A 72,089-nucleotide genomic window follows, 5' to 3' on the forward strand; every position below is an offset into this window, starting at 1 on the left:
ACTGTTACGTTGCTTTTTCTCCGCTGTTTTGCAATGCCTCGAGCTTCTGAAAAATACCGTATAGCGCTGTAAGTATTTTTCAAACTTTACTTTTAGATTTCAATATATTTTGCTCTTACAATAATTATTTGACTAACGGTTGGTTGATTCCGGACTGAGTCCGAGGAGCTCGGGGGTCGGATGGATTGAGGACGGAGTTGCTTGGTTTGTTGAATTGTGATTGGTTGGTTGGTTTGTGCCTTGAGGTTGCATTTACATGGTGCATTACATGTGCATTTTATTTAAATTGAGAAAATCCAGTTTTAATCATGTAAATGGATTTTCAGGTGTGTATGTATCACGACCCCAAGTCGGGATGGGGTATTATCTCGGTGGAGCTACTCTGGTCACTCGGGAGTGGATAATACTGAGTGACCTCCCCTGGGTTGTCGCTGGATGACAACCGAATCGCACGATACGATAACGCTGTCGTGTCGACTCCGTGGTCCCTAGAGTGGCGGGGACTAGAGGATGGCCTAGTCCAGGGACGCGTTGGGCGCGAGTACTGGGTATCGCTCGTTTAGGTGTCACATGAGTAGTCGTTACCTATGGTGTGGCACAGAGCCAGAGTGTGCGGATGATCCCTGGGGGAGATCATGGTGCATGCAATAATTGGATTGGTTTTCTGGTTTGGTTACAGGCCATTTTCTGGGAAAATGGCGAGGTTTGGTTTGAGGCTATGTGATCCATTTTTTGGAAAATTGTGGTTTCTTGTTTGGGCCATTATCCGGGATAATGGTGAGGACATGTGATAAAGGCTGGTTTTAATGGTTATGTTTTTGGGCCAAAAAATGAGATTTTTGGCATGCATGGAAAAATGTGGTTTTCATGAGATGTGTGTGTTTGCATTCTTTTATGCATATTGTTTGAGTTTTAATATGTTTTTATCTAGTGGCGTTTGGATCTTACTTACCAGCGGCACCATTTTTGGTACCGTAGATTTTGATGCAGAGATCGAGGAGAAGGAGAAGGCTGAGCCAGAGGAGGCGGCTCCGCCGGAGTACTGAGTTGGAGTTTATGCTTTGTAGTTGGTTTGAACAATATTTTTAGTTTGTAATATTTTATTATGTATATTTTGAACAGCTTTGTATTAAACTAAGAAAAATTCTGGTATTTAGTTATGACTTTCGTTATCCGCTGCGTGTTTCTTTTTGCACATTTGTTGCTTGTACACACACTTGGCACTCGTCGATAGGGTGGTGACCCTTGTTGTCATCATCCCGACGCCTCATTTTCCACGGGTCCATACGTGGGATTTGGGGGCGTCACAAAAGGCCTTTGACTTGTTTATTTCATTAAAAATATTTTTTTTTTTTTAGTTATAGGAATTAGTCTAGAATAATTGAGTTTGAGAATGCTTGGCCCATATATGTTTTATTTTGTTGAATTAGGGTTTCAAGAGGCTAAGTTATTATAGCGGTACTGTAGCCGCACAGTGTAGCTGTGGTACTATTCACTTAAGGGTATTTTTGGAAAGAGCGGGTCTTATTTTAGATAGGGTTATGTTTTGAGAAGGGTTATTTAAAATCCTTGTAGCCACATTTTAAGAAGTTTATGAAAGTTTATGAAATTTGATCAATTTTATTTATTGTGAATTGAGTTTATCTCCTCTTATTATTCATTAAACTTTTGAACTTATCAAAAGTAAATCACAACCTTTATGGCATTCCTCATTTGTAATCTGGGTTCTTGATATAAGTTCTTCAATGGGTCTAGATTTTAATATAATTTAGGTTATTGAAACGAGTTCCTCAGCCAGTCTAAATTCTTCCATTCAATGAGTTAATTTTGGCTTTCTTGGGTGAGTTTTCAAATTGATTGTGGGTTCAAAGGATTTTACTTCCGTGGGTTCATATCATTTGGTATTCAGAGTAAGGTTTCTAATCAAGTCTATTTCTATCTTTTAATTCTTACATCTTTAAATTTAATTCAAGACTTCATTATTCTAGGGTTGCAAAAAAAAAAAAGTGTAGACATTTTCTTGTTCCCAGGGCTGCCCAATTATTCTATCATTAGGGTTATTTGTGTTTTGGTCTTGGGCTACAATACTAATTAGGGGCCAAAAATTGCATCATCTAGGGTTTCTAAATTCTAGGATTTCTTGCATCTCTAAGTTTGTCAATTGCTTAGAGTGTCGTTTCATTGATTATCTTCTATTTCCTTGTCAATTTTTGTGTGTTTGAATTCAATTGTTTAATTGTCACAATTGAATCAATTGTTTGTAATTGAATTAGTGAGAAAAGAAAAGAAAAGAAAAGAAAAGAAAAAATTTGAAAAAAAAAAAGGAAAGAAAGAAATCCCTTGATTGAGCCTTATCATCAAATGGGCTGAATATATTATTCTAATTACTGGTTGGAATAATACAAGGTTGGTTGTCTTGATTTAGTTCAACTAGTTCTTAAAGAACTTGAGTGGGAAAACTATTGAGGTAAAATGTAAGAGAGTGTGAGACTATTATTAGGAAAAAGCCAATTAAAAGTGAAACACGAGTGGGGTGCACATATTTGAGTGTAAACATATAAGAGAGTGTGTGAGGTTTTTACCACTACTATTCTTTTTGTACAACACATTATGATGCCTCATAATAGTGGTTTAATATTGAAGGGGGTGATAGACAATTCATTCTTTGTGTTGCAGTCCATGCAACAAAAGTTTAAACGGTTGAATTTGGCGTTGGGGGAAGTGAGGGATATGATGGATCAACGAGGTGCAATGATTAGAAATCTGCAATGTGGGAGAGATAGGAGGAGATGTGAGCCTAATATTGAACATGAGTATGAGTATAAAGAGTATGGTGAGTCTCTTGTTGCCAGGCATTCTCTTAATATACAAATTAAGATGGATGATACAGAATAGCAGAGAGAGAACATTTTTCATACTAGGTGCCATATCAACAATAAGGTATATAGTATAATCATTGATGGAATCAGTTGTACTAATTTGGCCAGCACTACTTTAACTGAGAAATTGAATTTAACTACCTTGAATCACACTAGACCATATAAGTTGTAGTGGTTGAATAATTGAGGAGAGTTTAGGGTAAATAAGCAAGTGTTGGTTTCTTTTTCAATTGGAAAGTACAAGAATGAGGTATTTTGTGATACAGTGCATATGCATGCTGCCCATATTTTGTTGGGGAGACCGTGACAGTATGATAAGAGAGTGATCTATGATGGGGTTAAGAACTTATATAGCTTTGTAAAGGATGGCAAAACAATGAAGTTTGCTCCTTTAACCACAAAACAGGTCCATGAGGACCAACTAAAATTGAAAAGTAAGGTTGATCAAAAAAGAAATAGTGAAAGTGAGGTTGATAAAAAAAGAAAAAGTAAAAGTGAGGTTGATCAAAACAGAAACTGAGAAACTGAGATTGATAAAAAAAGATAGAGTAAAAGTGAGGTTGAGTGAAAAAGAATGAGTGGGAATGAGATTGAAGAAGAAAGAAATAGTGAGACCGAAAATGAGAGAGAGAGAGAGAGAGAGAGAGAGAGAGAGAGAGAGAGGAATGAGAGAGAAAAGAAATGAGGGTGAGGCTGAAATCTCAAGAAAAAAAGAAAGTGAAAAGAAAGAGGAGAGTGAAAAGAAAAGAAAAAGTGAAGAAAATGAGAGAAAAACATATAAAGAAGTGAGTTCTTATGCTAAGATGAATTTTAATACTAACGAACTTAATGAATCTTTGCCTAGTGTTGTTATCTCTTTGTTGTAGGGTGATGTCGTATTGCCTAGCGATGTTCTTAGTGGATTGTCACTTATTAGATGAATAAAGCATCAAATTGATTTTGTGATAGCATTGAAGAATTGGCAACATTAACTTTGGCCAAAAGAATTTGTCCTACATACCAAACATAAGTCTGTAATGCACTTGAAAGGATAAGGCAAGCTGAACAGAATGCATGCCAAGTGGGAGGAATGTAATGAGACTTTTCCTCATGTCATCAAATACATACATGGTAAGGAAATTTTGTGGTTGATGCATTATCAAGAAGATATATATGTCATTGTCTTTATTTTAAATGCAAAGTTATTGAGATTTGAGTATGATAAGGAATTGTATGCTAATGATGATGACATTGCTAGTGTGTGTGGAATATGTGTTATTTTAAATGCAAAGTTATTGAGATTTGAATATGATAAAGAATTGTATGCTAATGATGATGACTTTGCTAGTGTGTGGAGTATGTGATAAAACATCGTTTGATAAGTTCTATAAACTAGATTGGTACTTGTTTAGAAAGAATAGACTTTGTGTGCCTAATAGCTCTATGCGTGAGTTGATTGTGCTTGAAGTACGTGGATTTAGTTTGATAGATCATTCTGGTGTAAGGCGAACTTTAGACATGTTGTATGAGCATTTGTGGGAGTATCATTTGTCATTCATTGACATATTACATGAATATTTATGGAAGTATTATTTGCTATTCATTGAGATTGCATATAATTAGAGTGTTCATTCTACTACTAACTTTTTACCTTGTGAAATTTAATATGGCTTTCATCTGCTTACTTCTTTTGATTTAATGCCTTTACTTGTTAATGACAAGAGTAGCTTGGATAGACCATTTTAAATTGTTGAGAAAATTAATAAAAATACATATAAATTGGATCTTCCAGGTAAGTACCATGTTTATGCTATTTTCAATGTTACTGATCTTTTTCCCTTTGATACAGGTGGAGATTCGAGGTCGAATCCTTTTAAAGAGAAAGGAAATGATGGGCTTAAAGGTGGATTGAGTTTTAAAAACCCTTTGCAAGTTCCAGATAGAGCAATCACAAGATTGAGAATTAAGAAAGTCAAGGAAGTTATGTACGGATGGGTGCAATTCATTTAGGATGAATCCAACAAGAGTCCAGTATTCAAGATGGGCTTCAACGAAGGAGAACCAGTTTTGATCCATTTGATGCAACTATGGAAGAGTGCAACATGACTTAGGATTTAAAGATTTATTATTTGAGCGTATTATTATGTTTATGTGATTGAAGGCCTTTGACTTGTTTATTTCATTAAAAATGCTTATTTTATTAGTTATAGGAATTAGTCTAGAACAACAATTGGGCTTGAGGATGCTTGTCCCACATATGTTTTATTTTGTTGAACTAGGGTTTCAAGAGGCTAAGTTACTGTAGTAGTACTGTAGCCGCACATTGTAGCCATGGCACTATTCACTTAAGGGTAATTTTGGAAAGAATGGGCCTTATTTTAGCTAGGGTTATGTTTTGGGAAGGGTTATTTAAACTCCTTGTAGCCACATTTTAAGAAGTTTAGGAAAGTTTATGAAATTTGATAAATTTTATTGATTGTGAGTTGAGTTTATCTCATCTTGTTCTTTATTGAACTTTGAACTTATCAAAGGTAAATCACAACTTTTGTTGCATTCCTGATTTGTAATATGGGTTCTTGATACAGGTTATTCAACGAGTTTAGATTTTAATATAATTTAGGTCCTTGAAACGAGTTCCTCAACGTGTCTAGATTCTTCCATCAATTGACTTGATTTTGGTTTGCTTGGGTGGGTTTTCAAATTAATTGTGAATTCAAGAGATTCCAATTATGCGGATTCATATTACTAGGTTCGATCATTCAAAACTCTAACCCGTGTGAATGTGTGTGTGCTCTTGACATCTTTTCTAAGAAAAGGATCACAATATTTTAGACCTCCATTCCCCAAGTCTGAACCTTTCATAAACTAAAACTTTAGTTCAAAATAAACATTAAAGCCATGGCCCGCTTTAATGTTTAAAACAAGTAGGGTTGAGTCCTCATCCCTTTAGAAGAAAAAACCATAATCTAGCTGTGTGTGTATGTGTAAGCTTATGTGGAAAACTCCATCAAAACCAAAAACTAACTTCCTCTACCCCATGAGTGTGTGCCTTTGAGCATGAGTTCATGATAAACTTGCCTAAATCAAAACTTGCTTCTAATGGCCTATGTGTGATGTAAAGAAAATGTGGTTTTTGCTTCATACCTTATGTGATTCCCTCCTTTGAAAGTATCTTCTAACTTTTCTTGCGCTAAAAATTGGTGTTTAAAAGAAATGAGTGCGATGTGGATGGTTTTTGGATGGTGAGAAAGTGATGGAAAGTAAAGAGAAAGGTGGTGTCTAAAAGATTCATAAGAAAACCCTTCAAGTGACTAAAATGATATGGTTTTCGGCATCCTCTTCTTTTTATAGACATAAGAGGCTTCTTGCACAAGCCAAGCTTCTTTGCATGGATGTCATTTGGCACCTCAGCCTAAAGCCTCTTCCCCTTCTCCATCATTTGATTGTGTTGGGAATACAAGAGAACTTTTTGGACAAGTGGCGCCTTATCTCTCCAAAATTGAAACTTCCATTCTCTATTTGCCCTTCATCTTGAGTATTGGTTCAATGAATCTCTTGGCAAAAAGGTCTTTCACCTAACTAGGATCTTCCTCAATCTTCTACAAGTGTGCATGTGTGCCAAGTGGCATATGAGGAGTGTGTGTGTGTATGGTGGCCAAAAAGTCCATCTCTTCCCAATAATTTTTCCTGCCTCGAATGTCTTAGACATTGTGTGATTGGTCACAAGGGTGGCAAAAGTGCACCAATATCCTTGCCCTAGTCGTCCCTCTCAAGTGGTCTTCTACAAGATCCTTCTAGAATCCCTTGTAGGCACGTAAACCTTCTATTCCCAAACAAGATTTTGCCCTTTCCCAAGACACATTCCTTTTGCATGCATGACACATGACAAAACCAAATCATCTTCTCCATGGTTGTCGTTCACGTCCTTTAGCTTCCCTTAGATTCCAACTTCCATGCCTCTTCATCTTCCTTCTAGAAACTCTCCCCCATAGTGACGAGTGTCACCACACTATCACCTCACAAGAATGCCTTCTTGCATTTATGACACATGGCAAGAAATGACTCATTCCCTAGGGTAGGCGTGTGCTCTAATTCCATGGACTCCAAACCCTAATTCCACTAAAGGCCAAACTCCTCATGGACTTGGGCCTTCCTCAAGACCTGATATGTCTTCTATTCCATCCTAATTTTCCAATGAGTTATTCCTCCTTTCTTGGCCCATAATAACAAAATATATTAAAATAAATAAGAGGCTTAGCAAAAATTCTTGGTCATCACATTTAGCATATTGCATATAAATGTTATTTTCACATGAAAGTTTGCTACATGCACATTTCATGAACTATATTTTTCAAATATAGCATGAAAATAATTTTGTCACTACCCCAAAGGCTAGAATGAGGAATTATCCTAGTGGAACTCCTTTTTCCACTCTAGAGTGTTTAAAAATGGAGTGGTAACCCCTAGGTTGATAAAGAACAATCAACGTGTTTCGAATAGATTTTTTTAAAATAACATCGAATCGAAGTCAAATTTTATGACACATAAGGCTGGTGGGTGTACATATTATGATGTTATGATATGTTACCAATGCATTGAGAACGAGTTTGCAGACAATGTAGTTTTAACATAAGTTGTACTACGGTCACCAACAGGTACTCACAGTGCATATCAGAAACTGTGATGATACCATACATTATGATGTTGCGATTAAGTATGACTTGCTAATAATGATGAAAAGTTATGATGTTTTTGCTAGTGGAAGTGAAAAATGTTCTCTGTAAGAAAATGTATCTCAGTTTTTCTAAAAATGTCGAGGAATTTGGATGGGAGACATACACTAATTTGTTTGCATTGCATGCATTTCATATTTATCATTCATCGTGCATAATTCATTTTTGTGCATGTTGGTTGTCTAACTTACTGAGATTTCAAGTAAATCTCACTTCTTGTGGACCCACTGTTATTCTACTTGGAATGATAGAAGTTGTGCCAAGACTCAACGATGATGGACTAGATGGACCTGTGGATCTAACTAATTGAAGAGGAGCCAGACCTCAAGAAAAGATTGGATCTCATCTTGATGTTTATAGCTCTAACTCTCCGTGCATTATAACACATGAAGCAGTTGATTTAGCCATGGAGACTTCTTATCATGATTAACTGGACTAAGATTATGCTACTATTTGGTTTGAACTTATGATGGTTATGAATGAATTGAGATGTTTTATTTATTCTGGTATAAGTTTTATTTATCCACCCTTAATCCTATGTAAATATTGCATTCTGCTAGTTGCACTTATAGGATGCATTCCATATTAACTACCATGTATGGGGTATGTAACCTTGTGTTACATATCTCGACGCTCTAAGTCTCTGTTCCATCCCAAGCGGAGGTTGGGGGAATCACAATAATTATGTCCATCATATTCACTCGAATCATAACAACTTAGTTAATAACAAGATAATAGACCAAACGGGGACAAGCCCCCACCTCACTCCTCAAGCTGGGTTGGGTCCTCTTGCTCACACACACCATCATCGTTCAAAGATGTATCAAAGTCTACAATTTTGACAAAAGAAATCGTAGTGCAACTACCACGATGAAATTTCGATAACTCTAAGTTAAGACCATGACAATAAGTATAATGCATGTAATCGACCCATTCCTTTTGAGCTTGTAAAGCTAAACGATCCAAATTCTATTAAGTTTAAGACATTTATTCGTTATAAAACTAAGCTTAAGACATTTATTCGTTATACCAGGTATAAAAGATTCCATGACATAAATAAAGTGGAATGTTTTCATTAAACCAAAAGCTCCCCAAAATAATATTGTTCGGAAATACTTAATAAAACAATAAAAATGTTTAGTACTACAATTTCTTGAAAACAAGTTATGAAATAAAATTCGTTACTAGGTGACTTAAACCTTGTCATTATTGTCATTCCCTAGAATAGCATTTATGCCCAAAGCATCCTCGTAATCTTCCATACCTGGGGTGGGAAAAACATAAAAACAACTAAAATGAGTCGAATACTCAGTAAGAACTACATTATGCAGTAAACATAATAACAACAAAAGATTTTAGTTAGCATTATTGTTCTTGAGAAATATTACCTTCAAACATAAGACATTTACCTCGGATCATTAAAGAAAATAAACATCTACCTTCAAACATTTCATAAAACCATCATTTCCTCATCCTCAAAGCATTCATCATTCATTTTGTTAACCTCATTCATTTTCTCATATTTTTCCTATAGCTAGCTTATTAGAATTGAATCTCAAGAATGGGTCATCACTAGGTGCACTATACGGACTACTCCAAATCTCAAGAAAGGGTTTCTTGAAAATGCCAATAAGGAAGAAGGCAGTGAGCAACATGTAGTTGAATACGAATTAAGGTGAAAGTCACATTGTGGTGAACAAGGCCAGTGCGAGCAACATGAAGAGAACAAGGCGAATAAGGAGGTTCGCTCTAGATTGGGTGAGCAAAGGATTTGCTAATTGTACGTAAGATGAACAATGGGCAAAGGAGAGCCCAATAGGAGTTGGGAACACTATGAGATAACATGGAGGAGCCTAAATTGTAGTAGCTAACGTTGTGGCCCCCTGTTCCTTGATAAAGAGCCTGGTGAGGATTCGTGGTGTCAAGGGCGCCAACCTCACGGCATTAGTTTGAACTAGGTTACGCGTGCAACGCTCTCTAGAATGTGAACATGCAGGAACAATGTATATGATTCGTAGAGGAAAAGCAAATGTTTAGCCAAAAAAGCTAAACATTATAGTACCAGAAGTCTAAACACCACAATTACATTATTACAATATCCTTAACTCACATTACACCTTAAATATTCATACACATAACCAGATATATAATTTGTAACTCCAAAATAAAGTTGACCAAAAACATATGGTCGCCTACCTAATAAAACACAAAAATTAATTCAACTTTTTCAAATCCCATAACAAAAATAATATTACAAAATTATATTCTAACAATATTTTAATTTTATAATATTTTTTATTCAACTTTTTCTCTCTCATTTTTCAAAATCTAGTAAATACTTAACTCAAACTATTTTATTATTATTCACAAAATTCTCATATCATATTATTCCTCAAACATCCTCTTAATCCTCTTTAATTGAGCTCTTTGGGGAAAATAGCTATGATGCTATGTATGAAGGAGAGAGCCTCTAGCAAGTGTTGATATGTACCACTCCCTCCCTTACAAGGTTGGGAATGTGACTAACTTTTAAAAAGTTGCTTATGAGCCAATTATAAAAGATTCTAAATTTTTTTCATTTCTAGCCTCTGCCTCCACCTCTTTTCCTTGAACCAAGTCTTATCGTGCAATTTCATCCTCACATTGATCATCATATGGGAAAATTAACATATTGCAAACAAAAGAAGCTGAGTTGGATACTTGTTAACAATATCATGTAGTAAACATATTATAACTTAATTAGGCTTTTCCTTTTATATCATCATACACACAAACCATCTTTCAATCTAAATCCCCATATTCATCATAACCATCATAACACACAATTATATCTTATGTGCAGGTGTTGGCGACCTCGATGGTCATGATCTTAGTTGTATGCCTCGAATGAGATCCTATTATCCATTAAAAGAGATGGTTATCATTAGGTTCTCTGCTAATGAGCCACTAATGGCGTTGCGCCTTGTCACATATGCTACTGTACTTCGTGATCCGTTATTAGTCATCATTTATCCGTCATCAGTAATCCATTATCAATCATCAGTCATTCATTCAATCACTTACCTTTTTGTTTCTTTTCCAATTCTAGCCCTAACTAGATAGTGCTAGGGTTTGTCCAATAAAATTAATTGGGATTGCTTAAAATTATGGGCCAAATATAAAATTTCCATTCAACCCTAACAAGTTAGATCCTAGGTGTTACATGATACATATGAAGTATAGACTTTGGGAGTTGGATGGTGCTCAAATAAGGTAAATGGGTCATTTGGGGTTGGTGTCTAGAAGAATATTAGAAGGGGTTGGGGCCTTATTACTCTCTTCGCTAGATTTGTGATGAGCAACAAATCTAGGGTTTGCTTTTGGCATGATGTGGTAGAGATCAATCCTTGAGTCATACCTTCCTCATTCTATTCAGAATTGCTCGAAAGACATGTGGCAAATCATTGTCATATTGTGAACGACCCTATTCAATGGAGTGTCTCTTTTCTCAGGAGGCTGATGATTGGGAGATGGATGGAAGTCTTTACATCATTGTGTAATCAGTTATATTCATGTAGAGTTGGACTTCAAAGCTGGTTGGGTCCTATCTAATAAAGGAGTGTTTGAAGTAAAGTCAATCTATGTTGTGTTGTGTGATCAATAAGGGACCTTTTTACCGTGGGAGCTCACTTGGAGAATTAAGATACCACCAAGAAATGTTTCTTCTTATTAATTGAGGAGGAAATCATAGAAGGGCATAGCAAGGATGATAAGCTAGAAAATTTTGGACAAAAAATTTCAAGATTTAAAGGACTGCAGCATTTTACGATTGAAAAAATAAAGTAATTCCAAATACGATTCCTAATGTCCAAGAACTAAAGGAAAAAATCTTGAGGGAAGTCCATTGTTCCCCTAATACTGCTCATCCTAGCAGCACCAAGATGTATCAAGATCTGAAAGGTTAGTTTTGGTGGGATGGAATAAAAAGGGACAGTTGAATTTGTTGCAAAATGTTCAATTTGCCAATTGGTGAAGGTTGAGCATCAAAGGCCAGCTGGAGAATTGCAACCACTGCTGATCCCAGAATGAAAATGGGAAGATGTGTCTATGGATTTTGTGATAGGTTTGCCAAGGACGTCTTCAAGGAAGAACTCAATTTGAGTCATAATCGACTAACTGACAAAGAGTGCGCATTTTCTGCCCATAGCTAACACAAACTCTATGGATAAGCTCTCTCGGATTTATGTTAAGGAGATAATTCAACTATACGGAGTACCTAAGTCCATAGTGTCAGACAGAGATATGTGGTTTACTTCCCATTTCTGGTAGAGCTTGCACAAATTTGAGGTTTAGTAGTGCATATCATCCATAGAGAGACAGAAAAATGGAGCATACTATTCAAACATCAGAGGATATGTTGCGTGCTTGTGTGATAGAATTAAGTAATGATTGGGAAAGCCATTTGCCATTGATAGAGTTTGCTTACAATTACAACTTCCAAGCCACAATACATATGTGCCTTACAAGGCATTGTACGGAAGAAAGTGTAGATCCCCACTCTATTGTGAAAAAATCGGAGAAAGGAAGCTTTTAGGACCTGAATACTTCCAGGATGTGTGAAAGTAAGTGGCACTAATCTGAGAAAGCATGAAAGCAGCCCAAAGTCTTTAGAAGAGTTAAGCCAATAAACAACAAAGAAATCTGGAGTTCTCCATAGGAGATTGGGTATATGTTAAAGTCTCACCCATGAAGGGAGTTGGTGTAGGACCGTATAAAGTCGTGGAAATCGTTGGTGCAATGGCATACCGATTACATTTACCAGTCAAAATGCAAGGAGTGCATGCATAATGTCTTTCACGTATCATCTTTAACGAAGAGCTTTGGAAAAATATAGCCCGTAATAATGGAGCCCAGAAGTATTCGACTTCAATCTAACATATCCTACAAAGAATGGGCAGTGCAGATTGTGGATAGCAAGGAGCAAGAGCTGAGGAATCAAAAGATATCTTTAGTTTGGAACAATCTAGCCATTCAGAAAGCAACGTGGGAAAGAGAGGATTCAATGAGGACTAAATACCCTAATCTGTTTGTATCTTAGAATTGAGTATTTATAAAAACTTGTGTGTGATTGATTGTACTTTGGTTGTTTTATGCAAATTTCTATTTGACTTCAATGGATCTTTTAGTGACGATATATGCACCTACCATACCCTTGAATAGGGCATGGCATGTACTAGAAAAACCCCACATATGTTTGTGTCCTCAATGGCGCAAATTAGAGAGAGACAAGAATGTAGTCACAGGAATCGATAGGAGAGAAGAGATCAAATGATGGCTAATCACTAGCAACAGATGAAAAAGTTTGAGCATCACTGCACTCACATGATGGATGTGGATTTTCTAGGTAATATTTTCTTAAAACGAGCATTACCACACAAAGAGCGACAACCCCCACATGACCCATTGGTGTGGAAAGATGCAGAGAGAATGCGTTTGCTCAAACTCAACCACGAAGGCAGAGTCTTGTCGCACTACAGAAGCTCGAGCAAATAAGTATGTACCTTTTGAGACTTCGGATATGTCTACTGATTATATTTGTTACTGTGAAAAAGGTTAGACCATCGAATATAATGAACTTGAGATCGAGCACAAGCAAATGAGATGTGGGTGAACATGTACTATGACTATGATTTGGACGTGATATTTTATTTATCGCAAGATTCGGTTATGGAATAGGAAAATGACGTACCACAACCATAATCATGTGAGGACTCTACAGAAGCTAGTGCGAGAGCTATTGATCATATTTGTATTTCCTATCGAATTCTATTAACTGATGGTTATAGTGCTGATTTTGAGGATGAAATCTCCTTTTAAGGAGAGATGATGTGATGAACCAGACTTAGCTAAGCCCTTGAGCATATTTTATTGTAGGTTTATGCATGGTAGTTGGGCCATGCAAGGTGGTAGAACCCATTTAGAAACTTTGGGTTTGATGCACTAGGCATCTAAGCCCACATGTAAGGCCCACAAGGGCCATGCAAGTTTAGCCTCTATAGTAAGTAAGGGTTTAGAAACCCTACAACAATTAAGGCACACACCTAACCCAAATTCCATAGTGCCATTTGTCATCCATTGAGATCCCACACTAGGAGCAGATGAATTTGGACGTAATGTGAGGGAAGGGGGGACACGCTTATCTTAGGATTTCTACCTACCTTTTTGCTACTTGTCGTGCATGCAGAGAACCTTGTTGGTTGAAAGGAACTTTTTGACACATGTCACTAGTTAGGTAGTGCGCTTATAGAAAAAGGAAATGATGGACACATAGGGAAGTGGCGCCTAGGGCAAGCCAAGAGACAAAAGGGCACATCAACCTTAGAGGGGATTCGGTTTCTGGAAGATTTGGCCAAGTGTTATGCATGCAAAATGAAATGATGAAAAATAAAGAAAATGGCCTTGGAAAAGGTTGAAACCTTGCATGAAAATGTAAGACCTACACGCATAAGGAGCTTCTAGAAGGATTTTGTGAGAAGCACACTTGAGGTGGATGACTAGGCTAAGGGGACTTGTGCATTGCTACCCACAATGACCAATCACACAATGTCCAAGACATTGGTAGAAGAAGGATCTTCTTGAGAAGTACACATGGCACACATGCACACTTGTAGAAGATTGAGAAGGATCTTGGTTGGAAGAATGACTCTTTTGCCACTAGGTATAATGAGTCAAGACACAAGATGAAGGGCAAAAGAGGGAGATAGGGTTTCAGTTTTTGAGGAGCCACACCACTTGTCCAAAAAGTTGCATTTGGTTTCCAACAAAATCTAATGATGGATAAGGGGAAGAGGCAAAAGCCTTGCAATCTTTTAGTCACTTGGTGAAATTTTCTCGAGTCATTCGGCCATCTCATTTTCTCTAAATTTCCATCACTTTCTCTCCATCCAAACACCACCCATGCCACTATCTTTTCATTCAAACCCCATTCCAGGTGCATGCCAAGCTAGAGACACCATCTACAAAGGAAAGCGATGCAAGGTGAGGAACCAAACACTCTTTTCTTACACCTCACACAAAGCCAAATGATGAAAGTTTCGAACTCTTGAAGTTTATCATGAACACATGCTCTCTCTCTCTCTCTCTCACACACACCCTCAAGTAGATTAGAGTTTTCTTTTCAAAGGAATGAAGACCCAACCTCATTTTCCTTAAGCTCATGAGTATGGCATCTTTGAGAGGAAGAGTGCCACGGCCTAAGCACTTGTTTGTACTAGGGTTTTGGTTTCATGAAAGTTTCGAACATGAGGAAGGGAATCCAAATAGTTGAAGACTATTCATTGTCATGAGGATAAGCTTCATGAGCCAAGAATATAACACTCACTCACACACATGGATTAGGATTTTAAATGATTGATTCTAATGAATATTAAACTATATTTTCAGCTTGCTTATTTTTGGATATTGGACTTTTTATAAGTAGACCTTTAACTTATTCTTGAATATGACAAGTAAATGATATCTAGACTTGCTTAGTTGTATTTGATTTTATGACACTTTATCATGTCATGTATTCGGCTTCCTTGAGTATTTGTTGTTATGTTATTTGTTGATTGATTAATTGCTATTCGATTTTCACCATGCAAATGAGTTGTGATGTTACACTTAGCACTCGAATTCACATGTTATGATGCACATGTTGGTATTTGATGCCTAACCGAATTTGTTAGAAGTTTTAAGTTCATGAAATGATTGAATATTGATATGTATATTCATATGCATAATTTGGCCATGTATATGTTTATTAGTGATCATAACTGAGTATATTAGAAGATTCCAAGTTCATGTAAAGATTGATTATTTGTGTATACAATTACTTGTATGTTTTGACTATGCCTATGTTTGATGCATTATCAAGCATGTTAGAAGTTCCAAGTTCATAAAGTAAATGAATATCCATGCATATGAATACTTGTATGTTCGGCCATGCATAGTATATGAAGTAGTGCAATTGCTTCGTTCCTTGTTTGTTTGTTAAATGTCATTGTTTAACTGAATGAGAACATGGTTGCATATTTTAATATTTTCAAGCTGTAACGTGGAATGTATATGGTTGCATATAACTACGTGATATATGTTTTGTATAAAGTCTTGGCATACATGAGTATATGTTTCATGAAAAGAACAAGGTATTATAGTCCATGTCACATGCATTGGGTTTGTAATTTTTTTTTTTTACAGAAAAGAGTCATTAAAAGTTTGTTATGACCCCAATTGCTAGGACGGGGGAATGTCCTAGTGGAACTTCTTTGTTCACTTAGGAGTGTCTAAAACAGAGTGATAGCCACTGGGTCAACGAAGTACAGTCAACGGATCTCGAATAGTTCCTAAAGGAAAAGGATACTGGAGTGGGGTTTCACTTCAAGCTAGTGGGTGTCATACAGTGAAGGCAAAAATGCGAAATGTCATACTAAGTATCTTTAAGAATAAGACATAGTCACTTTAGTCAAAGTGGGCTTTTGGTTGATGTGGTAACTAGCAGGGAACACTCGATGTGTAGGGGAATCGTGATGTATCCAATCATATGTTGTAAAGAATAAGACCCTCGATCTCAAAGATATGCTATGTTATGTGAATGAGTAAGAACACAAGCTCACATGTTACATGTTTAAGAACCCAGAATGAAAAGACTTTTTCTGATAAAGGTCAAAAGATCTCTGTTACGTGTTATCTTTTAAAAAGTCAAAGTTGCATAAGGCAAGTTCACATCCATAAATTTATTATGGTTTGCTCTTATATGCTTAGGATATATATTGTATGTTGCTTGTTTACTTACTGAGATTTCTTGAAATCTCATTGTGGTAGATTCCACTACCATTCCCCAACTAGAATGGTAGAAGTTGTGACAAGAACTCAAGAATGTGACCATGAGAAAGTGCATGAGGCTAGCTCCACATATACCTAGGGAGATCCTGAAGAGCCATGAGAACTCATTGGAGCCGTCCATATTAGATAGGTTGGAAGCTGCCAATCAATTTATCACTGAAGTGTTGCAGCTCTTCGATGAGCTAAGAAGGATTTTGAACAAAGATAAGGCCAATTAGGGATGGCCTAGCTAGTTAGTATTTTGACAAGGGATCATAGAGACAATGGAAGAAAGAACATGTTTTGATGACCTTTTATTGATGGTCTCGTGTTTTGGGAGTTTTTGAAAAGCAACTATGTTTTGGAAGATTTTATGAAATTAAATCTTGGGATAATTTCACTTGGGTACCATGATATTTATTTTGCCACCAGACCCATGTGTAAAAGAATTTTTTCACTGCAAATTACTACATACTATTCGAACAATAGGCGCATTACATCTATTGTATGAGAGATATGTAGCCTTGAGTTACATGTCTCAATGTTTTAGTCACCGTCCAATCCCAAACAAGGGCTGGGGGCATCACACATACCTTTGAGATAAGACAATATGACCTGTAGGTTTGTAATCTTTTTTTCCATAGGCTCACTTCAGATGTGACATCTCTTATGGAGTATGGGCCTCTGTGTATGACACATGTTGCCTCTAAGCACCTCCTTGTTATCTTAGAGAGCTCTCACATTTGTATCAGTTTTGTCTTTCACCATTGCTTGCCCTTGTATAGGGAGCCGTCTTCTTCTAGAACTACCAGCCTCATCAGCTCCTCGATCTTGTCTTTGTACTGTTGGCACAATGTTTGTCTGCCAAGCACAGGGTGAAAAATCCTTTATCACTCAGTGTTGGACTGTGTTAGCCAAGCTTTCTACACCCTGCTTACCTTACTCTTTGTTTGGTCACATACTGTCCGTCTAAGTGCCTCTAATTTGCCCAATCCTTTGTCTTCCAAATGGGATCGATCTTTTTTCTTGCTCTAGCATAGTCCTCACAACATATTTTGTAAAACTTCAAAGACATTTTGGAATAAAAATAGAGGAGTGACACCACCCTCATAAGAGGCAGCAATAAAAGGGAATGACGTTAGAACAAAAAAGTGACACACAAACCAACTAAGAGAGGAATGTTAACCCAATTATTTATTTATTTATTTGATAGGATATCTGCAACTTCATTCATAAAAAAACTTTACAATGATGAATCAACCCAAATAGCTTGGGATATACATTCTAGAATAAAATCCCACCATAGAGCTATATCATCATGATGCCATGCAAACTTAGCTAGAGTATGTGCTACACCATTAGACTCACACCCTCTATACTGAATAGACCAATTTGGAAGAGTGGATAGAAGGGCCTTGATTTCTTGAATAAGAGTACTCCACAGGGTTGATGATCTTCCTTCCTTTTTGAGTTCTTCAATAACAAGAAGTGCATCACTTTCAATTTGAAGCTCAGCAATACCTAGAGGAATACACAACTGAATCTCTCTCAAAATAACAATCAATTCTATCTCCATTGGATCAACAAGAGCATTTTCTGGTTTACTAGCAGCAAAAGTCACTTGTCCCTTATCATCTCTTAAAACCACACCAATACCAGATCGACATTGATCACTAAAAATTGCTCCATCCACATTAAGTTTTAAGGTTCATGCAGGAGGTGGCTACCATCTGCAACTATACTTCTGTTTTTTCTGTTGTGCTTCCTTTACTGCATTATGTTCCTGATATAAGGTCAGAGCATGCTGAATGAGTTGGTTTGTTGTCAATATGTTATTCTCAAACAACTTTTGGTTTCGCCTATACCATAAGCCCCAAGCCATTAAGAAGAACTTTTCTAACTCCCCTGCCTTTTTTCTTCTCATAACTAAGAGAGCTAAGTGCAGACAGTCCACTCTAGGAGATGAATCATTTATGATTGGAAGGAACTGATGCCAAATGTCTCTAATTAGAGAACAGTAAAATAGAGCATGATTTAAATCCTCCTCTTCTATATGGCACCATTGGCAAATAGCATTATCAATCACTTTCCGAGCTTTAAGATTCTGTAGTGTAGGTAGAATATGTTTACATGTCCTCCATGCAAATACTCTTACTCGATGAGGTATATTTAGCTTCCATAACTTCTTCCATAACAGATTTTGGTTTGTAGTAGTTGAACATTCAGCTCTATGTCTATCTGTGTCCATAGATTGAAAAAACTAATAAGCACTTTTGACTGAATACATCCCACTTTTCTCATGTTCCCATACCAGTGTGTCAGGTACATTCTCAGAAGGCAGTCTGATAGAAAGCACCTCATTGGCCTCTCTTGCTGGTATCAAGCTTCTTACCTTCTCCAAATCCCATCTTCTTGGATTCTGCATCATCAAAGATGCCACAGAATTGTCCATCTCAGAAACTGAACCTATTGCAGTTGTAGTAGAAGTAGGAACCAACTTGTAGTTTGGAAGGGTGCCACCTAACATTGAATCTTTAAAACTAGAAGTAGGGAAATATCTAGCTTTAAAAATTCTATGAAGTAGAGATGATTCCTAAGTCATAATCCCCCATCCTTGCTTTGCTAAAAGGGCCATATTAAACATCTATAAATTATTGAACCCCAATCCACCACTGAGCTTTGATTCACACATTTTCTTCCAGCTTATCCAACATATTTTTCTTTCATTTGATTGATGTCCCCACCAAAACCTTGCCATCATCCCTTCCAATTCAGAACATAATGATCTTGGTAGCTTAAAACAACTCATAGTGTATGTTGGTATAGACAATGCCACAGCTTTTAGTAAAATCTCCTTGCCCCCTTATGATAATAGCTTCTCTTTCCACCCTTGCATTTTGGCCCAAACTCTATGCTTTAAGGATGAGAATTCTTGATATTTACCTCTTCCAACCATTGGTGGCAATCCAAGATATTTATCATATTGTTGAAACTGGTGTACTCCCCAAAACTACATAATCTCATCCTTTTGGGACTGGTTTACATTCTAACTGAAGACCATAGAGGTTTTCTCATGATTAACCTTTTGACCAGAGGCTTTCTCATAAATATCCAGCTTATGTTGGAGGGTTAAGCATGTTTGCATATTTACTCTACTGAACAGAACTACATCATCTGCAAATAACAGATGATTTAGCTTGGGGGGCCCTCTGCAAACTCAAATCCCCTCTACCTGATTATGTGAATTAGCCTGATCCAGCAAGAGAATTAGACCTTCAGTGCATATTAGAAAAAGATAGTGAGAAATATGATCTCCTTGTCTCAAGCCACGTGTTGGATATATAGGTCCCTTTGGTTCTCCATTTACAAGAATAGAGAAAGAAACGGTCTGAACACAAAAAATAATCAGCTTCACCCATTTTTCACTAAACCCCATCTGTTCCATCACTTTCTGAAGAAAACACCACTCTATCCTGTCATAAGCCTTACTCATATCCAATTTTAGTGACATGAAGCCATCCTTTCCTTTTCTCTTCCTTCTAAGAAAATGGACCATCTCATAAGCAACTAACACATTGTCAGTTATAAGTCTTCCAGGATCAAATGCTATTTGAGATGGTGAAATGATAGTAGGCAAACACAGCTTCAGTCTATTAGCTAGAATCTTTGAAATCAATTTGTATATCACATTACATAGACTTATTGGTCATAATCTGACACTAACTCAGGGTTTTTTCTCTTTGGAATCAAGGTGACATAAGTATGGTTAATGGCAGCTGGAAAAAAACCATTATTCAATGCATGAAGAACTGATTTAGTAACATCCTTGCCCACCACAGTCCATAATTTTTTTATAAAAGATGGGACTCATACCATCTGGACCAGGTGCCTTTGTTGGATGCATCTCATTTAGAGCCTTCTTTACCTCATCTTCTGTAAAAGGCATATCCATTTGTTCAATCATATCAGATGTTATTCTGCCTGCTAGACCTTGTAAAAAGTCCATACTTCCCACCTCATTAGTAGCTTTAAAAAGAGAGTTAAAATAATTAAGAATAGCTGCATCTCTTCCTTCATTATTCTCCCAAACTCCATTCGAATCCTTCACCTCTTTTATCCAATTTTTCTTCTTTCTCTATGTTGCCTTATGATGAAAGTACCTTGAATTTTTATCCCCCTTAGCTAACCACAAAGCCATTGACCTCTGTCTCCACATTACCTCATTTCTTGATAACCATTTTTGGACCTCATTTCTAGCCTCTTGTATCTTCTACTTTTCCTCAGATAGAGGGTCTACCTGATGTACCATACATAGTTGTTCTTTTGCCTTTCTTAAATTCCTTTGCACATGTCCAAAGGTATTTTTATTCCACATTGTAAGTTTCTCACCACAATGTTCAATTTTCCTCATTACAATGCTCAAATCTTTCCTTCCTTCAATGCCCCTCCAAGCCTCTTGAATAACCTGTTTACAGTCAGTAGCATCAACCCACATTGCCTCAAATCTAAACAATTTCTTTCTTCGAACTTGTGCACTCCCTGTTGTGAGCTTCAAAATTATTGGCACATGGTCAGAGTAAGCTATGACCCCATGAATGACAGAAGCCATTGGATAATAAGAATGCCACTTTAAATTTGATAAGAACCTGCCCAATCTTTCACTAATACAATGATCCTTTTCCCTTCTGTTACACCAGGTGAAAGGGGTACCATTAAATCCCAAATCATGTAAATGACATTCATCAATAACATCTCTAAAAGCCTTCATTTGTCTATCAGGTTTGTCTCTACCTCCATTCTTTTCAGCATTACTTAGAATCTCATTAAAATCTCCCAAGATCAACCATCCTTTATCACTAGGAACCAGTAATGATCTCAATAAATTCCATGACTCATGTCTCTTACTCACATCTGGATTACCATAAAAACCAGTTAACCACCATGAATCAACATTCTCCTCCTCCTCAGTTACTTTTGCATGAATGTGAGACTTAGAAAAAGACTGAATCTCCACTTTGAACCTCTTCTTCCAAAAAAGAGCAATCCCTCCACTTTTGCCTTCACAGCTAACAGCAAGGCAACTTTGAAACCCCAACTTATACTTCATCCTTTCCATAACTCGTGCATTTAGTTTTGTCTCTTGAAGACACAAAATTTGAGGAACTTAATTTCTGACCAAGTCAAAAAGGGCTTGAACTCCCAGTGGGTTCCCAAGCCCACGGGAGTTCCAACTTATAAGACTCATTGTTCCCCTCAAGGCTGTTGAACAGCCACTGCCGATCCCAATATAAAGTTCCCTCTTTTATCAGTTTCACTCTTCTTAATACAACAATCATGATCAGTAAGAAAAGTATTAAACTTACCTTTCTTAGATGCTGAGAGATGTGATTGATCTAGAGACAAAACATCCCTTGATCTTTTTCTAGTTGTAGGCCTCTCCAGTGGTTCAGCAGGTATATAGCTTCCTCTTGCCTTCTTCTTCCAAGAACTTCTTGTATGTCTTCCTTGATGTTGTAAAGGAAGTTGATGGGCTGCATATTGTTCCTTTTCTGTCACCACCTCAGGGCCTTCTTGATCCAGTTCAGTCTCATTAAGGCCAACTTGTGAATCAGCAGGCCCACCAGGCTCACCAGTAGGCCCAAATGATGCCTCAGAAACAGGTATTTCCTTCCCTCCAAGATTGCCATTAGATGATAACAAATCAAAATTTTCCGTTACAACATGATTTATATCTTGCTCCTCATAATAGTCAGTACAGCTTTGTCATTCATATTGTCATTATCAGCACCCAGACCATAAACATTAGTACCATCATCACTATGCATTGATGATGATAATACGTTACAGGTATTCTTCATTGCACCATTGTGATCAGTTGCTCCACCATCAGCCACCGTGTTCTGCTCCATTTCAGCTTCTGAACTGCTACCTTTGTCAGTTGAGTTTTCCTTTTTTATTTCCCATCGCTTCTTCAAAGGTGATTCTACACGTAGCCAGGGTCCAAATTGTGTTGATGAATCTTTCTCTACTTGGCACCTTACATTCTCATGTATAATTCTACCACACGTGAAGCAAAAAGGAGGAATTTTCTCATACTTTACAGGACTCCATACTTTGACTCCATGCAAGACAATGGTTCTTCCTCTAGCAAGAGGTTTCTTCAAAACTAACATAATTTTGACTCTCAGACTCCTATCCCAACCCACATCATCTTCATCAACCTCAACCTCCTCCACTTCTCCGATTGTACTGCCCAACTTGTCCCCATATTCTTTATTTATTCCTAGCAACGGTGGATTATGGAACTGCACTCAGAAGGAGGCACGATCGAACTTCAACTCTGAAACTGGTATGGATCCATCGAAAGGATTGATAACAAACAATTGGCCATAAAAAAACCATGGCCTTCCACCTTGTACCTTGTCTTTATCAGCATGAGTAGCAAAAATCAAAATAAAAGTGTTACGAGCAACCTCCCTCAACACTACAGGTTTACTGAGGCGCCAAATCTTAGCAAGTGTAGATTCCACCACATTCTTTCCCACCTGTCTATCACTCAATATTTTTCCAATCAAGCTGCATTCTCCTTTAGTTTGCACCTCAGAACATACATTCTCATCAATAACAATAGCATCCTCTTCCTCTTCATTCAAGTGGAGATTATCCTACATGGAATGTAGACTATCCATTGAGTAGACTGTATCACACCAACCTCCAAAGAATGAAGACAGAGATAAAATGAAAGAACAAACAAGAAAACTCACCACCACCTCAATTCGCTCATAGCAAAGCTTGAGAGAAAATGAGAGGAGACTTAAATGTTAACCCAATTAATGAAAAAATTGATAATAAAAGTGGTAATGCTAACTACGATCCCACCAAAGGTCAAACAAGTTTTTGTTTGTTTGTTTGTTTTTTTTTTTTTTTTTTTTTCGGTGGGGCAAAAAATTGCAGCCCTATGTAACAGAGTCAATAAAAGGCACTAACCAATAAGCACCATAACCTCGTTTGTTTGGACACCTAGACCTTATTTGTGTAATAAGGAAATTTAAAATATTTTCAATTATTTTTATTTTTAAATATCACACAAATATAAAATATATTTTAGTTTTAAATCTTTAATTTTATTTTTTGTGTTGTCCAATAAGATATAAAAAACAATACAACTTTTTAAAATTGTAAAATAAAAATAATATTAAAAATTTATATTCAAATATTTTTTAATATTATAATATCTTTATTCAATTTTTTTCTCATTTTTTAAAATTCAATAAAATATTTTAATTCAAATTATTTCATTACTATTCAAAGATATTCTTCAATATTCTAAGGGCTCAAACGGGCCATTTGAAAATTTTTAGTCATTAAAATTTCAAATGCCACCATATTTTACATTAAAAAAATGTTAGATTATCTATTTATTAAAAAATACTAACAAGTTTTAATAATAATTACAACCAAGCATAGCACATGCCTCTCTTTTGTAGTGATCACGTAAGATTCTTTACGTTTTGACAAATTTTTCTAACTAAATTGTTAAAATATTCATAAAAAAATAAATTTATTGAAAAATAATAACTTGAAAAAGTAATTATTAAATAAGAACTATCTTATTTACAAGTTAGCTATTTGTTCTGAGTTTATGAGACTCGTTATAATTGTTAAAAAAAAAAAGTTAAAAATTTGATATTTTAAATATGTTCCCAACAAATGTCTGAAAATAGAGCTTTTAAAAAAACCTTTTAAGTATTAATTTTTTTGGATAATAAAAAACTTTAATGTTAAAAAGAATGGTTGATCAAAAGACTGTGCAAGATAGAAAAGTCGTATACGTTGACCGTTCCAGAGCTTGGTCGCAAGATTTTTTCCAGTTGTAAAGGAGAATCTGAACTACTTTTTCCGTCCACCTTGATTATCACTCCCTTTCTTTCCCATTCGCAAAATCCTCGAATCTTCAAGAGGATAGGTCTTTTGTCTTTCGAGTTCAAACCAGAACGCTTTCTTTACAGTCGACACAGCTCCGACTTACACAGAAAGGTACCGCCCTTCTCATCCTTCTCTTTCATGGCCCTTAAGACTCTTACCCTTCTTTCCGTTTTTACTTCTGTTATTTTCTTTGAATTATATTTCGGAAAATTCGATGTGGGTTTTATATCATCAACGGAGATTTCTTTAATTGTTTTTTAAAATTTTTGCTTGCATTGACGATGCTATTAAAATTGGTAGATTTCTTTTGTTTTTGCCTCTACAAGGACTGTTATCAGTTACTTTGTCGACGTTTTTTTAGATGGTTACTGAGTTGATCGACTATCCGAATAGATTATAGTGAGCCACTTAAATTCTTATTCTTACTCGATGTATCCGCTTGTCGCTATTATCGCTTAATGTTGATAGTGAGGCACGAAGAACTGTGCATAGCAGTAGAATAAGTAATTAATCTATTAGTAGCCAAAAATAATGGAATGAGATAAATTTGGTGTCTTTTTTTCAAAAAGTTGAAGTGGAATGTTGGAAAGAGAGTTTTGAGTTATGGCTTTTCATTTTATATATCTGTATGTCTTGTAATTACCACTTTAAGAAATTTTTTTGGACTTAGGTTTTCGGGGTGTTAGAAATGGTAAAATTTCTCTTTGATTTTGTAATAAACGTGGAGGAAGAGATGCATGAATAAAGAAACATTAGGCCAGCCAGGATTAACTTGTATTTTCTACATGGTGATCACTTGCTGCCTTCATCAGCAAAGAGCTGGACTTGCGGAGACTAGAGAATCTGTAATGTAAATCCAAGCAAAGTGCTTGATTTGGAAGCACGTGGTAAAGGCACCCGTGTTTTACTTCTAGTGGTCTGATACATATTTTGTGGGACTCGTAGGTGGAAAAACCTAATATTCCAGTCTAATCAACAAAAAGTGGGTCTTCTGATTGGCATTTTCTAGGATGGGTTTCCTTTATGAAATTTTATGCTGCTTTCTTTGTTGGAGAATGGAGTGGGGTTTAGAGGATTCAGACTTAAGAGAAAATTAAGTGGTAGAAACATTTCTCGTGATTCGTAGTTGGTGACTGATGCTTGCTCTAAAAAATGATTGTTGGTATAGAAGTTGAGTAAAAGCCTATAAGAGGGTTGAAGCATTGATTCACACACAATGAAAATCCCTTGAAAACCCTCCGACAAGAATGAGACTGGTGTAGGATGGCAATTAAACCACTGTTTACGGGCTATCTACTCTTAATATAGGTGGGTTAAGCTTCAAACCAATTTTTATGGCTACTAAATAGATAGAAACAAGAACTAGAGTTTTAGTATTTCTGGAAAATTGGAGGAAATTTGGGCTACAGCTATTGGAGGGACTTTTTGGTCGTTAAGGTCGTGTTTCAGTCGTGGGAAGTTCTAATGATTTCTAATGATGTAACAAAAACAAGTAAAGGGGCCCCGGGGGAAGGTTGGGGGGTGGAGGGTAGGGTGTGTGTTGGGGGGGGGGGGGGGCTGTACCCAAGAGAGACCATTTAACATGAATGCTATTTTTTTGAATGTGCATCTAGAAGCTGCAAATTAGTTGATTAGCTATTAGTGGTTACAAGAATGAGCCAAAAATGAATTAATATCCAGTACAATAAATCTCTTTCTTTTGAAGCTGATGAATTGTTGTTTATGAGGAGAGTCACTCTCCATCTTTACTTTTTGTGCAGAGCAGCTGTTTGAACGCAATGTCTTTTGACACGTGAGTCTGGAGACAATGGAAACCAGTGGTAGCAATTCTAGTTCCAGTGCAAATCGACCTACCAGACAATCAAATAATTCCAGCACGGAGAAGACTATTGAGGAAGATATCTTTGTTAATCATGGTATTTTTGTTTCAGGAAGCTTGTCTTTGTTATGAATCCCATAGAATCTGCCTTCAAGTACAGTATTCCCGGTTATCATTATGACTAGAACAAGTTATTTTAGTTGCTATTGAAACTTATACTCAAAGCAATCTTTAGGCTCGTGGATAGGTGCAGGCTTAGCAAGTTATTTTGGAGCGTTTATGAACTTACGCTAGAGACAATCCTTTTGTGCATGGTTAGGTGCAGGCTTTATCTGGGTGACCTGAATCAAAGGTCATAACCAAAAAGTGGTCCAGTGTTGGAATTCATATCATAGAAATCAATTGACATGTACTTATCCAAAAAGAAATCAATTGACATGCTCATTAGCTCCTCTGTATTCATATATTATAAGCTGGAGAAAATGAAGATTGAGTGATGTTAATCAGGTCCATAACACTATTTGATATACTGTGGATTTATGTTATGTAATGTTGAAATTATTTGAATTTCTATTCAGACAAAATTCTTTTGTCGGTTTAAAAACATACCAAGGATCTGTTTTGTCTTGACTGAATATGAACTTTGCAAATTGCTTTATCAACATGTTAAGGTGTTAAGGTGAGGTAAGCATAGAAATGCAAGTTCAGTATGTTATTGGGTTTAGCTGAAAGGATTGGTGATATGATGTGACAGTAGCATTCTAAATAGGAACTTTCTGCAACACTTATAAGTGGGTAATCTTGATGACATATAGAACCTCCTGGTTGCTTGAACTTTTCTCATTCACTTACTCTTTTGTGTCTAAATGCCTGTTCTTCCCTCTCATTCGAAAGCTTTGAATTAAATGAATTTTCTTTTGATGGAATGACCTTCTGTGCAGCTGAGATAGCATGGCATGAGAGAAGAAAACAATGGGTTGGCGACCATTCAAGAAAATCACAAAGAGCACCTAGAGAACAGGCTATGAGGTAAATACTTCTTCTCAATCTTTTCAAAATTTCAGGGGATTTTAATGGTTAAATAAAATACTTTTGGCAGGTAATATTTCTGTAGTTCAGTGGCACTAGATGCCTTCTCTGACGTTCATTGTCATCTAGGTAAATCAATTTTTGGTGTCTTTCGGGATATCCAGATCAGGAATAGCATGTTTATGCTTGCACATGTATACTTGCATAAATGATAAACAGTTATCTAAGTCCTACGGTGTAACACCCCGTCCCCCTAGGGTTAAGGATCACGTCACTTTTAGAAAATCTAGGGAAACTGGTGCGTAACTTTGCCTGTAAAAAAGTTTCTTCTTAAGGAAGTGCCTCGTGCAAAAGATTCCATAAATTAAAACAATGTCATTCTTTATCAAAATACTTAAATATAAAAGAGAGTCTGCTGTGCAGCACTTGTTGAAAATCAGTCATTTCTCACGTGCTTAACAAATTAACATCTTAAATGGAAAATCATGAATCTGATCATGTCATAAATTGTCTAGGCTTCTGCCTTGCCTCCCTGGACCACGTCTCATCTTGCAACTGCATTCTCTTAAAGATCATCACCTGGGGTGATTAAAACATAAAAACATACAGAAACGAGTTGAATTCTTACTAAGCAACACATTATACATTAAATATGATACAAACATAAGGTTTCTTGGAAAACATGTATACTCATAGTTACATACGTAAATAACATGAACATGAACCTATTCTCAAACTTATGGTACTTTCTTCATATCATAACATAACCATTACATATCTTATCACTTCAAATGTCTCATGAATTTCTTCCAAACATAATAAACTAAACACTGGCCAAACTCCTCTTAGACTAATCTACTTATGCCACATGGCACTTATCTCATCTTTTTCTTATTAGGTTGTCATGTGCCATCTAATTCCAATTGTCACAACCACCAAAACCATCTGAAAAAAAAAATGGTGGAGATAAAGCGGTGAGTTCACCGACTCAGTATGCAATGAACATGAGGCAGTTAAAGAATTCATAACAAAACAGAATATCAAAATAACAGAGCTACATTTTAGAAACATTTTTTTACAATAATACGATATAAAAAAAAGTCCTTTGGCATAGGCATCACTAAACAACATCATAATAGAACAAATACCATGTTTAACCCCTGTGGGGGTCTTTGGCCTCTTTATCCCAAACCAAGCGTTCTCGTTTACATGAAAAAAAAAAAGCCTTGTCGTAGTGTTGTGCAAATCCCAACGGCCAATCAAGCAAAAATAGAATGTAAAATCGCTCCCTATTAAACTTGGTGTGCCAACTGTGCAAATAGGAAAAATCATGCAGAAAACCACTTTGCCTCCAAAGTGGGTGCACCAAAAACAGAGATGTTGATACTAACATGATAATAGAGGTCACAGTTTTACACCCATGGTAAGGTCAGAATCGAATCAGAAACAGGATATCATGCTAGAGCATTTTTAGATGCAACATCATATCAGAACAGACTACTAAATAGATAAATATTACATAATCATATACACATTTCAGATTTCACGTTCGATCTTTTTATATTGTTGAGAACAAAGTACCACACAACCCCGCCCTGGGAAAGGTGTAATCACTACGTACATACCTGTCCCTCTACAATAATCTCTTTTTTTTTTTTTTTTTTTTTTTTCCCTACGAATATGCGATCAGCATGAACATGACATGTGTACTCTAAATTTCTAATTTAATAAAGGAACACCTGATAGACATTCTATTCAACATTCATCCATAACAGACTCTCAGAGTTCATCATACGTTCATAAAAACATAACTGTTCTAGTGAGGAAGGGACTCCATCTCTACCTTACATACAAGAAGGCACTAAGTCAATGTATAAAGGTTTACCATCAACCCACCATAACGGTTAAACCATACCAAGAGATACATGGTTTAAAGTCAAACCCGACAAAATGTCCCGACAAGAGACCCATCCTAACATAAAAACATCCATAGACATAACCCATCATCCATGTAAGGTCGAACCAATAGGAAAGACACTAAGCTTCTGCCTCTCCCTCTGCAGTAATGCCTTAATCCCCAGCCTTTTCGTCATTACCTGGACGTTTAAAACATAAACATGAAGTGAGTCTAATACTCAATAAGCATTACACCATGCCGTTAACATACTAATCATCTATTCTTTTTTTTTTTTTTGAAAACATGCATATGTAAACATTTGCTACTTTGATAATGCTTTCATGCGTAAATAGTTTGAGAAATAAATCATACTTTCATGCATAAACATTTAAGCAATACGCAATACTTTCATGGATAACATTTAAACAATACTTTGATACATAACATTTAAACAGTACTTTCATGCATAACATTGCTTTCATGTTTTACTTTCATTTGGCCGGTACACACTATTGCACCTCATGTGTTGGGGTTAGCAGTCTTTTGGACCTGATTCTGCCTGTGGCTGCAGGTTAGGAAACCCTTTCTGTCAGGGTGCAACACTGGGTGCACCGCCAGTATTACTTACTTGGCATTGCAATCTGCCCAGTCCTTTGGTACCATCATTCATTTATCAATTATGGCCATTACGTAGTTTCATACAATAAAACATTCATTCCCTTTCAGTCATTTATTTCTTTCATTCGGTCCTTTACTTTTTAGTCCTTTTCATTTAACAGTTCATTCATGGAAAAAAGTCATTTAAAAGAATGAGTTTAAACATCATCTTTCATGCCGTTACGTATTTTCACACCTTAACCTTCTTCTCATTTGTTTCCTTTCTTTGTAATCAAACGTTTTCATTATCTTTTCTTAGTCCAATGCATATGCGTTTAATTTTTTAAAAATAGCATTTCATGTCATGCTACGTATAAGTAAGACATTAGTTATTTGAGAGAGCATGTATGAAAATCTCATGACTTAGAACCTACGTGCATGCATTACCTTATACACATACAAACAATTATAATCGATAGGGTGCTTAACAGGGGCTACCAAGAAAGGCTCATACATAATAGATACATTTACTCTTTCTTTAGAAGAACATTTGAAGAGAGAGAGACATTCTTTTCATAAGAGAACTTTGTGTAAGAAGCATGTTCATAGCTACTTACCTCTATGCTCCTCGATACTTCCAACGTCAATATAGGTCCTATCCAATAAATAGCATAAGTGTGTTAATACTCATACAATATTCTTTAGCCCTCCCTTTAAAAGAGAAAGCCACGATATTACAATCTAATGTCCCTTTTATGCTTAGCATTAACCCGATGACTACTCCTCACCACAACTTACAAGAGAAATTAATTAAATATTAAGACATGCTAGCTGTCCATGGAAGGCTATTTTAGAAAGCTTACATGAAAGGTAGTTAGGAAATTCATAGGCTTCAAGCAAGGTCTATTTGGTTCAAGCTCACTTTGGGTTATGGACATTAAGAGATAAAAATCTAGAAATTCTCAACAATGGGCTTTAAATAGATTTAGGCATCTCAAGTAGGCTAAACAAGCTTAGCAAACATGCCTATTAAATCAACTTGTGGCCCCTCATTATAAAAAGGTTAGCTTATCAATATTTTGGATTCTTGGGTTAGGTAGAATTTAACCAAACGAGGAACAACATAAATGTGCTACTTTTACATCAAGACATGGCATGACATGAGCTTACGGGTACTTGGACAGCTTTACATATCATAATATATCATGCACAATTAACATCCTATACCTAAACCAGCCATGCTATAATCTAATCACACAAGCGATATTTAAATAGTTTAGATAACATATCCCATTAAATAGTTGAGGGATTTGTTTTTTGTCTTTTTCCCTTCTTTGAATGCTTTAGGTGTAGACTTGGAGGAAGGAAGAAGATTTATTCCTCTTTGCTTAAAGTAACCGACGGAAAGGGGGAAGGAAAAAGGCTAAGTCTTGGTCAAAACTTACATTGAAAGCTTAAGGAAATAGATGGCTTGGATTACTTATAGGAAGATATTTACTCCACCTACCAAATCAAATGGTGGAAATCGATTGGGCCATTTCATAAATAATTAAAGTTAAGGGCTTAAAAGAAAAATATTACAAGGTCTTAAAATCATGCCCTTAATTTATTTTAATAACCCACATAAAATAAAAACACACCCATCTTAAAATAAAATAATAAAATAATAAAAGTCTTTATCTTAAAATATTTAACTTAAAAGAATTAATAAAAATTAAATTACTTAAGGACTTACATAGTATGACTTAGGTATTACATGTCAACACCAGTCATGACGGAAAACGGAAAAAATGTTTATTTATCTTGTTCAGATACAAAGAAAAGTGTAGAAAATGATCAAGGTTGTTTTCACAACAAAAAGATGCAAGTTTTTTAACAAAATCAACCTCAGTTGGTTTTTAGCAACCAGAACTTGTCTCATGACAAAATCAAGCCAAAACCAATTGAAACCTAAACAAAATTAGTAAAAATCTATAAGTTAATAGAACTTAACTATCACCTATAAAATAAGTCTAGTGTAATTAGACACTAGAACTATTGTGCAAAAATAAAATGTAATTAGATGTTAATAGTTGAATTCAGAGTCTGATTTTTGTGCAAAATAATCCAAAAATCCAACTCCAACTCCGTTTTGTCATAGTTGGAGGTATCATAAGCTTAAGGAAATAGTCGAAGTTGGAGGTATCATTGGACCAACTCCAATTTCAATCCGATCCGACTTCGATTTTATACTCTGACTCCGACTGTGCCATCTGAATCCGATTCCGATATTGTACGTGTTATAAAAAAAATGTATTTATTTATATATTTATTTATCATATATACTAGTATATTTATATAGTTAAATATACTCTGCAAGGGTGTCGTGTATGGGTTTACTTTGTAGAGGTGGGTCCGAAGGGCCCTGCCTTGGGGAGGTTCCCCAACATAGCTATATTCAATAATATACTAGTATGATCTAATTATTATAAAATGATATACTTATACTATAATGTAAATAAACTCTCATAGTTTAGTATATGTAAACATCATAGTATTATTTCCATAACATAATCAAGTATAGAAATAAGTTAGATACTAATATTGAAATAAGCTTAGTATAATAAGTTAATAACACAAAATACTAATTTACTAAAGTATGATAACATATAATTAGACACTAAAAAGTCTAGTATATGATTAAGTTAGGCGTTAGTATAATAACATATAATTAGACACTATAGTATAAGTCTTGTATAAAAATAAATTAGACACTAGCATATAAATAGCTAATAAGTCTTGTATAATAAATTTATAACACAATACTAATTTACTAAAGTATAATAACATGTATTTAGACACTAGAAATAAGTCTTCAATAAAGTTTCTTACTTATAAAAAAAAAAGAAGAAATAACTCTAGTGTAGAAATAAGTTATAAATAAGTTAGGACACTAGTATAATGTCATAACATATATACTATATAGTCTAATAACATATAATTAGACACTAGAAATAATATGTAATACTATAGTATGATAAAATTTAATTAGACACTATAGTATAAGTCTAGCAGAAAAATAAGTTAGAAAATTAATATAGAAGTAAATTAACAATGAATGATTTAGTTTTAATTTTTAATTTTTGGAAATTTGAAAGCCCACAAAAAATTCTTTTCTAAAAATGGGCTAAATATGAAACTACAAAAAAAAAAGCCCAAATCCGACTCCACTCTGACAAGTTGGAGTCAGAGTCAGACTTCAAATCTAAACTCCAACAAATGTCAGAGGAATCCAACTCTGACTATGTTGGTGCTCACCCCTAACAAAACATGCTAACTACAAAATCCCCAACCTTCTAACTTGTTACTACACAACTTCAAGTGAACCAAAATAACTTTTGGGGCTGATCAAAACTACTACAATTATGAATATATCAATTCGAATATTTTATAAACATCCACTCCACAAGTCGAACCCTTTTTATCAAGACTAACCACATATCTTCATTACGTTTTCAACCACAAATTACCCCCATTCCAAATAGTTGACAAATTTGCATACAAACTCTCTAAGTAGATCCCCATTAACTAACCTGAGAGTTAGGTCTCGTTTGGATTCAAAGATGAGATGAGATGATTTTAGAAGAAAATTGAAAGTTGAATAAAATATTTTTATAATATTATTATTGTTTTGGGATTTGAAAAAGTTGAATTGAGATTTGAAAAAGTTAAATTGTTTATTATATTTGTGTGGGAAATTGGGAAAGTTGTAATGATGAGAAGAGATGAAACACTCTAAATCCAAATGAGCTCCGAATAACCCAACTTCTCCAGCTGAGTCATAGCGGGTCAAATCTCCGAATAGAAAACTCGTTTTTCACAATTTGGCAGTAACACACCCAACCAACAAATTTCAAAACTATGGTTTATTTATTCCAATTGACTCACTAGTACTTCAACTGATTTCAATGATACTTCTTGCAACCCGCTTACTTCCATTTCCAAGTCAAGAACCAAATTCCATCCACTCATGAAAACATTTCCACAACCAAACCATTCTATTATAAAGACCAAGTATCAACAAATACCAATCCGCATTTTGTACTAAGTTTTAAACTAACAATTGACTCAACCCATCTAAATTTACCTATACAAGGGCTGAAACATAACCACAACCCAAGACATCTCACTAACACACAACCCCAAAAGAATCCATTTTAGACAAACTCCACTGCCGGCTGCTGCCAATCATAGACACTTTACCATTCACATACTCACACCATTCTTACGCCCACTAAATATAACCACCACAACTAAACTTCCCGATAATCCCAATCCAACCATTTTAAATTCCCAACACTTGTTGAAACCAACCATCAATTAAGTTCAGCATAGAGTCTAGAAATAACCTATTGTCCGATGATGGCAGCTTCATACTAAAAGGAGTAGTGGTGATGGACAGCAACTCTAGACAGTGATATCAAATTGAAACACGCTAGGTAGAGAGAAAAAGAGAGGGGAAGAGCAACTGGGAGAGGCTTACCGGGATTATGACCCAACAGAGGGGTGGAGGTGGTAGACCTTGTGATGCAACAAGTTGCTACAGTCTCACGGTGAAGTGGCTTGCTAGCGTGCTCGTGCTTGGAAGGAATGGTGTGGAGGTGGCCACGAGAGTAGGGTCAGAGAGAGATAGAGAGAGACAAGTGAGAGAGAGCGGGAGAGAGAGAGGGATGGACAACTGAGAGAAAGAGAGTTGGACAGAGTGACTTACCAGCAGTAGTCGAGTATGGTGGCACGACGTGTAGGGGCTGGCTGAGAGGAGAGTGAAACCAAGAGGGAGAGAGTGCGAGCAGCAGATGGGGAGAGGTAAGAGAGGCGGACGGAACCAGAGTACTTACCGGTAGTTGTATCATAACATGTAGGTCGTTGGTGGCGGCAGCAGGGATGGAGCTGAGAGCAAGGATAGTGAGGGACTTTGTGGCTTATGCTACAGTGGCAACGAGAAGCAGACGGAGAGAAAGACGTGGTGGTGGAGATATGGCATACCAACAAAGAGTGACAACAAAAACATGAATCGAAGGGCGGCGGCGCATTGCAAACCAAAGTTAGACAGCATAGAGCGGGCCAATGACATGGTGTGCCATGTGGTGTGATGTGGAGGAGAAGGTTACGGCGGCGCAAAGGGAGAGAGAGAGAGAGAGAACAAGGGTTTTAGGAGCTGGATATAAACGGTGTTGTTTCATCCTCTATTTTTTCCTAGGCGAGCTGAGCTTAAACGAGTCTTTGGCCTAAGCTTTGGGCTGGATCATTACAGTTACAAACTCACTGCCTTGTAAAAATTCTGTCCCCATAATTTGCTAGTACCTCAAGCAAAACTAATTACTTATCCTTCACATCCTTTCCGTGATTCTATTTTAGATCCTTGATCATTTTGTCAAACTTAATATTCCAAAAATCTAATCCTCCAATATTTTGGTCTTTTGCTTACGTATCTCCTGACCTTTGTTTATATATCTGCTCACATAGTATCAGTCATCATACTCTCTGGGTTTCAATTCAAGCCTACATTATAAACCTTCAAAATAGGTTTGATTAAAAGCCTAATAATAATTTCACCTGAAAAATTCTCTTAGCTCCATATAAAATAATAACCTTAGATAAATAGCAATTGTAAAACCCTCCAAAGTTTGGATTCTAAAACTCATGCCGCCAGGCAATAGAATCGCATTACCTATAGAACACAAGATATCTTCCACCAGTTTTCCTGAAATACTGTACATCATACATAGACCCAAGTCATAACTTCAAGCCTCTTGATACATTCCTAATTCCTCAAATAAAACTCCACCTAATATAAGACAATTTCCATCCATTCTCATGAACAAGATGTACCATCAATCTTAAAAGCAAAAGCTTCCTAACAGCACCTTCTTTCGTTTGGTCTAAAGGTATACAAAAGCTTAAGCCCGAGCCTGCCTAGGGCCCATAACTAGTTCAGTAGTAATCACTTCAATCAATCATGTAGCCATAACTATAAAATTTCCAGGGTCTCTTAGGTTACATCCACGATTCCTTCCTCATCCTTTAGAAACTTCCTTACCCTCATGCACTAATGCCCTTTCATGTGGTAGGTGTCATTTTGATATGCATGTGTTTAAAAAGATCATTTGAAATTTCATTAGAAGAATAAAAGAGTAACAGTTCAAGATACCTGTTGCCTTTCGGAGACTTTGGCCTAAATTTTCTTTTTCTTTATTTTTCTATTTTCCAACAAAAGGTTTATTTTCCCTGAAAAGGTTTATTTTTTAACCTTAAGGGAGCGGGGTGTTACATATGGACCATATATATTTTTTCCTTCCCGGGCAGAGGGTTTAGGATTCATTATCCTTTATCCTCTCAAGTTGCAGATGTATATGAATCCACCTTCCTTAAAGTTGCAGCAGAGACTTTCAAGTTCCAATCAAGATTATTCTCTGAAACTTTTTGTACTGGTATTTTTCTCCAATTTTAGTACTTCACAAGTACTTTTTGGATTATTTTGTTATACCGGCTGACTAAGTCACCTGGAGTGGGAAAAATCAAAAGCTCTTAAGCTGTAGAAGGTTGCCAACAATTTCTTAATCCATAGTGTGAGGAAATTTTGAATAAACAAATGAATTGGGGGAAAATGTCCAAGAATTAAAAAGTCAAATGAGTAGAAAACGTGGGAACAAATAATTGTGCTAACATTGAATTGACGGTGGTGATTATCATCCTTTGTTATGCATCATTTAAGCCCAATGGCCTATCGAGAAACTTGGAGAAAATTGACCCTTATTAGTTAATTCAATGAAACATGCCATTGGTTTCATGCAAAATGTTTGTCTTCAACAAGTCATAGATTTTTTTTTTTTTTAATGGAAAACAGGGATGGACTTTCTGACTTGTTCTGTGTTTTATGAATTGGAATTGTGAGAAAGAAGAGATCTCTGAGCTTTAGTAGCCTCCCCGGCAATTTGAATGTGGGGTTTGGCTTGCATCCTGTGCCAAAAGAACAGGACATCTCCTGTTAAAGAATTAATGGTCATGATTGTTTGTTAGTAACCTCACTTAATAACTTTCATCTTTTACATGTCCAACACATTTCATCTCCTCTAAATATTTATTCATTAAATATAATAGCTTGTATCAAATACATTTATATCTTTTGATTTTATAATATTTATAATAAATAATATATTATATACCAGCACGTAATAAATAACCTAACAAATGCAAGTGCATTCTTATTGATATCCTTAAACTTATTTTTAAGAAAATTTTAACAAAACGTTTATATGAGTAATGCTAGGTATATTTTAGAGTGTATAAATTTCACATATATATATATATATTTTTATAAAAACGAGTTTTAAAATTAAAAATATAATTTTTAAATAAATCTCAAATTTATCTTTTTTTTCAAAGAAAATGCAAGATTTACACGTCCCAAAATTAAAATCGCAAATATCATTTTGAAGGACACTTCATATATGAAAGTTATTAAGTGACAATATGGAAGATTTTGATCTGACCAAAATGAGACCAAAATGAGTGCAAGTGCACACTTAGACAAAAGAAAATAGGAAAGAATTTGGAGGGCTATGATTGCTTATTGGTAGCCAATCATGGCCATTAATTCTTTAACAGGAGATTTCCTGTTCTTTTTGTACAGGAGGCAAGCCAGACCCTTGAATGTGTTTTAACTATGTTTCTTAAGATTCTCCTGAAACATATTAAATTTATTGATTTCTGAAGTAGTTATAAAAGATTTTTATTTTTATTTATTTATTTTAAATATTGCATGAAGTGGCATTTTTTATTTTTCTCTTTTAAGTTGGGAGCAGACGGGAGAATCAACATCATAATAAGGGGTGGTCTGGTTTATGTAGAAACTTATGGGGAAGTTTTGGTCGGATAACTAGGAAATTTGCAAGTTGTTTTGCAGCTTGACTGCTACTTATGAGGATCTCCTTTTATCATCTGAACCTTTCCAGCAGCCAATATCCTTAGCTGTAAGTTTCCTAGATGCATATTTTTCCTTTACCTTTTCACGTTTGAGACAGTGTTGGCATGAACATTGTTATTTCATGAATCCTTCAGGAGATGGTAGATTTTTTGGTTGACATCTGGAATGAAGAAGGCCTCTACGACTAGGTAATTGGAAATTGTATAGCGGTTGGAAGAATTTTGCAATTATGTTTGTGCAGATTGTTGATGGAGCAGCCACATAGGTTATACGGCCTTTTACCCTGCAGATTGATTTAGTGATATTATAGTTGGTTATCTTGTTCTAATTTACTTAAGTTTAGGGACATCTAGATAATTGTTAAATCTTATCCTGGCTTCTTATGTACAGCTAAACATTTGTGTATTTGCATAATCAGTTTTGTCGTAAAGTTTCTTCTGATTTTTGTTAAATTTACTTCTCAGTTTGTTTGAGATTCTCTCACTGGTCAATTGTAAATCTATCATTTCGATATTTTATCATATATGAGATACAATAATTAAAAATATATATATTTTAATTAGTATGCTCCCGAAATTTATTCATTTTCTGGTAAAGTGTATGGTTTCTCTGTGATGCAATTGACTGCTGTTTAGATACATATTTCTTCCCATTAAAAGGCTTTCTATTTTGGAACCTGTCACTGGTGGCACCTATCAGAGTCTTGCAAATCCATTAAGAAAGAACTCCAAATTAATATAGAAATAACTTTGAATGAGTTTCAATGTTATATCTTTGTCAATTTGTTGATATCATGTCTAGTATTGATCTATACTTTGTCATGAATGACACAATATGTTTTTGCTGCTTTGAATTAAATTTCACTTTGCATTCCAAATTATAAAAAGTTAGCAATTTAAATGGAGGATATAAAGTCTCGAAATTTAATAGTAAAGCACTTATGTTGAAAGCTTGTCCTAGAAGAATTTGTTTAACGTTTGATTTGTGGATCTCTATAATAACTAATGGGTGTGTGTGTCTCACAGCTCAGTTTCTTGACGGATATCGGGTCTTATAGAAAAGCGTGATCAATTTCTCTTTTATGCCCCACCTCATAATAATATATAATTATCTGAAAAAATTTATTAGTTGCTGTGAATGGAGGGATTGAGAACAAGATTTTGTCTACAACCTTACATAATGCTTTCTCGTAATTGATGTTTCTATTTGTGTGGAGAACCCAGCAGCAAATTAGAAAAACGGTATTTTGTGATGGATAGTTTTTTCATCTTTGTTATTGTGTTTATATTCTTTATTTGAAAGTTCAAAATGTGTTTAAGAATGTCGACCAAGTTGTTCAAAAGGTTTGTGTCGACATTAAGCATGTCAAGGGATCTCAACGGAGAAAATGAAAGTTTCTTGACCCGACATAAACCAAGCCTATTAAATATGAATTCAAATGACTCATAGTTATTTGTGTCGAGTTATGATTGACTCTTTCACGCCCTGAATTTAATGACCCAACATAAATTAGAATTGCACTACACAAAATGCCATCCCCGTAACAATAGGAAGAAAAAGAATAACAAGAGTGAAGGTTGATGAAAAGGGGCAACAACTTTTCATTCATTGTGCATAGCTTTTACAGACTACTTCTATCTATATATAGCAAAAATTGCAATCAGATATCACACTAGGAATAAAAAATATATTTGTACAATTCACTAACTAATTCTGTAAATACAAAATTTTACATGACACCTCATCCATTTAAGGGACTTTCTAGTAAACTATTTACAATAGAATCACTATTAATTAGTGTTGAATGCAAGGACAACTTCTGCAAGTTTGGTTTAGTGTTGTTGCCACAAGTAAGTCGATCATCATGGTCCTACATGTCTAAGGTAGTGGGACATTGTGGTGCATCCTGCTCCGACTATGGTGTATGCTACTCAAATACCTCCCCGCAAGATGGAGGATGGAGATTCACTATTCACATCTTGGAGATGTGTGAGTAGAGAAGGTAAGAAGGCAAGGACTTTGTAAATATGTCAGCGAGTTGTGAATGAGTTGGAACATGAGCAGTTTTGATGCTGCCTTCGAGGATTTTGTCCTTGATCAGGTGGCAGTCCAATTTGATATGTTTGGTTCTCTCATGAAAAACAGGGTTAGCTGCTATGTGAATTGTAGCTTGATTATCACAGTAAAAGTGAACAGCTTGTGGATGAGAAATAGAAAGGTTAGAGACAAGCTATCGAAGCCAAGTGAACTCTTTGGAAATGGAGGCCATGGCACGATATTTTACTTCAGCAAAAGATTGAGAGACAACAATTTACTTTTTAGATTGCCAAGAGATGAGAGAGTGACCCAAGAGTATGTAATATCCAATGACAGACTTCGCTGTGTTAGGGCAAGAGGCCCAGTCAGAGTCACAATAACCTTTACGGTGAAGTGAAGATGTTGAAGATGAGAGGATACCTTGGCTATGAGCATTTTTAATGTATCTTAGAATTTTGTGTGCTTCTGCAAGGTGAGTGGAAGAAGGATGATCCAAAAACTAAAAACATGGGTAGGATAGCTGATATCTGGTTTGGTTAAAGTGAGATATAGTAGTCTACCTATGAGGTGCCTATAAATAGTGGGATTAAGTAGAAGGGGGCTAGAGGACTTGCCAAGTTTGTGATTTTGGTCCATGGGAATTTTTAATGGTTTGGAAGCTAAATGTCCAAAATCAACAAGAATTTCTAATGTGTATTTTCTTTGGCAAAGATGGATACCAGATGGTGATATAGAAACCTCAATGCCAAGAAAATATTTTAAGGGGCCAAGGTCTTTGATTTTAAAATGGTGATTGAAAAAGGTTTTGAGAACATAAATTGAATGAATAGAATTGCTAACCACTACTACGTCATCCACATAGACTAAAAGGGTTGTGAAAGTGTCACAATTGATACAAGTAAAAAAGCTATAATCTGCCTTAGATTGAGTTGTTTAAGACCATAGAGACTTTTGAGCAATTTGCATACTTGAGTGGGAGAGCCTTTATGATAACTAGGAGGTCTTTTCTTTTCATGTAAATTTCCTCTTGGAGATCACCATGGAGGAAGATATTGTTGACGTCAAACTGTTGAAGGTGCCATCCCTTGATAGCTGCTAAGGCAAGAAGTGTTCTCACAGTGACCATTTTGACTACTGGTGAAAAAGTCTCTCAGTAGTCTATTCCTTCTTGTTGAGTGAAACCTCTAGCAATCAACCTAGCCTTCTTTCTCTTGATAGTACCATTTGAGTGGTATTTGGTTTTGTAAACATATTTACAATCAATGGGGACCTTGCCAGGAGGTAGATCAGTGAGGACCCAGGTGTTGTTCAATTCTAGAGCCTCAATCTCAGTCTCCATTGTCTTACACCAGTCAGGGTCTTTTACAGCTTGTTTATACGTGTTGGGATCAATGTGTGAAGAGATTGTGGTAGAAAAGACTGAAAAATTCAAGTGACAACTTATCATAAGAAATGGATGCAGAAGAAGGGAATAATATACTTGAGGAAGAAGGTGATGAGACTAGAGATTGAGTAGGTGAGATAGAACAAATCTGCTGGCAGTGGAAGTCTTGTAGATATTAGGGAGCTCTTCTTGTTCTTGTTGATCTTCTGAGAGCAAGTTGAGGGGAAGGACCTAAAGGTGGTGATAGAGTGTAAGGTATTGCAGGAAGGATAGGTTCAAAGGATGGAGATTGTAAGGGAGAGGATGAAGTTGGGGATGGCATAATAGTTTGTGGAGAAGTTACCGAAGAATTAGTAGGCATAGTAGGATAGGAAGGAGAACATAGAAAGTCATTAAAATCTAGTAGACGGAAGTGGGTGAGGGAAGAGTTTGATGATGAAAAGGAAAGACATGCTCATAAAAGGTGACATCTTTGGAAATAAAAACTGCATTAGTGTCAAGGTCAAGGAGTTTATATCCTTTGACTCCAAAAAGGTATCCAAGGAAAAGGCACTTTCGGGGGGGTATTGAACAAAAGCTTAAAAGGGGTTTTGTTGGAAAGCAATGGGCTATGGATCCTATTGATGATGTAGGCTGCAGTCACTCCAATATTTATGTGGAAGATTGGACTGTATTTTAAGAGCTCAAGCAATGTTTAAGAGATGTTGTTGCTTTCTTTCGATAATTTTATTTTGTTGTGGGGTCTCCACACAAGTTTTATGGTGTATGATCCCTTTTTTATTGAAAAAATTTGTCATATGGAACTCAAGTTCATTATTACTTCTGAGAATTTGAACTTTAGTGTGAAATTGAGTTTATACTAAGTTGTAGAAAGCTTCTATACAAGGTCTACTATGTGATTTAGCTTTGAGTAGATAGATCCAAGTACTTCTAGAAAAATCATCTACAATGGTTAGAAAGTACTTGGAACCATCATAAGCTGTAATAGAGTTGGGTCCTCATATGTCACATTGTATGAGCTCAAACACTTTTTTACTTTTATGATTGCTAATGGGAAAAGGAGTCTGTGATGCTTTGCAATGGGGCAAATAAGATAAGGTTTATTTACTAGAAATAGAAGATAACTGATTTTTGATAGAAGGATCTGAAATGACAAGTAAATTTGAAATGGTGTGTTGCCCATTCTACAATGCCAAAGATCCGAAATTATATCAACATGTTTGAAAGTAGTGGAAACAGAAAAACTTTTAGTCTAAGAAACAAAAAAATGATGAAGAAGAGTTGTTGGTGAAACTACAGCAGCAACCAATGATATAGGCCATTTTTCATCTCACCCATGCCCATCGTGGTTCATGAAAAAAAGTCCTGAATAAAACAATGTTGTGAAAAAAATATGAAACAACAAGAAATGGAGTTAGTCAATTGTTTTGCTGAGATCAAGTTGAAATTGAAAGATGGAACACAAAGCACATTGTGCAATAACAAAGTGTTGGTGAGTTTGACAGTGCCTATGTGAGAAACAGGTGTTGTGTTATCATTGGGAAGTCTTACCACAAAAGAAACATATGAAGTAATGGCTAAAAAAAATGATGTCCTATAGACCATTAGCACCCGTGTCAATTATCCAGGGTGTTTGAGGTGCTGTGTTGTGTGCTTGAGTGGATGAGGTGAGGCAAAAGTGAATACCATTCATGAAAGAAGGAGTGCAATCTATTTGGACACTGTTAACTGAGTGGTTGGCAATGGAGGCCTCCTTTGACTGCAATAGGGACAACAATTACTAATATTGGTCCTTTGTGAAGGTCAAATTCTCATATGTAGAAGCTACTGGTTCAATTGAGGTGAGATTGACAGATGAAAAGCCAAGAGGATTATGCTTAACATGCAGTTTATGCTCAGGTGGGTAGCCATAAAGTTTATTGAACTTATCTATCATGTGACCTGTCAAGTGACAATGAGTGCATGGGGGTTGTGCATTGCCTGCTTTGAAGTAATTTTTGAGAATATGACCTTGTATTTTGTAATGTGTGCAAAAAGGTTTGTCACGTTTTTGTGAGCTGGGTGGTCCAAATGGTATTTTGGATGGGTTGTATGGCTGCCTAATAGCAAGTGCCATAGAATCAAGGGAAGGCAGACCTGAAAGCATGAGGTTCTACATTTCTTGTTGCTGAATCATGAAAAAAATTTTGTTGATGTGAGGCAATAGGTCCAACAACATAATTTGGTCACGAGTGACATGATAAGATTCATTGAGACCCATGATAAACTCTTTTACACAATCTCTTTGATATCTATCAAAGAGAACATTTAGCTTACCATGAGTACAATCAGGCAAAGGGTTATATATGGTGAGTTTATCCCACTGGGTCTTAAGTTTGTCAAAGTAAATACTTACAGAATCATGTTTCTTGGTGCAAACCTATCAAGGCCTTTTTCAATTGAAAGATGTGATGCCCATTTTGCTGACTAAATTAATCCTTGAGCTCAACCCAAATTTTGCTACCATCATCAACTAGTGCAATGTTAGATTTCAGGGATGGACTAATTGAGTTTTGGAGTCAAGAAACAACAAGGTCATTACAACGTTCCCATGCATCATATAGAGGGTCAGTGGGGGTATGTGTTTTAACAAAGTACCATCATATAGAGCTCTACACATAGCTCTTGACTAGATGGTGTAATTTTCGGTGATGAGAGAATCAGGAACCAAAGGAATAGAGGGGTTGTCTCCATGGTCAAGTCGGTAAGGGTTGATGATGTTGGTAAAGTCTATAAATAAGGAATTATTTGAGTCATCAGCCATGGAGGAAAAAAAATTTCACTCTTATGGCTCTTGTACCATGTAAGATCTTATATAGAGAAAAGGGAGAAAAAGAATAACAAGAGTGAAGGTTGATGAAAAGGGGCAATAGCTTTTCATTCATTGTGCATAGCTTTTACAAACTACTGCTATTTGTATATAACAAAAAATGCAACCAGCTAACAAACTAGGAATAAAAAAATATTTGTACAATTCAATACCTAGTTTTGTAAATACAAAATTGTACGACACCTCATCCATTTGAGAGACTTTTATAATAGCCCGCTAGAAATTTGACAGTAGAATTTCTATAGGTTTTAAGAATCTTGTGAAAATCATGTAAGTTTTTACAAATTGACTAATCGCATAGGTTTTAGTCTGTCGGTATAGTTAGTGTTATCACTCATTATGGTGCTAGAAGTGCGATTTTATTTATTTGAGGTAGTTAAAAGTATCAGAATATGGTATGGTTTACACGATTAGACTCAGTTAATTATTTAATATTTTATGGCGCAATAATTCCATTTTTGGTTTTCGGACGATACGCTAGTTCGAAAATACATTTTGCATTTTTTGAGGCACTTTAGGGTGGAATTTTGATAAACGAATTGCATAGTAGGTTGGTACAAATATTTATGATTTTATAGTGTAAAGTATATTTTTCACTTTCCCTGAGTGAGTAGCAACCTCAATAGTAGCACCTAATGCAATGTTTTTAAAATCACAGTGTGAAATGTCCAAATTAGGTTAGGGAAGTTTTACTTGGATATTTAGCAAGATGTTAGCCACATTTGGTAGATAGTATTAGACAATTGGCAACATGAGAATCCATTAGATTGATTTGTGAAGCAAATTAAGGTATGAAACCATACCACCTAACTAAGACCCTAATTTTTTATCTGATCAACTAAATTGTGCTAGACTAAAAAGAGTTTCAACCCTAGTGAAACACTAAATGATTGGAATCCAATTAAAACTCCAAAAGATTGGTTGAAACCGAAACACAAATGGTTTCCCCAAACCCTAAAGTTGGCCTCAAAACCCTTTTTGATTCAATTTCTAGCATTGTATTTAATTACTTGATTAAGTTACTTCTACATGCTATTAATTCCTCAAGTTTTTGTTATGACATTATTATCCAACATTTTAAACTTTGAAAATTTAATTGGACCAAGAAAAATTGGTTTTGGGTTTGATAGCATCACAAACCCCAAATTGAAAGCCACTTAGTTAAGGTCTACAAATTTGGCCACCTTGACAAATTTTCTTTAAGAAATTTTCTCCCCCACATGGCAGGTCATCCATTGCCCTTGGCTGCACGCAATAGTGCATTGATGTAAAGTAGAAATCCACCTCATCATTCTCCATATCTCACAGCTGCAGCAGACCAGTCCTTGCCCCTCACTATTCTCTATTTTATGTGACATGCATTCATGACTCACATATTCACATCATTTCCTTTTGATTCACATCAGAACATCTTAGACTTACATATGCAAACTACTCTTGACTCTAAATGCATTATCTTCCACGTGCTCTTAACCTTCAATTGATTTAGTACTTGAACCTCCTTCAACTATTTACTTGCATACTTCCTCATAACATTCATATATTTACAAGCGAGTCATTCATATTACTTTTGAATTAACATCTCATTTATATCACTTGTGAAAGGCATCATTCTGACCTTGAAACATAGCCATTTATTTAAACCTAAACTTTACCTATGAACCTAAAGTCCAACTTCATTTGTAACTTATGCCCTCACCAACTTTTAGTCCAAACTCTGCATACCCCTTTACCACTCCTTTCTTCACTTCAAAACCATAATTAGAGCTTTTCATGCCACACTTTCACAACTTATTATAACCGACCTCATGGTCTTACACCTCATTAAACCTATTTTTACATATATTGTACCCCATTTCCAATTCATAACATCAACCAATATACACAATTCGAATAAGCCCATACATTATTCCCATCGTCCATGTATGCCTAAAGTCTAATCCAACTTCAAGTAGAGTGCCATCCCTCCATACTTTTACACATTCATCCGAGCACTTCATGACATTCAATCTCAACTCAAGTTCCGTTCACTTCCTTACATCTAATGCATAATACAATCCAAGCCAAGCATACATATGCAATTACATTTAGTTTTGATGTTCAAACATTACAGTTCATTCGTAATAATTAGCTTCTGCATAACTATATTAAATTCTAACACCAACCTATATATATGGCCTTTGAAGCAAACCATGTGCACTTCATCAAACTAGCACCTAACCCACACCATTTCCACCATATTTTTAAATATAATTGCACCATTCATACCTCACCACATCACTCAAGGACTAGACCTAGCACTGGGCGAAATTGCTCCAAGAAACCAAACCAAAATCTAACCATTTTCTTAGGAAATCTAGTTGTAACCAAACCGAATTGCCCTTAGTCTCTTCAAGAATTTTCTGTGCCTTTTTACCTTACTTCCCCATGCCAGCTCCTTTGTCTTTTTGTCCCTTGGAAGTGCTTCAAAGCACTCAAGTAAAAGCTTACCCAATTACCTACCCAAGGCAGCCCAACCAATTGGCTCAAAGAGAGGTACTCACTTGAAATCACTTGGTTGAACCATCACCCATTTCGCCCCTTTCTTTTTCTGCCCAAGCGTGATCACTTGTCAACCACTCATCCCTCTCTTACTCATCTAAAAAAGCCTTCAAATGATGGTCATAATGTCCCAAAATCAGACCAAGAAGAAGAGGCAAGAGGGGAATCAAAATCTGGACAGTTTTGATTCAAAACCATTGGCCTCTTTTGAGTAGTTCCCATTTGATTATTTTGTTTTATTTTTCTCCACCAATGTAGCCCACTGCACCTATGGACTTATTCTACCTCCTTTCCAAGGTTTAATCATGAAAATTTAGTCACTATTCAGCTGACCAAGCCATGAAAAATCTGTAAACTCACTCAAGCACTCCACCACCCACACACACCAATCACAACAGTTCCCTTCATCCAAAACCAACATCCCCCTCCCCTCTTGAAGCCTATAAATACCTCCCTCACTTCCTAATTTCTACACACCTCTCCTCCAAGCCTTCTCTTGAGTCTTAAGAGCATTTTTCTCCCTTAGTGAACAATAGAGTGAAACTGAGTGAAGTTCTTGAGAGAAGTTATTTTGGGAGCTTTAAGGGCCATGATTTCTGTAAGTAATATTGCCTTATCTTTTTTCAAGTATTATAATGACATGCTAAGCTTTAATTTATATCATGGGAATGAGGTTTTGACTGATTTTAATAAAGGTTTACATGTTAATGTCAAACTGGGTCAGATTTGATGTTTTGGTGAAATAAATTACTTTGGGTAAAATTTTTAGCCATAGAATAACTTGATATGATTTTATATGATTCACTAATGTCTTGGAATGAATTTTGAAGGTATAATTTCAAGGTTGGAGACATGTCATAATAGGCTTTACTTCTATCTTGTGTCGATCATCTAGCATGCATCAGTTTTGATTAGTTTATACTTAATTTAGGGAAGTTTTGATTATTTTACCTAAGCTTGAATAATGTGCATTTATAAAAGCTTTTTAATTGGGATAAGAATGAAAATGCATGATTTAACTAAGTTTTGAAACATCTTTGGATAAGCAAAGCTAGAAACATCATGCATATGCTTAATGGATGGTTCAGTGAGAATTAAGGTCTTGATTAGCATAGTTGCACTTTGGTTATTAAAATTTTAAGGCCATATATGGATGTAGAACATATAAAATAAGTGGTTTGTGAATTTGGGTAAATTTTGGGAACCAATTGCAAATAGTGAAAATTTAGAGGTTTAGTGAAATTTTGCTAAGTATAGAGGCAATTTTGGAAATACCAATTCGTGAACCCTTTTGATTATAAGAATCTTCCTTAATTATGCAATTTCTAACTTAGAACAACTCTTATGACAGCCGCACCAATTTTCTAAGCACCTGACAAGTTTGTAAGTTAGCTTCTAAGTTACTCTTAAATAATTCATTTATGATTCTTGTATAAATGCTACATTCATATTATAAATATCATTTTGAGCATGAAACATCATATGATATATCATTGAGCATTTAATTACTTGTTTACATTACATGTGAAATTCTCACCATTTTAGCATATTGCATCTATAAATGCCATTTCCCTATGAAAGTTTGCTACATATGCACATGTCATGAAATATATTTTTCAAACATAGTATGAAAATGAATTTTGTCATAAACTCAAAGGCTAGGATGAGGAATTATCTTAGTGGAACTCCTCTGTTCACTCTAAAGTGAGTAAAAATGGAGTGGTAACCCTTGAGTTGACAAAGAATCGTCAAAGGGTTTCAAATGGATTCTTTGTAAAGAATGCCAGAGTAAAGTGGTATGTGGCACCTAATGCTAGTGGGTGTATACGTTATGATGAAATGTTATGATACCAATGCATTGAGAACGATGTCTGCAGACAAAGATGTAGTGTCAACATGAGTTGTATTACAGTCACCGGTAAGGGCTCACGATGCATATGAAACCGTGTTGCTACCATACATATGTTAATGATGGCTTTAATAATGATGAAACGTTATGTTTTCTTTCGAAATATCATGTTTTTTAAATAAGAAAGTGAAAAATGCTCTCTAAAAGAAATGTGAATTAAAGTTTTTCTAAGAAATGTAAAGGAACCTGGATAGAAGACAAATATGAATTTTTTTTTTTGCATATCATTGCATGCATCTCATTTTTATCATTAAGCATACATATCTTATCTCTATGCAAGTTGATTGTTTAACTTAGTGAGATTTCAAGTAAATCTCACTCTTGTGGATCTACTGTCATTCTCCTCGGAATGATAGAAGTTGTGTCAGGACCGGTAGCGAACAAACATTATGGACCGCTGGATACAAATGGTTGAAGAGGAGCCAGACCTTGAGCGAAGACTAGATATAATTTTGTTGCTCATAAGCATTGACTCTTCATACTTCAGAGCATATGAAAGAGTTTATCTAATCATGGAACTTAGATTGAGTATTTTGTATTGAGGAAATGCTATCCTTAAGTTTGAACTTATGGTCATAAATATTATTGGGATGTTTAGTACATTCTGGTATAAAATTTTATAAGTCATCCTCTTTTCCACTGCGATTATTGCATACTGCTATATACATACTACGATACATTGCATATTAATTATCATAAACATGGGTATGTAATCTTATCTTGTATGTCCTGACGCTCCAAGTCTTTGTTCCATCCCAAGTAGGGGTTTGGTGGCATCATAATTTCTTTCAATAATTTCAGCAATTGTAGTTCTAACATTATCAGCAATTGGGGGCATCCCAAGCAGGGGATTTCATAATTAAAATGTAAACACTTGAGAAATTCTTTGAAAGCAATTGTAGCATGGAAGAGACATTGGAGTTCTAAGATTTGATAATCACAAACATTAACAAAGACCAAAAAGTGATAGACAATTTCATTCTACTAGTTTAAATGGTCTTTGAACATATGCTTTCAATAACAATTTTCCTTGACAATTTATAGTAGTTCTCTTGAATCATCAATCCTCTAGTGCACAATGGAAGTTATTGTATGTATTAATGAAACATGTAGGACCCTTGCTGATATTTTAGGAGTACTCTACCTACAAGTAGTATGTGTTAAATAATAACTTTTCATACTTTTAGTGCAAGTAGTAAGTGCTAAATAATACCATACTTATTAAGGTTTCCATTTTACTTAGAAAAAATCAATATGGTTTCCTTTTAGTTGTTGTATTAGTTTTTAACCCTGTTTAAAGAGCCTGAACTAGAGTATGGTTTTTTTTTTTTTTTTAACTTCCAATAAACAATTCAAGTGTAAATATTTGAAGAGTTCTTTTGAAAGAAACTAAAGCACAAAAAATACATTGAGATTTCAAAGTCTAATAATCACTAATATTAAGAGAGACCAATAATTGACAGGCAATTCAGTCCTACAAGTTCAAAGGGCTTTCTTTGAACATGTGTTTCTAATTAATCACATTGTTCATTGGTAATTTAAAGTAGTTCTCTTGAATCTTCAAGCAATTGCTCTATTTTCACTATAGAAGTAAGTATAAAAGTACTTTGGTTGAATATGCATCAAGTAATGACAGACCCTAGCTAATTTTTGAGGAATCCTCTAGCCCCAAGCATCAAGTTATCACCAATAATGATTCTTCACACTTTTATTGATAGGTGTAATAATTAGGTGAAAAAACTAAAATAAAAAATAAAAAATTGTTTGTATATTTGAGTAATGCTTGGGAAGGAAATTATGAGAAATTTTGAAATGAGATAAGATCATCTCACTTCCTAAATAAGCCCTAAGAAGCAACAAACAATTTCGTTCTATAAGTTCAAAAGGCCTTTGAATGTGCACTTTCAATAACAATTTTCATTGGCACTTCATGGTATTTCTTTCGAATCTTCAAGCTATAGCTCTATTCCATTACGGAAGTACGTGTATATGTTAAGCACATAACAAGTACTAAGGGACCCTTGTTGATTTTTTAGGAACACTCCTTACAAACAGTATGTGCCAAATAATAATGTTTCATACATTTGTTGAAAGCTTGTTGCCTTTAAATAGGCTACAACCCCGCAAAACAAAGATTGAAATTTTGAAATGAATAGGACTTGCATATCGGCATAGACTCATAACAATAACTCTGAAAAGAATGGCTCATTTTAGCGATAAGAAGTTGTACATAACCACTCCACTACATAAGGCCCCTAATGGAATCAATAGACAATGGTAAATTGGTTACTGGAAATCATTCTAACCACAAAAATGAGTGATGGAGAATACAAGGCTCCTTGAATTTGTTGAAATCCTAGTTTGGTTAAAAACTAGTTGAGGTCTGTTATAGTCCATAAAGCACCCTATAGGATAGCCCTGACGAAGTTTAAGGAATTGAAGAATCAATTACAAGGGTTAGTGGTAAAAGGGTTCATTAGACCTAGTATCTTGCACTGATGAGGGGTGCTACTATTTGTGAAAAAGAAGGATGGGACCTTTAGGATGTGCATTGATTATTAGTAGTTGAATAAGGTGATCATTAAGAATAGGTACCCCCATTGTCTAGGATAAATGATCTATTTGATCAGCTGCAAGGAGCTACAATCATATCTAAGAACGGTTTCATATCTAGATACCATTAATTGAGGATTAAGGAAGGCAATGTAGCTAAGGCAGCCTTTCAGACTAGGTATGATCACTATGAGTTCACAATCATGCCTTTTGGGTTAGTGAACACCCCAGTACCTTTTATTGATATTATGCCCCAGTCCTCGCTTGGGATTTGGTGGTGACTGAATTGTCTAGATATGCAATACAAGACCACATACCCCTCAATTATGACAGTTAACATGCAATACACCTAACATAATATTAGAAGTATGCAATAATCGCAGTGGAATAAGTCATTTCATAAAATGTTGTACCAGAATAAAACTAATATCACAACTTCATTTATAGCTTTAAATCACACTTCATAGTGATGAGTATTAAACTCCTTGTTACAATTTAACATAACAAGTATTGTCCTCAAAGGCCTTTTACTAACATGGAAATCATTAATGCATCTTTCTAATCTCGACTATCTCTAAGTAAGTCATGACTAATTCCAGTCTTCTCTTCGGGGTTGAGCTCATCCTTAGACTTGATCATTATCTTGACTAGCTACTCTTAGTCCTGCTAAAAGTTCTACCATTCCAGAGGGAATGATATTGGAAACTACTAGAGTGAGATTTTAAGAAATTTCAACAAGTTTGCCAAAAACATACGCAGAGATAATATAAGTATATATGGGGTAAACCATGAGTATGAATGCATGAACATGACTTTGACCCAAAACACATTTTTGTCTCATTGGTATCTTTCTTTTCTTTTTCTTTTTTTCAAAAACATTGATATTGTAGTAGTGTATCAAAGTAACAATATAACCATATAACACAGTATCATTTCTTATTAATCTCTTATAATATTTTCAATATAACAATGCGAGTGGATACCTCACGGCTCCCCTAAGAACCATCGGTCCCCTACTTGTTACCACATCACATTACTGGCCCTCTTGACCAACTGTGAGTACATCAGAGTTCATATGATATGACAGTTCACAATTTTCCTTCACTATATTTACAATATGATACAGCAGATCGTAAGGCCTTCACTATATTTTCCATGTGTTGCACCAACTAACATTAGGTGTCACTTCACTCAAGGATCCTTTAAAAAGAACTCATTCGAAATTCGTTGACTGTATTTTGTTAACTCAAAGGTTACCACTCCAATTTAAGCACTCTAGAATGGACAAATGAGTTCCACTAGGATATTCCCCCATCTTAGCATTTGGGATCGTGGCATAAACCATTTTTCTTTTAATGCACAATCTGAAAACATGTGAAACATAACAATGTAAGTTCTATACAACAATATCATGTGCTTATATCATATACATCACGTGCATAGCTTGAAAGAATTAGAACATGCCGAAACATATACTTGTGTACAACATATAAAAGCTTAACAAAGCATACACCATTTCTCAAAACTCCAAACATGTCATTTGAATCAAAAATTTTATCAAACAACATTTGAGCATAGCATGTACATATAAGATGCGAGTCATAACATGTAGCAATTAGTAAATAATCCAATTTGAGCTACCAAAATGCAAAGTTTATTCAAAGACATAAATATGTAACAACCCGCTAGAAATTTAATGGTGGAATTTCTATTGACTTTAGGAATTTCGTGAAGATCCCATAAGTTTTCACGAATCAACCGACTGTATAGATTTTAGTCTAACCACATAGTTAGTGTTATCACTCACTATGGTGTCAAAAGTGTGTTTTTACTTATTTGAAATAGTTAGAAGCATTAGAATGCATTATGGTCTTTGGCATTAAACTTGGTGGATTATTTAGGATTTTATAGTACAATAACTCATTTTTATATTTTCGGACGAAACGCCTGTTTGAAACTGTGAATTTATTTTTAGAGGCACTTCGAGGCTGAAATTTGATAAATAATTTTCACTGTAGTTTCAGATGAATATTTAGGATTTTTCGATATCAAGTTTATCATGCACTGTTTTGGAGTGAATAGTAACATCGATAAGTGCACCAAGTGCAATAGTTTCAAAATCATAGTGTTGAATGTCTAAATTAAGTTAGAGAAGTTTTAATTTGACACATGGAAAGATCTTAACCACACATGATGCTTAGTATTAGACACTTGGATTAAGAGAAATTAGATTTGGGCTTGATAGCAACCCAAACCCTCTTAAAACCCTAAATTGAGGCCCATTCGGTTTAGGCCCTTTAAGGCCCACGAAATTGGGCACCTTAGCATTGATTTTGGACAACGAATTTCTTCCCCCATATGGCTGATCAAATGTCTTCAAGAGAGCCTAAAAGGTTCTAGAAAGGAAAAGTCAAAGATTCACCTCACTCTTCCAATTCTACACTCCACCATTAGAAAATATCTTGGACTAATGTTTGTGTATTTTATTGGGTAAGAAGGGCCAACACTCAAGCCTCACTTCAGCCCCATCCTCTTCCATATCTTGTGAAAAAATATCTCCAGCCTACTCCCTGCGAAATTATCTTCCTTCACACTTTTCATTAAAAAAATACCAAACACTCTCTCGGATAGCTTTTAGGTGTTCTTTTGTACGCCCATTTCTACGCTTTTGTAAGTGTTTTATCATAAAGTTTCCTTCATAAAATCTGTTCCTTTTTTAATCTAGTTTATTTGAATAGCTTATTAGTTCCATTTTAAGATCATTTGGTTAGTCAAAATATTGTTTAAACTCTAGAAAGGTCATTCTAGACGATAAACTAGAGAATATGTTATATTTTGGAGAGTTTGACCAAGCTAATGGATAGATCTTGGTCCAAAATTTTTATGAAGTATTTTTAACATGTGTACATGATTATTGGTTGAGGATTTGTTGCATGATTAAAGGTTTTGATGAAATATTTTCTTAGATCTAAAAACTTAGAAACTAAAAGAGGAAAAATAGTTTCTGTTTTGAGAAAGTTTAAATTTTTGGTGGTTTAAACCTATTCCAATGGTTTTGATAATTTTATTGGAGGATTATAAGCCTCTTATATACATGTTAGAATATTATTTTGAAGATATTTTATGTTATTTTCAAATATAAGAAATTTTATGCAGAGAGATATTCGGATAAGCCAAAGTATGGATGTTCTTGGCTAAATTTATGTTTTGGTTGATTTTTAACCATATGATCTTGAATTAGAAGATTATATATGTTTTAGAACCTCTTTTTAAAAAATGTGATGATTTGGTTTGAAGATCACATCTTTATAAGTCATAGATCAAAAGGTTGATCAAAACAAGTTAGAAACAAAAATCAATGGAAATAACATATGGAAATTTCGGCCCTATGGAGTTTTAATAGTGGTGATTAGTTTTAAATTTTTTTAAATTGATATTTGAATTTAGGACAAAATTTACATGAGACATTTTTTATGACTTTTGGAGTTAGCATGCAAAATCCTTAAGTTAGGGGTAAAATGATCATTTTTTCACATGTAGAGGGTAAAATAGAAATTTTACTCTTAAGTTAGTATTTTTTCATATTTCAGATAATTAGTGATTTAGTTCTAACTTTTAGAATCACTAATTCAGTTCCTCGTGATCGCGCTTGAGCTTTCATAAGAAACATGGAGATCGAAATAAGTTAGCTCTTAACTTACTAGTAGTTTACTGTGTATGGGTGATAAGTAAAGAAACTACAGTGTATGTATTCATGTTATAATATATGTCATGTCAAGTTATCACATATTTGTCTGTTACACAGAATTTAGTATGTCATTAGTTATTCATCTGTTACACAAGATATTCAGTCATGTATTGCTATACATTACAAGTACTTCATGTTAAGTATGTCATCTATTGCATGTATGTCAAGTCATGTAATATTTGTTGTTGCAAGTATGTCATATTAAATATGCTGTCTATTACATGTTATGGCATGTTACGAAATGTTTCTATCCCAAGTACGTCATGTCTTTCGAGTTACGTTCAAGTTTGTTATGTCTAGGATACTCGTGATGTAAACATTATGATTGTTCGAACATCTCCATTTGTAATTCACGCGAGGTACTATTGGTGAAATCATTTTGATTGTCATAATTCAATTCGAGTTCAGTTATGCGGATACTTCTGGCGTAATCATTATGATTGTTAGGATATCTTATTTAAAATACTCATGATGAAATCATTCTGATTGTCAGAGGATTACTAGGTACTCTTGGTGTAATCATTCTGATTGCTAGAGTACGTGTTTTAAAATACTCGTGATAGAATCATTCTGATTGTCAGAGTATTATTAGGTGCTCCTGGTGAAATCATTATGATTGCTAGGGTACATGTTTTAAAATACTCATGATGGAATCATTCTGATTTTCTAAGTATCTCTGATGGAATATGTTGGGCTGAATCATTCTAATTGTTCACTATTCCTAACAGAACGATTGGCTGAATCATTTTGATTATCAGAATTCAAGTTCAAGTTCATGTTAAGTAAATAAGTCAGATCAAGTTTATGATAAGTTAAGTTACATTTCAAGTTCAAGTTCATGTTAAGAAGTTGAGTTTAAGCAGTTAAAAAAGCAAAATTCCAAATTTATGTTAAGTTAAGTTTCAGATCAAGTGCATGTTAAGTCAAGTTTCATATCAAGTTCATATTAAGTCAAGTCTCAGATCAAGTTCATGTCAAGCAAGTCAAGTTCAGTTCACGTTTTAGTTAAGTTATGTCAATTATGCGATGTTTTATGTAAAGTTATGCTATGCTTACTTAAGACTATGATTATGAATTCATGTTTTTACTGTCATGCATGCATCATTAACCTATGTGGAGGTTTTATGTTAAGTTGCTGAGATTTGTAATCAAATCTTAGTGTAGTTGTCCCAACTATCATTCCTCCCGAATTGTAGATCTTGTTACAGGACCCGAAGGAGAATCGGGAGCTGACAAACTAGACACAGTCGACTGAGTGAGGGTGCAACTATAATGTTAATATAGTAGTTAACTTAAATATCTACTTGTGCTATAGAGTTGCATCTCCAGTACTCTTTCGGATCATAGCCATTTTGGACTAGCGTTGTGATCTTAGTTGTTCAATGGGTCATTATGTATGAAGTATGCTTTAAGCATTCGGAATATTTTCAGTTTGGTGCATAATATTGCTAAAGAAAAAAAAATTATCTCCTGTGAATATTGCATAATGTTATATGCATGTTAGGAACATTGCACCTTATCTATCATGAACGGGGGCAGGTAACCTTGTGTTGCATGTTTTGACGCTTCAAATGTCTGTCCAATCCCAAGCAGAATTTGGAGGCATCACAAAATATATAATCTAAGAGTAAATTAGAGGCTAACTTAAAATGTTCCTTTGCTTATAAAGAGTATTATCTCTATGGGCTGAAATAAAAGTATACTAACATTAGAGAGATCCCCAATTGAAACATAAACTTATAGAACTTTGGACTTATAAAATCTAACGAAAGTTTCACTTTAACACCTTGACTCTAAAAGATTGAAAATTAAGTTCTAAACCTTCAACATTGCAACCCCAAGTTTCTTGAAGCTTAACAAACTCCATGTAGTCTTCATCCTACACCCATTTCTAACCTCAAAATATGTTTCCTTAGAAATCTTACCACAAAGGATACCTCATTAGAGAAAAAAAAAAAAAGAAAAGAAAAAGAAGAAGAACCTTTGATCTAAATCATTCACTTGATGCACTTGGCTTAATGTCACACTAGAAATTATCTTAACCAAAATTAAGTATTTGATTTAACTCTAGAACAGAACTCCAAAAATATGTCCATCCTATTGATTCACACAACTTATGACCAAATCTAAGAGAAAACACCATTCAACACACATTTGGTCACCAAACCTAAAAACTGGGACTTGATCTAAGGTACCTTGCTTCCTTTGTACTTTTGATTCTTAAAACATCAAAGTGTCTAACTTTTTTCTAATCATACTCATGAACATGATCACTTCCTAGGATATCAAGTCCACATAATCCGAAATACCTTCAGAGAGAAAACCCGATACATTCATTTTGATACTTTTGAATATATGACATTTCACCTTGATTTCCTCATATCTAAACCAAGAAAATCGTTTCCAAGCCTTATCTGATCCCTTAAGCATTTTATTATCTTAAAAATCTTATCTTTAAGAGATCAACCTCAAATCAACAATATTCAAATACCATGATATGCATTGACCCTAGATGGTGTTATAAACCTCAATACCATGAATCTCACTCAAGAACCTTTCATCCAAACAATAATTTCGTTTCTAAGCCTACCCAAAGATCTTAGTACACCATTAAAGTCATAAAATTTTTATTATTATTTTATTTTTTTATTTTATTTATTTTTTTATCAAACTTAGGCTCAAACTAACATCACTAGACATATTGATCCCAACCAAAAACTAAAGCCATCAAAACACCACAAATCGACTTCCCTTTCCCAAAAATTGCTTCCATTAGACCACTAACACAATCCTCCAATATTTATTATGAAAAAATAGGGAGATGAAGATTACTCACCAAGTCGAAAATCTTGAAGAGGAGGCTTGGTTTGCACTATTCAAAGCAATAGCTCTTGGTTTTCACCATTGTTGCGTGATATGTTCTTGATTCGAATGTGGTGCAGCTGAAGCTTTGTGTGTATGTGTGTGTGTGTGAATAGAGAGGAAAAGAAGAGAAGAGTGAGTGATTTTCATGTAAACCCTCACATAAGAAGATAAGAGGGTGTTTTTATACTAAAACTAGCTCAAACTCTCTTTCTTCTTACTTCAGCTTTATTGCCAAGTGGATGACCCTGAATTTTTGCTATTGTATGTTGGACAAGTGGCGCATAGTAGGTCTTTAACTGGTGCATGTTGGACAAGTGGCGCCTAACTAATGCATCTTAAGTAAGTGGCACTTAGTTGATGCATGTTGGACAAGTTACACTTAGCTGATACATGTGGGACAAGTGGTGAATGGTTGATGCATGTTGGACAAGTGGCACCTTGCTGCTGCATGTGGAACAAGTGGCGCATAGCTAATGCGTGTTGAACAAGTGGCACTTTACAATTGCACGTGGGACAAATGGTGCATCCATTAATGACTCTTCGTAAATGCTTCACCAACCACCACTAAGCTTTAAATGCTCCACCAACCACCACTAAGCTTTAAATGCTCCACCAACCACCACTAAGCTTTAAATGCTCTACCAACCACCACTGCTTTTAAGTACTTGAATGTTATTGGGTGATGGTGGGTGGCACACTAGGCTAGGATATAGGGTAAAAAAATATGAAAAGAATCCTCTTTGCAAGTGGCTTGGGTCTTTGAAAATTTGAAATCATCTTCATCTTCCACATAATTGCTTTCCTAGAAAACCTAAGAACACTTTGCATGTGTGCCAAGTGTCCATTTGTTGCTAGGGATAGGGATTTTCATAATCCCCTTTTGCCATAATTTCTGAAACCCTCTTTTATCTGTTGCTTTTATCTTCCAATTCTGAAACCCTAGTGGCTTGCATGAATGCCATGTGGCATGTGCCTTTTGTATGTCCAAAAACTCCCATGATTGCATCTTCTATAATGTTGAACCCCCACATGTATTCTTGCCAAGTGCATTTGTTTAATGCTTGTCCCATGCTCTTTATCATCTCATCTCTTAAAAACTTAAAAAGGCATTGTTACATGAAGGGTATGTGGCACTTCCCATTGAGGCTAAAACCCTAAGGCTTTATCATCATAAGATCCTTCTAGAAACCCTAATGTATGAATGACAAGTGGCTTAGCCCTTGCTCTAATCTGAAACCCTAAATGTACCTTGGTGTGTTCCTAATATGATCTAGGTTCAATGAACCTTAAAGGGCATATAGGTCTTTTTATGGCTGAAACCCTAATGTGTCTTCTCAATGCTAGAGCCTTCTTGCTCCCAGGTACATGGTTGCCATTTGGCAATGGCTTGTGTGTGTGTCTTGCTCTAGCCGACCCTCTCTCTCTCTCCCTCATCTTCATCTCTTACTAAGATTCTTCTAGAATCCTCAAAAGTTGTGTGTGCCCATTCCCTAGGCATCTCTCCCTCTTCCTCATGATTACATTCCTCTAGAAACTTCCCACACTTCATGCATGTGTGACACTTGATAGACATGGGGTTGAGGCCCCTTAGGTGGCTGTGTATCTCTTTGGCCGAAACCCTAGAGTCTCTTTGAGACTTGTGCATCAGATTTTGTATCTTTCCCATGCGCCCCTCATCATCTCAATCTTCTAGGAACTCACATAAACACTAGTGCATGGGTGGGTGGCATGTGGCTCTTGGGGTTTTGAAACCCTATTTTCTCTCACCCCCTTCTTCCACTTTCATGTCCAGATTCAATTTACCTTGGATGTAGGTTTGCATATTGGCCATGTGGCATATGGATGGTGAGGTGGGCATGTGCCTAAGTGTGCCAAACCTCAGATCTCCTTCCATCTCTTTAGCTTCTTCTATAAGCCTTCATGCATGTTTTCCAAGTGGCATCAATGTGCTAAAGCTTTTCTCCTTCCATGTAGGTGCCTCCTATACCCAAAATGCCAATTAGGGTTTCTAAACCCTAAACCTCCTAGTATCCATATGCCACTTAGTCCCTCGGGACTCTTAGTGGGCTTAGGCACCTAAGGTACTAGGGATGAGATGGGGCCCGTGTCCCTCTCTACGTGCTAACCTCATTTATCCTTCGGCCAAATTTCCCATTGGGCTAAGGCTAAACCTAATGATAGGTGAGGACTTGGCTAAGTCTGGGTTGTCACATCCCCCCCCCCCCCCCCCCCCCCCCCCCCCCCCTTAAGAAAAGATTTTGTCTTCAAAATCAGCAAGCAGTGGACAAAAGACAATTTTAAAACTAGAGGTGCACTAATTTACTTGATGAACTAAGTCTAACTTGAAATCTGCTTAGTTGACTTTGGTTACTCCCAAAAGCTCATAATATGATTTGTTCTCTATCCCTAATCCCATATCAAGACCATGATCAGTTCTTCCAATAGCACATATCATCTAAGACACCAAGGTAGTACCAAAATCTCTAGGTCCACAAAAATAACCTACATCACCCAAGGATCTAGCAATCAATGCCCCATAGTTCAGGTTAATTGTTTACTGATGATGCCTAAGCTTTGGTTCCCAAACCTTTACTGCAATCACTTTTGGTCACCTGGAAGTTTTTATGACCTCAACACTTAATATCCATAGATGCATCCTGTAGCATAACCATCTCCCAATAAAAATGTGTAGTTGTAATTTTATTCCTACAAGATCACCAATTTGCAAACGGTTTCCTCAATATCCACTAAAACATACTCCCAAACCATCATGTTACTAAGTGTCACATTTCAGCTATGTAGTCTAGTGGCCTCATCAACATTTCTAAAGCTAAGATATCCATATAGGCATCATTTTCTAATCCAACTCCACACTTACTAAGTCAACTCTTACCACACCTCGATAGTACATAGACCGTCTCCTAAAACAATGAGATTTCACTCGTATTCCCGTATTGTCTCCTGCATCCCTAGTCAAAACTCATGACTCCTTGAAACTTCCTGTCAATCAACCCTACACATACATAGTAACATAGATACAACAATGTCTAAGGCTTGATGCTAAGAAGGGCAGTCTAAGAACTTAGAAGTCCATAAATAAAATTAGGAAAAATCTAGTTGTAAGCACAATTGTGTACTAATATGTGTACCAATCTATTGTGATTGGTTAAAAGGTAGATTTTATTGAAAACAATGCTAATTAAAATTTTAAGTAAGAAGGAATCAGTATTGGTACGCAGATTAGTTCGCGACTCTGCTTGTATGTAGCAAAACTCATAAAATTAAGCCCATGTAGTGGATAAGGTTGAGACCGAACAAAGCATCAAGAACTAGAATATATTCGTATACTTCCCATCGATGAGAGAAACTGATCTAATCAATGTCAATACAATTTAGCAAAATAGGTGTGTTCAACCAAATGATTATAGAATAATCTAATTTGCATTGGAGAATGTGGAGGTTGTCATGAAGTAGTAGAGATGTTAATAATTTGTCGAGGTAATTCCAAGATACCTTATCGAAATATCACCCGCGTCTTCAAAATGACTTCATCAAGCTTATCAAGAAGGTAGACATTCCAAAAGATAAATAAATAATGTAAGTAGGCAAAACCTAAGCATATATTATATAAATATCTTTAACTTGGTTTCATCCAAGATGTTCCTATCTAATCAGGAGTTCATATATTTTCATCTACAATAAGTAATGCTCTTCAAAGGTCCAAAACCATCTTGACTAGACAGTAATGAGCATGCATAATTGATTGAGCTAAAATATTGTATATTTTATACATTTAGAACCAATATATTTTATTTATTTTACTACATTATTATTGGTTTTAGATGAAAAAATGGCTAACATGCATAAATCCAAGTTATGATTTAAATTGATTAATAGCATGAATTTATGCTTAATTTTAAAACTTGTGGTTAAATTAGACTATATTTTTTTTCACATGCATAACACATCTTTGATATTTTATTCTTTACTTTTATTTTTTATGATTTTTATTTTTTTTATATAAATAGATGAAGCATGTGGGTTGAAAAATATAAAAAGTAAAAGGAAAGTGGGTTGCTTTTTGGTTTTTCCACACGGGACTTCACTTGGCTTTCGAAGAGATTGAATGTCGCACGGGACCCGAGAGAATTACTTTTTGCTTTTCGATCTTTCACACACAGCACGGATAGGGAGGTTTACTCGTATTGGGACTTTTGACCGAGGGCACGGCAACACATAAATACTACTAGGCATTTCAACGTTGCATGCATATATTTTCTGGGTTGAAGACATGCCACATGCTAGTTGGGGGATTATTGATTCTTTTACGCATTTTGGTCTTCTACGCACAAGGGGACAGATTCGTTTGAGACTACACTGCAGCGCCATTGAAGAGCTCCAATTGAGGGGTCCAGCATCTGCTGCTGTCCAGCCTCATCCACTGATTTCCATCTCCATCACTATCCATTTAGCTTTCTCATTTCATTCCCTACATTTTATTTAATTTCAATTTGAAGTTTATGATGTATTTTTGGATTAAAAGTTTGGCATTTTATTTGCTGTTTATTTTATTTTGTATTAGTTATTTTTCTTGTTTCTTTAAGCTTCCATTAAATATATATTACAATTACATTTTAGATTGATTAAAGGTTAATTAGGACTTAAATAAATTCCATTTTATTATTTAATTTTAAGATTAATTAAAATTGTTTAGCGTAGTTGAGTCCTTAATTATTAATTTCAATTTGTTAGTCTTTTACATTCCATTTCGACACTCAAAAATTCAAAAATATAAATCTAGTCTATGACTAGTGGCTTTTTTTATTTCCGTTGCACTCTTTCATTCATTGTACATACCACCACTTTTGTTTGTGAAACTTTTCATCAATCCATACGAGTTGGATTTAAAGAACTTTTCCCGATGAAACGATTTAGAAATTTTATTCCTAATTATTACACGACATCCTCCTGCACTTAGGATAGCCTTTGTGCTATTCATTTCTGAGTGAGTCAATAATCTTCCATCCAACAACGTTCACTTAAAAGCTTGTTGTCTTAATTCCAACTAGCAATCTAAGCTTATTGTAACCCATGTCAACTCCAGATACCACTCAAATTTACCAAAACCATAATATGAAGCCAAATTGAAATTTTGCCAAGCTAGTCAATTGTACTCCTAAGTAAGCTTGACTGTATACTACATCATTAAATAAAGATATCGTCTCCACAAGCTTGTTGTACTTATATCCTTATAGCTTGCACAATCTATAACCTCAAGTTCTGATAGAGATCATTCTCCAGACTGCACACATGCTATATAACCTTACATGCAATCATTATTGATGGTTTGCAAAGTTGATACCTTTAAATCTCATAAATATAACTCACACCTTAAAGTCTGCAAATTCATAAATTAGATTTGATCAAACTCACGTCCTAATGGTGGCAAATTCCATATCTTCAGATTTAGTGAAACTTCCCAACCAGGTCTATCGAACCTAAAACCTCAAACTTTAATAGAAATCATACCTTAAAGCTTCCAATTCTAAAAACCTTAAACCTCATGGGATGATCTAGAATTGCTACTTTCCTCAATTGTTGACTTCTGCTTATGTTTCGTGATTCAATTTGACTAAGCCACATCGTCCCCAATCTACGATGGATGTTGTCATAGTTTCTTGCTTTAACACATCAATTTCCATCTAGCTTTGGTACCACAAGTTCAAACCTACAATTAATAATTCAAGCCTACACATTCTAATAATTCAAACCTATATGCTGGTACAATTTCCTAGTGACATATGGGTTTATCCAGAGACGTAATTGCTCTAATACCACTTTCTGTGATGCCCCCAGACCTCGCTTAAGATTTGGCGGTTATTGAAAGGCTAGAACATGCAATACAAGGCTACATACCCATCATTCATGACAGTAAACATGCAATGCATATAGCATAATACAAACAGTATGCAATAATCGTAGTAGAATAAGTCATTTCCTAAAATGTTGTATCAGAATAAAACTAACATCCCAACTTCATTTATTGCTTTCAATCACACTTCATAGTGATAGAGTATCAAACTCCTTGTTACACTTTAACATAACAAGTGTTGTCTTCAAAGGCCTTTTAATAACAAGGAAATCATTAAAGCATCTTTCTAATCTCTATTATCTCCAAGTGAGTCATGACTAATTCCAGTCTTCTCTCCGAGGTCGAGCTCATCCTCACCTTGATCATCATTCTGACTAGCTACTCCTGACCTTGGAATGGTAGTAGAAAGTACCATAGTGAGATTCCAAGTTAACTAAAAATATACACAAAGATAACATAAGTAGGACAACCTAGATTTTTGCCAAAATCCATACTTCTTGTTTATTTATTTATTTAAGTTTAGCTTAGTTAGAGTTGGCCCAATGTCTTGATAAGCCAAGAAGATGCTTAAACCATAAAGGAAACCCTTGGACCTAACAGCATAGATGTCCAATCCCAATAGAGGCCCGAAGGGGCTAAGTGGTAATCAGTCATTAAGGGGCAAAAATGGAATTAGGCAAAACCCTAACTTGGGTTTAGGGCATGGTGGTGCTTACTTGGAAGAAGGAAGGCTATTTTGTGCATTCCTTTGAAATCCCATCATTTGAAACCTAGGGAAGGGGCACTCTTGGTTAGCACAAAGTTGCCACTTGACAACCATGTGTGATGGCTTCTAGAAGAAGCCAAATATAAGGAAGAGGAAGTAGGGTTCGGCACACGTCCATCTTACCTACCCATATGTCACATGGCTCACATGCAAGTCCACCTTTAAAATACAATATACCTAGGCATGAAAGTGGAAGAAGGGGAAAAGCTACATGGGGGATATCAAGGGCCTCAAGAACGAGTCTTCAAGTGACTTTAGGGATTCAGCAAAGGTGCCTATCCAAGAGAAACCAACCATCACATTTTCCATGTGCCATGTATGCACTACGGTTGAGGATTTTCTAGAAGAAAGAAATGATGAGGAAGAGGAAGAATCTTTGTAAAAAGAGAGGAAGAGAGATGGTTGGCTATGGGCACAAATACACATACATGCCACTTGCCACATGGCAAGCATGCACATGCTGGTTTTGATTTAGGATTTTTGTAAAAATACATAAACCCCAAAGGTTCATTGAACCTAGATATAAAAGGAGGATGCAAAGGGACTTTTAGGGTTTCAGAATTAGGGCATGAACATAGCACTTGTCATGCATGATAAAGAGTCCTTTTTCTTTTTCTTTTTTTTTTTCCTCAAAGAAAACCAATGATCATGAGGGAAAGTTGAAAGTTTCGGCCAAGAGAGGAAGGGATATCACATGGCGCCCATGCACATAGATTCTTGAGTTTTCAATGTCATAAATGATAATAGGAGAGAGAGAGTGTGTGTGTGTGTAAGAAATTGAGAAGTATATAAGGACTTCTTTTAGAGGTTGGCACCCTACACCCCCCAAAGAAGTCACCCAAAGGTCATTTTGTGATTTTTCAAAAGAGCCCCTCACCTCCCTTCTCTCTCAAGCACGTCCACCATAGAGGAAGAAAAAGTCATTTTTCTTTCACTTTCTCTTCAACCAAGCATTACCCATGCTCTTATCATTTCTATTCATCCAACCACAGGGTGGAGAAGAGAAGCAAGGAGCCCATGTTGGAAGGTACTAGGGACGGTAAGAACCACTAAGTCTCTACTATGTTCATTTCTTCAAAGCACACATGTTCACAAGGGTTCAGTTTGGGTGAAGAAAGACACCACCCTATCTCGAGATTTGAAGAAGATTAGAGTGCTTAGAGTTTTGTTTGGATTGTTTTCAAACCACGGCAAAACTAGGGTTTTCCTTTATAGAAGGAAGATTATTGATTGTCATACGAAAAACAATACAATTTTTTTCAAATTTTAAAAAAATAATAATATTAAAAAATTGTGTTCAAAGAATTTTTTAACTTTATAATTTTTTATTTAACATTTTCTCTCTCATTTCCTAAACTCAATAAAATATCTTCACTCAAACTATTTCACAAGTATTTTAAGATATTGTAAATATCCAAATGGGCCTTAGTGTCAAATAATAATTCATTACACTTTTACTAATAGTTTACTACCTTTGAATAGGCTTCAGCTTGGTAGAACAAAGATTGAGATATTGAAATTGAATGAGACTTGCACACCAACTCAAACTCAAACATCAACTCCAAAATAAATAACTAATTATACTGATAGGAAGTTGTATATAGTCAACCAACTACATACAACTAGGGCTATAAATGAACCAGTCTGTTTGGTAGCCCGCTTGCTACTCGCCCGGTTAAACTTGAATTGAACTAGACTTGTGAAAAAAAAAGCTTAACCGTGAAAGTAGATACCCACTCAATTAGTAAATGACACATACCCAACTAAATTCTACTCAACTCGACTAAGGCTACTCATTTACGCCCAAGTCAACTTGTTAGCTCAACTTGATTAAAGCTCATTCATATATTTGATAAATATATACATACACTTATGTAGCATATATATATATATATGTATGTATTACCTAATAATATAAGCATAACACTTTTATAATTAGATATATAATATGTAACCTTAATAAGCATAAGGTCTTTTAACTTAGTGAGAGAAACTCTAGCTTCTCTCTAACCTGAGTTGAGAAGTGTTGTCTTACTTTAGGTAAGATTGTCCTCTAATTTGTGTTCTGCTCAGATTGAGAGGGAAGGAGATGACTTCAGCACTCCTTGAACAATGGGGCAAGCTTCGACTTACTGAGGCAGAACAGGTGGGGATACAAGTTGACTTCACAGCAGAGGAAATGATCTCAAAAAGAGGCAGAATGTGCCTCCTGGGACTGATAGTGGTGGATAAGCAAATAAACAGAGAGGCCTTCCAGGGTACAATGGTGAGAATATGGAAGCCACGAGGGGTGGTTCTCTTCAAAACTGTCAGGGACAACCTGTTCTTAATAGAATTCAATAATGCTCATGACATGAACAAGGTCAAACAAGGAAAGCCATGGACATTTGACCGTAACTTAGTCTGCCTCAAGGAGTATGATGGGATGATGGCACCTAAAGATATAGCATTTGATTCAGAAACAATGTGGGTCCAGCTCCACAATATCCCACTGGGTGGAATGACTAGGCAAGTTGGCTTGAGAATAGGAAGCAGTATGGGAGGGTAGTAAATGTGGATGTGGATGAGGAAGGGATAGGTTGGGGCCCTTATTTGCGTGTTCAGGTTAATATTAATATCACACAACCTCTCATGCGAGGTATTATTAGCTCCTTCAATGGGAGCAAGGTCTGGGTAACATTCCAATATGAAAGGCTCCCAAACTTCTGCTTTGGCTGTGGTATAATTAAGCATGGCACAGCTGGGTGCCCTGAACCTGCAGCAACCAGGTCATTGCATGGCAAATATGAAGCTCAATATGGTGCTTGGCTTCGTGCAACCAACCAGAAAGAAGGCACCAAACTGAGTTTGATTGACAAGGAGGTACATGGCCATAACCAGGACCGCTACCCAGCAAGAAAGGTTGATGATGATGACGTGGAAACATCGACCAACCACACAGGGAAGCAACCTGACACGCCTGTAGCTGTTGCAGAATCACAGGAAAGAACCACTTTTCCAAGGACAGACCATGCTCCTGTCAAGTCTGGCTGCAGGAAGGACAGACGTGTGGAAAGGCCAGGTATGGCTCCAATTACTTTATCAGAGGCTCTTTCTAGGGAATGGAACATTACTAGACTTAGTGAAGGGGGACCCTTAGATGCCAACTCACCACAGACCCTCAGTCCAGAGGACCTACCTTTTGACCAAGGGGAACAAACACCTCATAACCTGAGGGGTATTAGAGTCAAGGGGCTTGAGCAAGCAAAAGGGGCTGGTAATGGCACGGGTGAACAGAATAGAGAGGAAGTAAGGAACCAAGAACATATCCTCGAGGAGATTGACATCAATGTACCCCTAAAAGAACAATCTAGGAAATGGAAGAGGAGGGCCCGAGACATAAGTCTAATGGACCATGATACTTTACTGGACATAGGAGAGGATACAAATGAACTGGACACAATTGACACCCAGACTAGATGTGATGACCCGCTTTCGCGTGTATTTTCACTGAATGGTTGTTTTTATTTTAATTAATATATTAGTTTATTTATTTTAATTTATTGCGTTTTAAAATTTGGTTTTTAATTTATTTGATGATGTGTTTTATTTCTTTTAGTCGTTTACGGTTTTTAATCTCATTTCGGCGGTTTAGTTTTGTATTCCCGGAATGAAGATTAGACCTCATCTTCTTTTCCTACACCTCTTTTCCCTTTTTCCTTTTTCTTTTTCCTTTTTCTCTTTTTCTTCTTTTTTCTTTTTCTTTTTCTTCTTTCTTTTTCCTTCTTTTTCTCTTTTTTCTTTCTTTTCTTTTTTCTTCTCCTTCCTCCCGCGTCAACCCCGTCCCTCTCTCTCTCCTCCTCTCTCACGCCGGAGCTCCTTCCTGCCCTTGACCCACCGCCGTCTGGCCGCCGTGCGACACACCGCCCCCACCGGTCGACACCTCTCCCTCTGGCGCACCTCACCACCAATTCCCAGCCCCATCCGGCCGGAAAACCCCCTTAAAGCCTACACGGTTTTTGCCTCGATCCGCCGCTGTCGCTCCACCTCCGGCCACCATTTCTTCACCACTTCATCACCGGTCCCTTGCCATCCTAACCCACCTATTTTCAGCCTCCAACGACCACCAGAACAGCTCCCACGAGCTAGCTTTCCTTTTTGGGAAATCCGGCCTCTCTCCGCCGTTTCTGCCGCCACCCACGGCCAACCACCACTTCCAATAGCTTTACAATCATCCCTAGACCATTCCCTATCAATCCCAAGCCCTGGTTTGTCCCCGTTCAAAAGTGGGTAATTCACGACCCATGGCCACAGTGAATTTTCACTGTAACGTTGCTTTTTCTCCGCCGTTTGCAACGCCGAGTATTTTCTAAAATTACCGTATAGCGCTGTAAGTATTGTCCAAACCCTATTTTCAGATTTAAAAATATATTGCTCATTCAATAATTTTATCTGCTGGTTGGTTGATTCTGGACTGAGTCCAAGGAGTTCGGGGGTCGGATGGATGGAGGACGGAGTTGCTTGTTTATTTGATTTATGTTGGTTGGTTATTTTTGTGCATTGATATTGCATTTACATGGTGCATGCACGTGTGTTTTTGTTCATGTGTGAAAAGCCTGTGTATTGGCGTAAGTGGACTTACGGGTGCGTGTGTATCACAACCCCAAGCCGGGATGGGGTATTATCTCGGTGGAGCTCCTCTGGTCACTCGGGAGTGGAATAAACTGAGTGATGTCCCCTGGGTTGTCGCTGGGGGACGACGAGAGCGGGGGCTAGGGGTTGCTTGGCTACGAACGCGCCGGGCGCGGAACTGGGCATCGCCCTACGCACCGACTCTGTGGCCCTTCGCTGGTGAGGGCTAGAGGATGCTTGGCTACGAACACGTGGGGCGTGGAACTGGGCATCGCTCGTTAGGTGTCACATGCGTGGTGGTACTCTGCGGTGTGGCACTAGAGCCAGGGTGTGCGGATGACCCCTAGGGGAGGTCATGGTGCATACGGATAAAAATGGTTTTTGGTTTGAGACGGTTATAGAGGCCAAATGTGACTTTTGGCGTGGTTTTTGGAAAAGATGTGTTTTTGGACCAAATGGGATTTTTGGCGTGTGTGGAAAATTATGTTTTATGGGTTTTGTGCATTGGGCATGCTTCATGCATGTTGTTTGAGTTCTATGTCTTTTTATCTGGTGGTGTTTGGGTTTTACTTACCTGCGGTACCATTTTTGGTTCCGTAGCTTTTGGTGCAGGTTTTGAGGTTGAGGAGGAGGAGGCTGAGCCCGACGATGCGGCTCTGCCGGGTTGCTGATGTTATGCTTTATATTTGGTTTAAAACTATATTAGTGTTTTGTAATATTTTATGTATGTTTTAAACAGCTTGTAATACGTTAAGAAAAATTCTGGTACTTAGTTATATGACTTTCGTTATCCGCTGCATGTTTTTTCGTGCACATATGTTGCCTTTGCACACACTTGGCACCCGTCGTTAGGGTGGTGACCTGGGTTGTCACCATCCGGACGTCTCGAATTCCCCGCGTCCAGGCGTGAGAATTTGGGGGCGTCACAGGTAGTATCAGAGCGGTTTGGCTCTGGGTAAAACCACAAGTCCCGTAGGTTGTACCAGAATGTTTTTTAAAGTCGTGTTTTAAAAATTATGTTAAGTAAAGTTATTTGATTTGTTTTATTTTGTTTTACTTGTTTTATTTGTTTGAGCTTGTTTGTTTGTTTTATTTATTTGGTTATGTTTTTGCAAGTTGGTTTCTTTTGTTTTCTGTGATGTGGTGTTGGTCTGTGGTTCTGTTTTTGTTTGTTGTTGGTTTTATTTGTTTTGTTTTCTGAAAGGGGGTCAAAGGTTGTGGTGACAGGAAAAAAAAATGGGGAGACCAAGGAAATCTACTCAGGAGCTACGGGACAATACCTCAAGGGATGACTCCATAGCCGAAGCAATACGGCAGATAACGGAGTTCATGCAGCAGAATATTAGGCCACAATAGACAGGGCCTTGGCCACAATAAGGGGGTCCCTGGCCACAACAAGGAGGGCCTTGTCCGCAGCAAGGAGGGTTTTGGCCACAACCAGGAGGTCCTTGGCCACATTAGGGAGGGCCTTGGATGTACCTGGGAGGGTCCAGTAGCATGGTGCAAGCCGGATGCACCTATGAGCGCTTCCTGGCGCATAGAACCCCACACTTCACTGGAGAAGAGGATCCACTTCAAGCTGAAAAATGGATCAAAGATCTGGAAAGAACATTTGAGGTGTGTGGTTGCACCGAGGCGCAACAGGTACTCTACGCTAGCTATCTCTTGCAAGGCACTGTGTCTGATTGGTGGGATACCAAGAGGGTGATGCTGGAATCAGAATTGGGGTCTTTCGTTGCTGTGACCTGGCAGCGCTTCAAGAAGGAGTTTAATGACCTCTTCTGTCCCGCAGCGGTAAGGAAGCAAAAGGCAAGAGAGTTCTCAAATCTGGTCCAAGGGGGCATGACAGTGGAACAGTACGCCTGGAGATTCATAGAACTTGGGCGATTTGCTCCTCACCTTATCGCCACCGAGGAGATGCGAGCTGATCGTTTTCAGGAGGGACTACGCCATGACATACGCCGTATGGTGGTCAGCCATCGTATATCCACTTTTCAGGAATTAGTGGATGTGGCCACCCTTGTGGAGCGAGAAAATAATCTGAGTGTGGGCTCCCCTCCAGGCCATAAGAGGCGGAGTTTTTCTGGTGAAGGTTCTTGGATGCTGATTTGGTGGTGTTCAAGCTGTTGGGTTTTGATATCATCCTCGGGATGGATTGGCTATACCGATATTCTGCGAGTATTAATTGTAGAAGTCGGATAATTAGCTTTCAGCTTCCAGATGGTGATTGTCTAGAATTTGCGGGGAGTAAGTTAAAAGAAAAGCCGGTAATTATATCGGCAATTCAAGCAAAAAGGGAGATTGCATGGGGAGCGGATGCATTCTTGGTTCAGATGTGTTACGACTAAACTTTGACTCAAATTAATGAATAAAAAATCTAGTGCAGTTTTACCTGCAAGTATACAGGCGTTGTAGTATCTTACAGGATCGAATCCACAGGGAAAATTTGGGTGATTTCTCCACCCCGGATTATATGTGTTGGAGAAAGGCTGATTCTGTGCTTGATTGACCCAGTTAGTTGATTGGATTGGCTCAGACCAACCATCTTGAAATACTGGCATGACATGATACATCGATCTTATATGGTGGAGATGAGTGGTTGATGCAAATGAGATGAATAACCAGAGATAAAATGGTAAAGAAAAAAAAAAATAACAAGTTTAAATTTAAGTTAAACTACTTTCCCCGGCAACGGCGCCAAAAACTTGTTGCGACTAAACTTTGACTCAAATTAATGAATCAAAAATCTAGTGCAGTTTTACCTGCAAGTATACAGGCGTTGTAGTATCTTACAGGATCGAATCCACAGGGAAAGGTTACTTAAAATTAAACTTGTTGAAAAATGTGAAAAACTTCACAAAGAGAAAATAAGAGGATGATATGTACAATAGATGGAAAAGTGCAATGAAAATCAAAATTTACTGGTCGTGAACCAGATTCATGTTTGTTTGTTGGATTTAAGTGCAGCGATGAAATGTAAGGAATTAAAATGCAAGAAAGTAAATTAAAATTGCTGAAATTAATAGACTGAAATTTAAAGGAGAAAGAAAAATAAATGACATTGATTTAAATAGAGGAATTAAAGGTGCAAGGAAAACTAAATGACAGTAATTTAAATAGACAGAAATTAAAGGTGAAAGGAAAAATAAAAGATATTAAACTGAAATTAAATAAAAACGGGAATTGTAAGGAATAAACTTGATGTTTGGAAATCGAGACTGCGTTCTCCAATCCAAAAATCTGAACTTCCAGATAAAATGATTTCTCA

General features: G+C 36.2%; 1 protein-coding gene across 3 annotated transcripts; it reads left to right on the plus strand.

Annotated features, from left to right (window-relative positions):
- The first annotated feature begins 24,242 nt into the window (after positions 1-24,242).
- Positions 24,243-38,118, plus strand: LOC122276151. 3 transcript variants are annotated; one of them, XR_006228773.1, is made up of 5 exons: positions 24,243-24,469; positions 26,119-26,274; positions 27,119-27,206; positions 37,535-37,712; positions 37,801-38,118. XR_006228773.1 is itself a non-coding variant. In XM_043085672.1 (5 exons), the coding sequence occupies exons 2-5, from the start codon at positions 26,166-26,168 to the stop codon at positions 37,852-37,854; spliced, it is 318 nt and encodes a 105-aa protein (XP_042941606.1). In that variant the 5' UTR covers positions 24,247-24,469; positions 26,119-26,165; the 3' UTR covers positions 37,855-38,118. The 3 variants fall into 3 exon arrangements, 1 of the variants encoding a protein (XP_042941606.1); XR_006228772.1 differs by having other exon boundaries at positions 24,247-24,469; positions 26,124-26,274; positions 37,646-37,712; XM_043085672.1 differs by having other exon boundaries at positions 24,247-24,469; positions 37,646-37,712.
- The last annotated feature ends 33,971 nt before the right edge of the window (positions 38,119-72,089 follow it).

This window comes from Carya illinoinensis, chromosome 9 (genome assembly GCF_018687715.1).
Source record: "Carya illinoinensis cultivar Pawnee chromosome 9, C.illinoinensisPawnee_v1, whole genome shotgun sequence".
Classification (NCBI taxonomy): domain Eukaryota; kingdom Viridiplantae; phylum Streptophyta; class Magnoliopsida; order Fagales; family Juglandaceae; genus Carya; species Carya illinoinensis.

What these genes read in the sequence shown, in the direction of transcription:
- LOC122276151 (XM_043085672.1), top strand. Translation starts at nt 26,166, where the DNA reads ATGGAAACCAGTGGTAGCAATTCTAGTTCCAGTGCAAATCGACCTACC. An exon ending in CCTAGAGAACAGGCTATGAG is followed by an intron (nt 27,207 to 37,645) that starts GTAAATACTTCT and finishes GTTGTTTTGCAG; the next exon opens with CTTGACTGCTACTTATGAGG. An exon ending in AGCAGCCAATATCCTTAGCT is followed by an intron (nt 37,713 to 37,800) that starts GTAAGTTTCCTA and finishes TGAATCCTTCAG; the next exon opens with GAGATGGTAGATTTTTTGGT.